Source organism: Taudactylus pleione, unplaced genomic scaffold (genome assembly GCF_031769625.1).
Source record: "Taudactylus pleione unplaced genomic scaffold, aTauple2 ptg000318l, whole genome shotgun sequence".
Classification (NCBI taxonomy): Eukaryota; Metazoa; Chordata; class Amphibia; order Anura; family Myobatrachidae; genus Taudactylus; species Taudactylus pleione.
The window spans coordinates 1,299,816-1,371,904 of NW_028284719.1; the positions used below are offsets into that span (position 1 = coordinate 1,299,816).

Sequence of the window (72,089 nt, forward strand, 5' to 3'; positions counted from 1 at the left end):
AACCACTTCCTCCTAGTGCTGAAGCTGCTGCCACTAGTCATGACATAGACGATAACATGCCATCAACGTCGTCTGCCAAGGCCGATGCCCAATGTCATAGTAGAGGGCACATACAATCCCAAATGGCAAAGTTCAGGAAAATGACCTTGAAAAAGACATTTAAATCAGCTGAAGAGAAACGTAAACTTGCCAATATGCCATTTACGACACGGAGTGGCAAGGAACGGCTAAGGTCGATCCCTAGTATATTCATGACTAGTGGTTCAGCTTCACATGACGATGGAAGCACTCCTCCCACTAAAAAAATCAAAAGAGTTAAGCTGGCAAAAGCACAGCGAAGAACTGTGCTTTCTAAGAAGATATCACAAATCCCCAAAGAGAGTCCAAGTGTGGTGGTGGTTGCGATGCCTGACCTTCCCAGCACTGGACGGGAAGAGGTGGCTCTTTCCACCATTTGCACGCCCCCTGCAAGTGCTGAAAGGAGCACCCACAGTCCACTTGCTGATATGCAAATTGAAAATGTCACTGTTGAAGTACAACAGGATGAGGATACTGGTGTAGCTGGCGCTGAGGAGGAAGTTGGCGAGGAGGATTCTGATGGTGATGTGGTTTGTTTAAATCAGGCTCCGGGGGAGACAGTTGTTGTCCGTGGGATGAAAAAGCCCATCACGGTCATGCCTGGGCAGAAGACCAAACATTCCACCTCTTTGGTCTGGCAATATTTCTATCCAAATCCGGACAACAACTGTCTTGCCATATGTACCATATGTAAAGGTGAAATAAGTAGGGGTAGGGACGTCAACCACCTAGGAACATCCTCCCTTATACGGCACCTGCAGCGCGTTCATAAAAAGTTACTGTCAAGTTCAGAAACTTTGGCTCAGACCGTAAGCAGTCCAGGGACACCTAAATCCCGTTGTCCTGTTGTATCCAAGCGCCTGCAAACCACACCGTCAACTCCCTCCTCGTCAATTTCCTCCTTAGTCAGGATCGGAAGTAGTCCTGCAGGCCATATCACTGGCATGACTGACTCTCCTATCCGGGATTCCTCCGGAGGATCCTGCATTGCTACGCCTACTGCTGCCGCTGCTGCTGTTGCTGCTGCTGCTGGGAGTCGTTCATCATCCCAGAGAGGAAGTAGGAACACCACTACTTTTACTAAACAATTGACCCTCCAACAGTCCTTAGCGAGGAGGATGAAGTACGACAGCAGTCATCCTGAAGCAAAACGTATAACTGAGGCCTTGACTGCTATGTTGGTGTTAGACGTGCGTCCGGTATCCGCCATTAGTGCAGTGGGATTTAGACAATTGATGGAGGTAGTGTGTCCCCGGTTCCAAATCCCGTCTAGATTCCACTTCACTAGGCAGGCGATACCGAGACTGTACAGAAACGTCAGAAAAAGTGTCCTCAGTGTCCTGAAAAATGCCGTTGTACACAATGTCCACTTAACCACGGACATGTGGACAAGTGGAACAGGGCAGACTAAGGACTATATGACTGTGACAGCCCACTGGGTAGATGTATCACCTTACGCAGCAACAGCAGCAGCGTCACCAGTAGCAGCATCTCAGAAACGCCAGCTCGTTACAAGGCAGGCTACGCTGTGTATCACCGGTTTCAGTAAGAGGCACACCGCCGACAACCTCTTAGAGAAACTGAGGGAAATCATCACCCAGTGGCTTACCCCACTTAGACTCTCCTGGGGATTTGTGATATCTGACAACGCCACCAATATTGTGCGGGCATTACATCTGGGCAAATTCCAGCACGTCCCATGTTTTGCTCACACAATAAACTTGGTGGTGCAGAATTTTCTGAAAAGCGACAGGGGCGTGCAGGAGACGCTTTGGGTGGCCCGAAAAATTTCTGGCCACTTTCGCCATTCAGCGACTGCGTGCCGAAGACTGGAGCGCCAGCAAACACTCTTGAACCTGCCCCGCCATCACCTGAAGCAAGAGGTTGTGACGCGGTGGAACTCAACCCTCTATATGCTTCAGAGGATGGAGGAGCAGCAAAAGGCCATACAAGCCTATACATCCACCTATGACATAGGCAAAGGAGGGGGTATGCACCTGACTCAAGCGCAGTGGAGAATGATTTCCGTGTTGTGCAAGGTTCTTCAGCCCTTCGAACTTGCCACACGTGAAGTCAGTTCAGACACTGCCAGCTTGAGTCAGGTCATTCCCCTCATCAGGCTTTTGCAGAAGCAGCTGGAGAAAGTGAAGGAGGAGCTAAGACGGAGCGATTCCGCTCGGCATGTGGGACTTGTGGATGAAGCCCTTCATTCGCTTTGCCAGGATTCCAGGGTGGTCAATCTGTTGAAATCAGACCACTACATTTTGGCCACCGTGCTCGATCCTAGGTTTAAAGCCTATGTGGTGTCTCTCTTTCCGGCCGACACAAGCCTGCAGAGGTGCAAAGACCTGCTGGTGAACACACTGTCAGCTGAAGCGGAACGTGACACGTCAACGGCTCCTTCTTCATTTTCTCCCGCAACTGGGGCTGCCAGGAAAAAACTTAGGTATCCTAAGCAACCCGCTGGCGGTGATGCAGGGCAGGCAGGACCAAGTTTGGACATCTGGTCCGGACTGAAGGACCTGGCAACAATTTCTGACATGTCTACTGTCACTGCATATGATACTGTCACCATTGACAGAATGGTGGAGGATTACATCGGTGACAGCATCCAAGTAGGCATGTCAGACAGTCCATACCTGTACTGGCAGGAAAAAGAGGCAATTTGGAGGCCCCTGTACAAACTGGCTCTATTTTACCTGAGTTGCCCCCCCTCCAGTGTGTACTCCGAAAGAGTGTTTAGTGCAGCCGGGAACCTTGTCAGCGAAAGGCGTAGGAGGTTGCTTCCACAGAATGTGGAGAAGATGATGTTCATCAAAATGAATTATCAGCTCTTCCAGGGAGACCAGCCTCCAGAAGGTACAGAGGGACCTGTGGTGGTGGATTCAAGTGGGGACGAGTTAATACTTTGTGAGGATGAGGATGTACACACTGAAGAGGGTGAGGAATCGGTGGATGAGGAGGATGAGGATGACATCTTGCCTCCGTAGAGCCAGTTTGTGCAGGGACACATTAATTGCCAGCTTGTTTTGTGGGGGCCCAAACGAACCAATCATTTCAGCCACAGTTGTGTGGCAGACCCTGGCGCTGAAATGATTGATTTGTTAAAGTGTGCATGTCCTGTTTATACAACATAAGGGTGGGTGGGAGGGCCCAAGGACAATTCCATCTTGCACCTCTTTTTTTCTTTGCATTATGTACAGTTTGGGGCCTAGTTTTTCTAACTGCCATCCTGCCTGCCACTGCAGTGTCACTCCTAGATGGGTCACGTGTTTGTGCCGCCCACTCGTGTCGCTTAGCATAGTCATCCAGCTACCTCGGTGCAACCTTTTGGACATAAAAACACTATTGTGAGGTGTGAGGTGTTCAGAATAGACTGGAAATGAGTGGAAATTAAGGTTATTGAGGTTAATAATAGCATAGGAGCAGAAAAACCTACAAATTCTGTGATTTTAGCTGTTTTTATGCTTTTTTTCAAAAAAATACAGATCCAAAACACAAAACCCAGAACCCAAAACACGGAAGGGTGGTTTTGGCAAAACCAATCCAGATCCAAAACACGAAGAATGATCCAGATCCAAAACCAAAACACAAAACACGAAAAGTGGCCGGTGCACACCCCTACTTGTTATATAATATACAGTATAATTCCCTGGTTTGCCTTGAGCAGCTGGAGCACTGTGCAAGGTCTGATGAATGAGATTTATGATGGGACCACAGCATGTTGGGCATGGCTGCACCCATTTGTGGGTGGGTCTAGCATGTGAGATGCACCCACTCACAGGAGCATGGCATAGCATCCAGCAGCTAGGACTAAAGTAGTCACTACTGTATTAGGATGGCGGGACAGTCCTATAATAGCTGCATTTTTAGCAGGATGTATGTAGATGCTAAAATGTAACACACAAAAATTAAAGCGCTACAACTTTATTTTGTACATCTCTCATGTAAATAACACATAAACAGAATCTATTTTCTCTCATAGGGATAGATGTATGAAGAATTTAAGCTTGACATTACATCAGGTCATCTTATACACACACATTCCGCAGCACATATCCTAACCCACTGCTCCATGCTCCTTCCTCACTATCTACCCCTCTGTGTCGCCCCTGTCTGTATGCCCCTCCCCTTTAGAATGTAAACTCTCACGAGCAGGGCCCTGATTCCTCACGTGCTTCTCCTCCCCCTACTTATAGTATCTTTTACTCCTTACTCCCCAATTGGCACCTAACATTTGGTTGCTGAGGCCCTGCAGCTTGTGTTATGCAGGTATGTGCATAAACCATGTCCTTGTCCTGTATTGTTGTATATTACTATTAACTGTTTTTCTTGTGTGCTCATTTATGTACTGTGTAAGACGCTGCAGAACCTTTGTGGCGCCATATAAATAAAGGATAATAATAATAATAATGTATGTAGATCACGGTGATTATGATTGGTCAGAGATTGGCTGATAAAGCAGGTCCTGTATAGACTCCCAGATCATCAAACTTTTGTGAGGAGGAGAAATCCAGCAATAGACCAGCGGGCGTATATTAGGATCTATCACTAAGGGGAACCCTTGGTGGCTTATTGTATGCAGACACTAATTTCTGTCAGCCATCATTGTTCTTGTCATCTAAGAAACCACTTGTAGAGTATCCCCAGCCCGTTCCTCTGTAATGCCTTCCTCGTTGTCTGGAGGCAGTAACCACTTTCCTTAGGTATTGATTGCGGCTTATAGACCTACATATCATACAAAAGGAGTAATGGCAAACACAATATGTTATTTCCAAGGGGACATCACACTAATTGCTTTGAAATTGATGGATATATAAGAGCATAGAAATAAAGACTATATATATTCTTACAGGACAGGTGGGTGACACTACTACGGGGTCTTTAGTAGCCATTTGACACTATCAACTATTGTTCTTTTGGCTTAATCAAAGTTCGGTTCTTGAGACACTGTATTTCTGGGCTCCTGGATAAAGGCTCTAACTTTATGGCTAGTCCATTGGAACCAACTACTGCAGAGTAACCTACAGACCACTGCTCATACCCCGGGCGCTAGTCACCTTGACCCAATGCTCAATATCACCCAATAGGTCTCAGGACTTTATTGTTTCTCCTTGCCTAGCCCGCCAGTGAACCACCATGCCATGTAGCTATGAGACTGGCATATAATATCTCCTGACACATATTATCTTGGGGGCACACGCATGAAGATGTCATTGTATGATTGGATTTATTGACACGTGTGTTAAAAAAATATACCAATTTCCACCAAATTTCTATTGTGTACGATAGAATTCCCGGACTCGCCGATCTCGATCATGTTTTTTTGTCGGAATTGTTAAATCAGGGAAATCCAACACGTTAGATTTCCTCGATGCCTCAGGCCAAGGCGTTGTGGGATCGGGGAATTGCGGCAATCAGTTGCAGATGTATGGACCCCTTAAGAGGAACTGAAAAGGTGCAGTGAGAGCTGTCTTGTAAAAACTTTTTTATTTTCAAATTAACTTTTAAAACGTACTGACTTTTAATGAAATGGTGTCCCAGCCACAGTAAGGAATTGTTCTCACAATTGCCGGAATATTGGTAAATATATATGAAATATAACGTGTGCTATAGACACGTTTCAGTGATGTGTCACTATCCTATGTTCTACTACTGGTCTCCTTTTGGGACTTCCGAGCTGTAGGCAGGGCCGCCATCAGGGGGGGACTGTGGGGACTACTGTACCGGGCCCGGGCACCCGACCGAGGAGGGGGGCCCGGCCACCTCCAACCACCCGCCTGCCGCTACCGCCGAAGCAAGCTAAAGGGGCCTCCTGTCCTACGCCCCCAACCCGCCGCTGCTGCTGCACCACCAGCCGATGCTTGTATCTGTGAACTGGGAACGCTGGCCTCTGAAGCGCGAGGCCAGCGTTCCCAGTGACGCACTGCTCGGGTGACGTCATGATGTCACCCGCGCAGTGAATCACTGGGAACGCTGGCCTCTGAAGCGTTCGTGCTTCAGAGGCCAGCGTTCCCAGTGATGTGAGGAGCGCGTGATGTGAGGTGCGCGTCATCCGATCGACTCAGAGAGGCAGCGGCGGTGCGGCAGCGGGAGCGTGGTGAGGTACTGGGCTGGGGGCCTGCTTATGGGGAAAAACCACAGGGGCACTACTTTAGTCAGCACTGCATAAGGGGCACTATTTTAGGGGGTACTGCATAAGGGGCATTACTTTAGTGGGCACTGCATAAGGGGTACTACTTTAGTTGGCACTGCATAAGGGGCATTACTTTAGTGGGCACTGCATAAGGGGTACTACTTTAGGGGGCACTGCATAAGAGGCATTACTTTAGTGGGCACTGCATAAAGGGTACTACTTTAGGGGGCACTGCATAAGGGGCATTACTTTAAGGGGCACTGCATAATGGGCACTATTTTAGGGAGCACTGCATAAGGGGCACTACTTTATTGGGCACTTCATAGGGGGCACTGCATAAGGGGCACTACTTTAGGGGGCACTGCATAAGGGGTACTACTTTAGTGGGCACTGCATAAGGGGTACTACTTCAGGGGGCACTGCATAAGAGGCACTACTTTAGGGGGCACTGCATAAGGGGTACTACTTCAGGGGGCACTGCATAAGGGGTACTACTTCAGGGGGCACTGCATAAGGGGCACTGCATACAACCGTCTGCAGCAAACCAGGCACATATGATGCACGTGCAGTTGCATATCGATATACAGGGCCATAAGGAGTGGTTTGCGGCCACACAAGGCGGAATCACCTGGGGGTGGTACTAGCCGTACCTGCCATTCACTGCAGTCCGCGCCCTCTACCGGCTCACAGTTTCTGTACTATATGGGGGGGGGGCTGCCTATTTTGTCAGTCCCGGGCCCCACAATTTCTGATGGTAGCCCTGGCTGTAGGTGTACGGGGCATTCTGGGAACGTAAGCAAATATGTATGCATTGTACTTTTACCGATAAAGCCTATTGTACTAGTAGCGCACAGTGACACACGACAAGTGGAGCTTGTTGATTGATTTCTAAAATTTTAGAATATGATGTTAACATTTTACATCATAATGGTGAGATAGTACCTACAGTATATTCTTATTATTGTACTTTTTGGGAATCCATTAGTCGCTGTAAAGCTCATTAACAGCAGCGAGTTATTTATAAACCCTTAATACTTTTACATGAGGCAACTTGAATTTTAGGTTTTCGTAATCTTGAAATCAAACACTTTGTTACTGTTGCCCTCTACTGGTAAAGCGTGGTAGTACAGTACAAGTTTTACATTTGTGTGTTTACAGTGTGAGACCAACATTGTGGAGAGTTACACAAAAAGTTCAAACCAGGTTGAAATTACAAATTTCACCAGGTTGATGGCCACAAACATGTTTGTTCTATGATCATCTAAAAGCCACCAATTTAAACTGTGGTTTGAGATTTACAGATTTTGTTCAAAGTTTTATTAAAATTAGCATTTGTTAACATATTTTTTTTTTTCAAAACCAAACTTTGAACAGCACAGAGTTGCAAGTACTCTGGGCCTGATTCAGACCCGCTCGCAAGTGCTATGCGCTCGCAAGCGGGTCGATGGCCGGGCAGTGCGCACGCGAGCCCTGGAGCGATTGAGAAAATCACTCGCTCCGGGGCTTGCTACAAACGGGGCGGCTGTCGATGTTGATCGACAGCTCGCCCCGTTTTGTAGGTGGGGAGGGGGGGTGGCTGACCAAACGGAGGCGTTCCTGAAGGAATGCCTGCTGTTTGAGGGCAGCCCTACTGACATCACCAGTGATGTCAGTAGTGAGCTTCCCGCTCTATTAGAGCCAGAAGCTCACTGGGGCTTGCGGCAGATGAGACCCTACCACAAGGGTCTCGTCGCAAGCATGATGGTCGCGACCATCACCTGGCCGCTCGCAAAAGCTGTGGGTGGTCACCCACAGCTTAGCGAGCCGCCAGGAGGCCTGTTTATGTAAAAAAAGCGGCTGCCCTGATTCAGAGCGATCGCTCGCTTTTTGCGAGCGGCTCTGAATCAGGGCCTCTGTTCCAGGTTTATAGTTCGCAGTTGGAAAACAAAATGTATAAAGTTCAGCATGAAAGTGGGGCAACCTGGTTACACATGGTCAAACCTGTCACATACTTGCCTACTTTTGAAAACTAGTTTCAGGGAGGTTATAGTTGGTAGTAGAATGCTCCACGCAAGCGCCATTGAGGGGGCGTGTCATGCTCCACCCAAAGGCGTGTCTATATTTAAATGCTTGTTGCAGGATATTTCTATATAACATTAGTAACAGCACAGACGGTGTAATGGTTAGCATTACTGCCTCACAGGACTGAGGTTGTGGGTTAGATTCCCACTACGGCCCTAACTGTGTGGAGTTTGTATATTCTCCCTGTGCTTGCGTGGGTTTCCTCTGGATGCTCCAGTTTCCTCCCACCTTCCAAAAATATACTGGTAGGCTAATTGGGTCCACTCGCTCCCAGCGTATGGAAATTCGGCTAAGTGATGTCAAGGCAGGCCATCGCAGGGCAAGTCATAAGCATGCCCACTATGTCTTGGCGAGCGATCACTTTGTGTATGTAGACGCCCACCAGCCTGTCTTAAGACGCCCACTTGCGTACGTCATCTCCTGTAAGCGCATGAAACCATTGGTACATCAGCGCTTGAGGTTGACTATACCCTGCCGCAAGCACTGCGAGCACTTTAGTGTTTGTTTCAACCAAGTGACGTGTACTATGACGCTGGCTGTTATTTATGCACGCCTCTGAAATGGCATTAACATTCTCAGGCACGCCTGCGTTCGCACCTCAACTCCCCCGTTTCCAGTGGCCTGCCCCAGTTACCACCCTCAAACGGCTTGACCTGTCACTCATTCAGCTGGGCTGTCTATGCTTGGTGAGCGAGAGTTTCCAGATTGCTCATTCTAGTTCGCGCACGCGCAATACGAAGCGTACGCATGGGTATATTAAAAAACATTCCTCGTCATACTAAGTAGAAAAAGGAGGGGGATTTAACCCCCTATTGTTCCTCAGCACACTGAATAGCAGTCCCTAACATTAGGAGGTTCACGTCCGGGGTGAAGTGCACATCACATATTATGTTTGTATTTTTTTCATGTAATATTTCACATATATTTTAACCCCTTTTTCCAACACTCATTAATTAGCCTTACACACCTATACTTTACACTGCACTGTCACTCTTTTTCCATTTTTCATGTGATGCCCTAGGGGGGTCCTGGGCTGGACGTTTTTCGGGGTGCACTTCGCCCCTGACGTGAACCTCCTAATGTTAGGGACTGCTAGTGACAGAGAAGCCGTGACGAGGCCTAGCAGCCTTCCATGTATTTGCAAATGCATGCAACTAATATCTCTGAATTTCTATGACCATATAGTCTTCATATATTTAATGTATGCTAAAGAAGCGCTTGTATAGTGGATAGTGCTTAAATGTAATTCCAGCAATAGTGAAACATACACACAATAACACTCAATACATATAACGTAGATAAATGTTTAAGCGCTTTCAGTGAAAAATGAAGTGTCCTGAAAAGGTTTCCCCATTAAGACGTGGGCGCTGGATACCAGGGTAAGTGGGATAAACTGACCCTACCTTTCCCTGTGTAAGATCTTCTCCGTGCGGGGGCTGGGTGTGTCCAGGCGGCTGCAGTATAATCAGCTGTATGACAATTCCGTCTGCCGCTTGTAATATCAGTGGCTCGCCGGAGCAGCGCCTTTCTGCACTCTTCTGCCTGGAGGAAATCTGCCATTCTCATGGAGAGGAATTCGCGCTCACTGGAATAGTGACGTCAGGGGTAGTCTAAACACCAACGCGTTTCATCCGGTAGGACTTTATCCTACACCTGACGTCACTATTCCAGTGAGCGCGAATTCCTCACCAGTGCAGTCTGACCTGTCTAAAGCTTGATTAGTTACTGATCACCCTCTTCCCTCACATCTTCTCCTCCATCATCCTCATTTCCACACAACTTGGCCCCCTCCATTGTCTTCCAAGCCTCACAACCCAGCCCTAACATCTCCTCCATCACCCTGTTCCTTCCCTCACATCCCATCCACATCCTCTCCTCCATCACCCAACTCCTTCCCTCACACCCCAGCCTTATCCTCTCCACCATCACCCTGCTCGTTCCCTCACACCCCAGCCACATCCTCTCCTCTATCACCCTGCTCCTTCGCTCACATCCCAGCCACATCCTATCCTCCACCACCCTGCTCCTTCCATCACACACCAGCCACTACCTCTCCTCTATCACCCTGCTCCTTCCATCACACCCCAGCCACATTATCTCCTCTATCACCATGCTCCTTCCCTCACACCCCAGCCCTTTCCCGCCTCCATCACCCTGCTCCTTCCCTCACACCCCATCCACATCCTCTCCTCCATCACCCTGCTTCTTCCCTCACACCCCATCCACATCCTCTGCTCCATCACCCTGCTCCTTCCCTCACAATCCAGCCACATCCTCTCCTCCATCACCCTGCTCCTTCCCTCACACCCCAGCCACATGTTCTCCATCACCCTGCTCCTTCCCTCACATCCCAGCTACATTCTATCCACCATCATTCTGCCCCTTCCCTCACACCCCAGCCACATCCTCTCCTCCATCACCCTGCTCCTTCCCTCACACATCATCCATATCCTCTACTCCATCACCCTTCTCCTTCCCTCACATCCCAGCCACATCCTCTCCTCCATCACCCTTCTCCATCCCTCACATCCCAGCCACATCCTCTCCTCCATCACCCTGCTCCTTCCCTCACACCCCAGCCACGCCTCCATCACCCTGCTCCTTCCCTCACACCCCAGCCACATCCTCTCCTCTATCACCCTGCTCCTTCCCTCACATCCCATCCACATCCTCTCCTCCATCACCCTGCTCCTTCCCTCACACCCCAGCCCTATCCCCTCCTCCATCACCCTGCTCCTTCCCTCACAGACCAGCCACATGTTCTCCTCCATCACCCTGCTCCTTCCCTCACATCCCAGCCACATCCTCTCCTCCATCACCCTTCTCCATCCCTCACATCCCAGCCACATCCTCTCCTCCATCACCCTGCTCCTTCCCTCACACCCCAGCCACGCCTCCATCACCCTGCTCCTTCCCTCACACCCCAGCCACATCCTCTCCTCTATCACCCTGCTCCTTCCCTCACATCCCATCCACATCCTCTCCTCCATCACCCTGCTCCTTCCCTCACACCCCAGCCCTATCCCCTCCTCCATCACCCTGCTCCTTCCCTCACACCCCATCCACATCCTCTCCTCCATCACCCTGATTCTTCCCTCACACCCCATCCACATTCTCTCCTCCATCACCCTGCTCCTTCCCTCACACCTCAGCCCTATCCTCTCCTCCATCACTCTGCTCCTTCCCTCACACCCCATCCACATTCTCTCCTCCATCACCCTGCTCCTTCCCTCATACCCCAACCACATCCTCAACCTCCATTACCCTGCTCCTTCCCTAACACTCCAGCCATATCCTCTCCTCCATCACCCTGCTCCTTCCCTCACACCCCAGCCACATCCTCTCCTCTATCACCCTGCTCCTTCCCTCACATCCCATCCACATCCTCTCCTCCATCACCCTGCTCCTTCACTCACACCCCAGCCACATCCTCTCCTCTATCACCCTGCTCCTTCCCTCACATCCCATCCACATCCTCTCCTCTATCACCCTGCTCCTTCCCTCACATCCCATCCACATCCTCTCCTCCATCACCCTGCTCCTTCCCTCAGACCCCAGCCACGCCTCCATCACCCTGCTCCTTCGCTCACATCCCAGCCACATCCTATCCTCCATCACCCTGCTCCTTCCCTCACACCCCAGCCACATCCTCTCGTCCATCACCCTGCTCCTTCCCTCACACCCCAGCCACGCATCCATCACCCTGCTCCTTTGCTCACATCCCAGCCACATCCTATCCTCCATCACCCTGCTCCTTCCCTCACACCCCAGCCACATCCTCTCGTCCATCACCCTGCTCCTTCCCTCACACCCCAGCCACGCCTCCATCACCCTGCTCCTTTGCTCACATCCCAGCCACATCCTATCCTCCATCACCCTGCTCCTTCCCTCACACCCCAGCCACATCCTCTCCTCTATCACCCTGCTCCTTCCCTCACATCCCATCCACATCCTCTCCTCTATCACCCTGCTCCTTCCCTCACATCCCATCCACATCCTCTCCTCCATCACCCTGCTCCTTCCCTCAGACCCCAGCCACATCCTCTCCTCCATCACCCTGCTCCTTCCCACACCCCAGCCACGCCTCCATCACCCTGCTCCTTCGCTCACATCCCAGCCACATCCAATCCTCCATCACCCTGCTCCTTCACTCACACCCCAGCCACATCCTCTCCTCCGTCACCCTGCTCCTTCCCTCACACCCCAGCCACATCCTTTCCTCAATCACCCTGCTCCTTCCCTCACACCCCAGCCACATCCTCTCCTCCATCACCCTGCTCCTTCCCTAACAACCCCAGCCCTATACTCTCCTTCATCACCCTGCTCCTTTCCTCACACCACAGCCATGCCTCCATCACCCTGCTCCTTCCCTCAAACCCCAGCCACATCGTCTCCTCTATCACTCTGCTCCTTCCCTCCCATCCACATCCTCTCCATTACCCTGCTCCTTCCCTCACACCCCAGCCACATCCTCTCCTCCATCACCCTGCTCCTTCCCTCACACCCCAGCCACATCCTCTCCTCCATCACCCTGCTCCTTCCCTCACACCCCAGCCACGCCTCCATCACCCTGCTCCTTCCATCAAACCCCTGCCCTTTCCCGCCTCCATCACCCTGCTCCTTCCCTCTCACCCCAGCCATGCCTCCATCACCCTGCTCCTTCCCTCACACCACAGCCCTATCCTCTCCTCCATCACCCTGCTCCTTTGCTCACATCCCAGCCACATCCTCTCCTCCATCACCCTGCTCCTTCCCTCACACCCCAGCCACATCCTCTCCTCTATCACCCTGCTCCTTCCCTCACACCCCTTCCACATCCTCTCCTCCATCACCCTGCTCCTTCCCTCATACCCCAGCCACATCCTCTCCTCCATCACCCTGCTCCTTCCCTCACACCCCAGCCACATCCTCTCCTCTATCACCCTGCTCCTTCTCTCAAAACCCCAGCCACGCGTCCATCACCCTGCTCCTTCCCTCACACCCCAGCCACATCCTCTCCTTTATCACCCTGCTCCTTCCCTCACACCCCAGCCCTTTCCCGCCTCCATCACCCTGCTCCTTCCCTCACACCCCATCCTCTGCTCCATCACCCTGCTTGTTCCCTCACACCCCATCCACATCCTCTCCTCTATCCCCCTGCTCCTTCCCTCACACCCCAGCCACATCCTCTCCTCCATCACCCTGCTCCTTCCCTCACACCCCATCCACATCCTCTCCTTCACCTTGCTTCTTCCCTCACACCCCATCCACATCCTCTCCTCTATCACCCTGCTCCTTCCCTCACATCCCATCCAAGTCCTCTCCTCCATCACCCTGCTCCTTCCCTCACACCCCAGGCCAATCCTCTCCTCCATCACCCTGCTCCTTCCCTCACACCTCAGCCACACCTCCATCACCCTGCTCCTTCCCTCAAACCCCAGCCACATCCTCTCCTCTATCACCCTGCTCCTTCCCTCACACCCGAGCCACATCCTCTCCTCTATCACCCTGCTCCTTCACTCACACCCCAGCCCTTTTCCGCCTCCATCAACCTGCTCATTCCCTCACAACCCAGCTACATCCTCTCCTCTATCACCCTGTTCCTTCCCTCACACCCCATCCACATACTCTCCTCCATCACCCTGCTTCTTTCCTCAAACCCCATCCACATCCTCTCCTCTATCACCCTGCTCCTTCCCTCACATCCCATCCACGTCCACTCCTCCATCACTCTGCTCCTTTCCTCTCACCCCAGCCCTATGCTCTCCTCCATCACCCTGCTCCTTCCCTCACACCTCAGCCACACCTCCATCACCCTGCTCCTTCCCTCAAACCCCAGCCACATCCTCTCTATCACCCTGCTCCTTCCCTCACACCCCAGCCCTTTCCCGCCTCCATCACCCTGCTCCTTCCCTCAGACCCCAGCCACATCCTCTCCTCCATCACCCTGTTCCTTCCCTCCCATCCCATCCACGTCCTCCCTACATCAACATGCTCTTTCCCTCACACCCCATCCACATCCTCTCCTCCATCACCCTGCTTCTTCCCCCACACCCCATCCACATACTCTCCTCCATCACCCTGCTCCTTCCCTCACACCTCAGCCCTCTCCTCTCCTCCATCACTCTGCTCCTTCCCTCACACCCCATCCACATTCTCTCCTCCTTCACCCTGCTCCTTCCCTCACACCCCAACCACATCCTCGCCTCCATTAACCTGCTCCTTCCCTCACACTCCAGCCATATCCTCTCCTCCATCACCCTGCTCCTTCCCTCACATCCCAGCCACATCCTCTCCTCCATCACCCTGCTCCTTCCCTCACACCCCAGCCACATCCTCTCCTCCATCACCCTGCTCCTTCCCACACCCCAGCCACACCTCCATCACCCTGCTCCTTCGCTCACATCCCAGCCACATCCTATCCTCCATCACCCTGCTCCATCCCTCACACCCCAGCCACATCCTCTCCTCCATCACCCTGCTCCTTCCCTCACACCCCAGCCACATCCTTTCCTCAATCACACTGCTCCTTCCCTCACACCCCAGCCACATCCTCTCCTCCATCACCCTGCTCCTTCCCTAACAACCCCAGCCCTATCCTGTCCTTCATCACCCTGCTCCTTCCCTCACACCACAGCCATGCCTCCATCACCCTGCTCCTTCCCTCAAACCCCAGCCACATCGTCTCCCTATCACTCTGCTCCTTCCCTCCCATCCCATCCACATCCTATCCTCCATTACCCTGCTCCTTCCCTCACACCCCAGCCACATCCTCTCCTCTATCACCCTGCTCCTTCCCTCACACACCAGCCATGGCTCCATCACCCTGCTCCTTCCCTCTCACCCCAGCCATGCCTCCATCACCCTGCTCCTTCCCTCACACCCCAGCCCTATCCTCTCCTCCATCACCCTGCTCCTTCGCTCACATTCCCAGCCACATCCTATCCTCCATCACCCTGCTCCTTCCCTCACACCCCAGCCACATCCTCTCCTCTATCACCCTGCTCCTTCCCTCAAACCCCTTCCACATCCTCTCCTCCATCACCCTGCTCCTTCCTTCACTCCGCAGCCACATCCTCTCCTCCATCACCCTGCTCCTTCCCTCACACCCCAGCCACATCCTCTCCTCTATCACCCTGTTCCTTCCCTCAAACTCCAGCCACGCGTCCATCACCCTGCTCCTTCCCTCACACCCCAGCCACATCCTCTCCTCTATAACCCTGCTCCTTCCCTCACACCCCAGCCCTTTCCCACCTCCATCACCCTGCTCCTTCCCTCACACCCCATCCACATCCTCTGCTCCATCACCCTGCTTCTTCCCTCACAGCCCATCCACATCCTCTCTTCTATCCCCCTGCTCCTTCCCTCACACCCCATCCACATCCTCTCCTCCATCACCTTGCTTCTTCCCTCACACCCCATCCACATCCTCTCCTCTATCACCCTGCTCCTTCCCTCACATCCCATCCACGTCCTCTCCTCCATCACCCTGCTCCTTCCCTCACACCCCAGGCCTATCCTCTCCTCCATCACCCTGCTCCTTCCCTCACACCTCAGCCACACCTCCATCACCCTGCTCCTTCCTTCAAACCCCAGCCACATCCTCTCCTCTATCACTCTGCTCCTTCCCTCACACCTGAGCCACATCCTCCCCTCTATTACCCTGCTCCTTCCCTCACACCCCAGCCCTTTTCCGCCTCCATCACCCTGCTCGTTCCCTCACACCCCAGCCACCTCCTCTCCTCCATCACCCTGCTCCTTCCCTCACACCCCAGTCACATCCTCTCCTCCATCACCCTGCTCCTTCCATCACACCCCAGCCACATCCTCTCCTCCATCACCCTGCTCCTTCCCTCACTCCCCAGCCACATCTTCTCCTCTATCACCCTGCTCCTTCCCTCACACCCCCGCCACGCCTCCATCACCCTGCTCCTTCACTCACATCCCAGCCACATCCTCTCCTCCATCACCGTGCTCCTTCCCTCACACCCCTGTCACATCCTCTCCTCCATCACCCTGCTCCTTCCCTCACACCCCAGTCACATCCTCTCCTCCATCACCCTGCTCCTTCCCTCACACCCCAGCCACATCCTCTCCTCTATCACCCTGCTCCTTCCCTCACACCCCAGCCACATCCTCTCCTCCATCACCCTGCTCCTTCCCTAACATCCCCAGCCCTATCCTCTCCTTCATCACCCTGCTCCTTCCCTCACACCACAGCCATGCCTCCATCACCCTGCCCCTTCCCTCAAACCCCAGCCACATCCTCTCCTCTATCACTCTGCTCCTTCCCTCCCATCCCATCCACATCCTCTCCTCCATCACCCTGCTCCTTCCCTCACACCCCAGCCACATCCTCTCCTCTATCACCCTGCTCCTTCCCTCACACCCCAGTCCCCCCCGGGGGTGCCTAACCCTAAACCTCCCTCCCCCTAACCTAACCCGGGGGGTGCCTAACCCTAAGTCCCCCGTGGAGCCCTAAACCTAACCCTCCCTCCCCCGCGGCTGTCCGCTCACAGCGCCCTGCATCACTACGATCGTGATGCCGGGCGCCGGTCTCCCAGCCTCGGGGAATTGCGGGCGTCTACATCTAGACACCCGGCATTTCACCCTTGCCGGGATAAGACAGTCGGGAAGCCGGCTGCCGGTATTTAGGCAGTCGGCTTCCCGATTGCCTCCCATCAGAGGGAAGGTATGGGAGGATAATGTATTCTTGTTATGACATTAACCTCTTCCTCCCCTCTTAGGATGTCTGATACAAATGTCCTTGTGATCAGTTTATCATACATACATGAAGTGACTTTATATATTTCTGTACACAATATGTAACTAACTAGAAATGTATAAAGAAACCAAAATGATACAAATCACTACTACCTAGATTCTACCGTCAGTGTAGAAAACACATTGGGATAACATGTTGTTATTTTGCCCTTTTCCGCAGTAAAAATCCTACACCAGTAATTATTTTTTATGTGGACATTAGAGAGACACAGAGGTTTATTCATCAACACTAAATTAACGTTTTTAAGGACATTTTCCTTAAATAACGTTATTTTAGTATTCATGAAGCCACTTAGCACAGGAGATATCACTGATATCTCCTTGCCAAGTCCCCCTGCGTTAATTTCCACACTCCCTATACATTAGTACATTAGTATGGGGATGTGGAAATTATGGTATTCATCAAATTCCGAAAATTATGAACTCTCTGAATTTGATGGAGGTACTATCCACCACTGTGAGGTGGCGAATAGCAGGTGAAACTTACCTGCTTCCAGCTGGACAGGTCCCCCGGTGTCTTCCTCCGGAGGCTGGTCGGACACTGTGTTCTCCCAGCAGAACACAATAAAGATTACAAAAATAAAAACCTTTTTTTTTTCTAATCTGTACTGTGGTCTGCTGGGAGACCATGTGACAGACCAGCAGGACGGAGCCGGAGGCTGCTGCGCGGACAGGTAAGTGCTGAAAGGGGGGAGGTGAGCGGGGGAAAGGGGGGCCAGGTGAGCGGAGGGGGGGACACAAACTTACCGCATGTGTAGGCGGTGCTGCGCATGCGCTGGGTTAATGAATGTAACAGCGCATGCGCAGCACTGTTTCCAGATGCGATAAGGTAGTGTAGGCAGGGATAACTATCTATCTATTTCCTGAAAAGCTGTCATCGCAAAAATGACAGCTTTTCGGAATAGATAGTTATGGGGAGGAGGAATGATGAATTCCTCTGGTAATTAGGTAGAACTCCATGCGAGTTCTAAACCTAATTACCTCAAGGGAAAGTTTAGTAGTGATGAATAGGCCTCTCAATCTGGTGTCTGTGCTCCACCAGTATCTACAAATAAACACAAATTATAGTTAAAGTGTTTATTTCGAAAACATAGAATATCACATAATAATCAACTGTTCCTTATAAACATGAGAAAGTTAGAGGGACACAATTTAGTACCAGTTATACCGCAGTACATATGAATGAGGAGAGCAAATTGTAAAATATATAATGTCACATTAACAAGTTATCTATTCCTTACAAACATCCCAGTATAAAATGTCCCTGATGTATATAACAGTCCCATAATGGTATCAGAGGGAGATGGCCCCAGTCTCCATGTCCCCCGTTCCTTGGCTGCTCCCGATCTGTGGGGGGACTCCTTGTCCTTCTCCTGGGGTCTGGGTCACGGTGATGGGAACGGGTCTCCCCTCTGCAGCTGGCAGTGCCAGACGAGGAGCCTGGAAGTGGAGCTGCCCATCCTTGGAGAGGGAGCAGAGCACGGCCTCAGGTCTCACATCCTCTGGGAGCTCAGCTTCTCTCCTCCACTCTCTGTACTCATGGAAGTAGCCGCCATTCTCAGTCTCCTTTCTCTTGTCCTGTTTTCCCCTCACAGTCAGTCTCCTGCCTTCTGCTGTCACTGTCAGCTCATCAGGAGAAAAGGGCCTCACGTCCAGGGTGAGCTCAAAGTTTCCCTTCCCCTCTCTGCCTGACCTGGGAGAGGAGCTCTCACTGTCTGCAGGGCGTGTGCTCTGAGCTGCTCTTCTTCTCATGTCCATGTCCTGAGCCAGGAGCTGATGAGCCTGGCTGACACGCTGCGCTCTCCTCTCCATGTCCTTCCTCATGCTCAGCATGCCATCTTCCAGCTGGCCATAGATGAGGCATGCAGCTGGCCAGAGGGTGAGAGCAGGCTCACTGCAGGGACACAGAGGGCTGTGCGAGGACTGGAGGAGGCTGAGAGGAAACATCTTCTGCTGATTTTCCTGGAGCTTCTGGTCACAGATCAGCTGGAGACAATCTGCCTGTTACTCAGCATCTGCTTTCTTGCTGCTCAGTACTGCAGCCAGTCCCAGCTCCAGCTCCTTTACACTCACTCCCCCAAGTGCTGGTCTCTTCCTGACACTTCCATGTGCGCTCTGTATAGGGTGTGAGGGGAGGGACCTGTGTGTACACACTGCATAATAAATGAGGGGGCGGGAGAGGAGGTGCTAGTAACTTCTGGCATGTACTGGGGAGGTGACATCACAGGGGACGGGGTCAGGTGTCTGCTGGAGATTACTAGAGACTTCTCAGCTGTGATTATCATTGTGCAAGTTTATTCACTGTAGAAGTTACATATTGCAATTTTTTAAGCAAAAAATGAAAGATCGTCTCTTATTCTAAACTATGGGCCTGATTCAGAGATGTACGTTCATCCGAGGATAAACGCACATTTCCGATGTTGAAGGGTCTGTGTCTACGCAGGACCTGTCATGTGCATGTGCAGAACGGGTCCTGCAATCCCACTCGTAGACCCCCGAAGCCGCAGCATGATTGACATGCTGCGGAGTTTCGGGGATGTGTCTGGGCGCTGTTCCTGGAAATGAAGTAGTGTAGCCTCTATTTTCTGGGAGGGACGAGGCTGGGGTCTGCATTGGCGGACAGAGATTCCTGGGCTCTTACATGTCCAAGCACCGTCCAGGCTGCCGGAGGATTCAGCTTCCGCAGCCTGACCAAAGAAGCAATCATAGTGACCATCAGTCGTGATGGTCGCTATGATGATCCCAGCCTGTGACATCGGTCGCAGTGCTGGGATCGCAGATGCAGCAAGGAGGTGGATGGATTTGCCCAGCAGATTGTGTGCACCTCTGCAAATCCGTCCATCTCTGTAGATAGATTGTGCTTGTTTTGAAATTGCTGCCTAACATTATTTTCTGTGGTCTTAAGCCCTGATTCAGAGCCGGACGCTCTGACAGAGCGCTCGCTCTGACTCAGGGCGTCTTTTTTATTTTTATGGAGCGGCCTCCTGGCCGCTCGCATTGCTGTGGGTTGCCGCTCACAGCTAATGCGAGCAGCCAGGATGACGGTTGCGATGGTCAAGACCAGACACAGGACGTGTGTATCAGGCTTACTTATCGAGATCCACATTAAGAGTCATTTTAAATAGTTGTGTATACTGTTTATTTTTATATTCACTTTTCCAAATGTTTATTATGGTTATTTTACCTTTCATGATAATTATTCTGATGATCTATGTGTAAATTGCAACTTATATGCTTATTACATTTATTATAAGCTTTTTTTACATGAATGGTCATTTTTTATGATATTGGTAATACCACTGCAGCGAGGGTTAGAGGACACATTATCTTTATATTATTTTGGTCATATTTGGTGGGGTTGCAAATCCCCGTAGCTTGCGCGCTGCAGGTGTGCACCGTGTGGTTTATTTGTGTTATCCAGCGCAGAATCTCCTTTTAGTTTTGTCCTGTTTAGCAGGGTGTCTGGAATGGAACTCTGCAGCAAGGATCATTTAGAAGTTACAATGCTCCAAGTCAGAACTGCGTTTTCCTTAGGCTGCTGGCTACATCCCTTCCACATGAAGTAATGATGTCATGCGCCCAACATTATGACGACTGGCGCTAAAGGGGTGGTCAGGCACAGGACGCATTTAAACCCTGTTACTGCATTGGAGCTGAGAGATATTTTGAGAAAAGCTAAGATGTATGAAATGTTGCTTGGACCTAATTTTTTTCTCAAGTGAGAATCTATCTAATAACTTTCTTTTATATACTGTTTACATCTATCTATCTATCTATCTATCTATCTATCTATCTATCTATCTATCTATCTATCTATCTATCTATCTATCTATCTATGTCTCATATTTAACTATCTATTATCCTATCTATCATTTATCTATTGCCAATGTTTCAACAACAAAATTAGTTAAATTTGCACATAAAAAAACAGAAATGTTCACCTGTAAGATTACAAATAGAAGAATGTGGGCATTATATTGGAAACATAGTTTAGAATAAAAGACGATCTTTCATTTTATTGCTTAAAAAATTGCTCTATGTAACTTCTACAGTGAATAATAAACTTGCACAATATTAATCACGGCTTAGATGTTTCTTGTAATCTCCAGCAGACCCCTGACCCCGCCCCCTGTGATGTCACCTCCCCAGTACATGCCAGAAGTTACTAGCACCTCCTCTCCCGCCCCCTCATGTATTATGCAGTGTGTACACACAGGCCCCTCCCCTCACACCCTATACAGAGCGCACATGGAAGTGTCAGGAAGGGACCAGCACTTGGGGGAGTGAGTATAAAGGAGCTGGAGCTGGGACTGGCTGCAGTACTGAGCAGCAAGAAAGCAGACGCTGAGTAACAGGCAGATTGTCTCCAGCTGATCTGTGACCAGAAGCTCCAGGAAAATCAGCAGAAGATGTTTCCTCTCAGCCTCCTCCAGTCCTCGCACAGCCCTCTGTGTCCCCTGCAGTGAGCCTGCTCTCACCCTCTGGCCAGCTGCATGCCTCATCTATGGCCAGCTGGAAGATGACATGCTGAGCATGAGGAAGGACATGGAGAGGAGAGCGCAGCGTGTCAGCCAGGCTCATCAGCTCCTGGCTCAGGACATGGACATGAGAAGAAGAGCAGCTCAGAGCACACGCCCTGCAGACAGTGAGAGCTCCTCTCCCAGGTCAGGCAGAGAGGGGAAGGGAAACTTTGAGCTCACCCTGGACGTGAGGCCCTTTTCTCCTGATGAGCTGACAGTGACAGCAGAAGGCAGGAGACTGACTGTGAGGGGAAAACAGGACAAGAGAAAGGAGACTGAGAATGGCGGCTACTTCCATGAGTACAGAGAGTGGAGGAGAGAAGCGGAGCTCCCAGAGGATGTGAGACCTGAGGCCGTGCTCTGCTCCCTCTCCAAGGATGGGCAGCTCCACTTCCAGGCTCCTCGGTTGGCACTGCCAGCTGCAGAGGGGAGACCCGTTCCCATCACCGTGACCCAGACCCAGGAAAAGGACAGGGAGTACCCCCAGAGCCCGGGAGCAGCCAAGGAACGGGGGACAAGGAGACTGGGGCCATCTCCCCCTGATACCATTATGGGACTGTTATATACATCAGGGATATTTTATATTGTTATATTCATGTTTGTAAGGAACAAATAACTTGTTAATGTGACATTACATATTTTTCTTAATATAATTTGCTCTCCTCATTTATATGTCCTGCGGTATAACTAATACTAAATTGTGTCCCTCTAACTCTAACTTTCTCATGTTTATGATGAACAATTAATTATTATGTGATATTCTATGTTTTCTAAATAAACACTTTAATTGTCATTTGTGTTTATTTGTATATACCGGGGGAGCACAGACACTGTATTGAGTCTCTCTGATGTTCCACATCTAAACTAGTTACAGGTGTAGGATATTTACTGTGGAAAAGGGCAAAAATAACAACATGTTACCCCAATGCGTCCTCTACACTGACAGCACAAACTATGTAGCGGTGATGTTGTCAGGATAAAGGTTTGTAATGGAAATTGATTTAAAATGGTCACTTTTATATTCACAAATATATAAAATCACTTCATGTATTTAAAATAAACTTATCAGAAGGACATTTGTATTAGACAATCTAAGAGGGGAGGAAGAGGTTAATGTCATAACAAGAATACATTATCCTCTCCTACCTGCCCTCTGGCACCACAGGGCCTGTATATTACAGCACACTGCCCCCTTGTGGGGAATATGTGACTCAGGGAGAAGACTGTACTTCAAATAAACAGACATTACGTACAGTATTTATTTATACAAGATGGAAATTCCTCAAATCAATGTATGAGATGAAGATGGGCCTGTAAGGGGGAGGTTACCTAGAAAATTCAGCCCCTTGAACTACACATAATTTTCCATAAACATATTACTTTTTAATTGTAAACATATAATCATCACTTCCATTCTATATGTATAAAACAGTGTTAATGTCAGACATAGCGCCGTTTTCAAGTAGGTGTGAAAAGCCGAGATTTGCGGAAAAGTATCACGGATTGCGACTTTTTGCCAGTCGGAAAGTTTCCTCTGTATTCAATTCCAAAGAGTTTTCGCCTATGCGGAAAGTCGCTGCAATGTAATAAGGCGAAAAAGATTCGCCTCTGAATAGCAGGCGGAAAAAAGTGCAGAATTGCGGTTTTGGGGTGCAAAGGTGCGGAAACCACACAGCATCCTTGGGACAGTCCCCCAAAGGATAACTGCATCAAAATTTTTTTTTTAAAAAGTGAGGGACACCCCAGAAAAATGACTTTGAATATGGTGGCTAAAAAGTATAAAGTGGGGATACAAACTTTAAAACTAGTGAAATAGACTTATGGGGCGTCTGCAAGTATGGGGGAGGTGTTTTTTTGTTTGCAGGTGCTTGCTGAAGGTGCGTTTTTTAATACTTCCCTTTAGCGTTTTTAAACCATGCTCATGCCCATTTTCATGTACCCCAAATTTGACAGGACTACTTATTTTCTCCAAAAAAAACTGCTTAATGCCATTCTTCACCACTTGTGCAAAGATGCGAACAATTGACAGCACTTAAGTACCCCAAATAGCTTCAGTAGGGCTATTCGGGTACATCTTTATTGATCCCCAATGTTAGTGCATCTTTTGGGGGGTCTCAGGCTGATTTCCCCATTTTTGACAGCACTTTTCGCCTGTTCAAGTTTCGCCGGGACGCGTTTCCGCGTCTTTTGGAATTGATTACGGCGAATAGCGGGGGCGCGCACGAAAAGTTTACGCATCTAAAACAGGCGAAATCGGCGAAAAGTACGGCATGCAAAAAAGTATCGCGGGTGCAATGCTAATTAAATACAGCCCATAGAGGGAATTGGATGTAAATGGACCTAAGCAATATGGGAATGGCTTATTAATATGGATAAATGGCCCATAGGGAGATAGGCCGCTGGTCCTGACAGTCTCCTCCCCTCCTTAGTATTTGGGGCTACATCCGCTGCCCAGCTTTGATACATAGTAATGGTAAACCAGATAAATACTAATGGTGCATATCATTATACATCAATGCTGAATTACCAGCAAGAGAACATTACACATTTCCTACTAGTCTGAGGGGTCTATTTACTAAGCAGTGTTAGGAGACAGAGTGAAAAGTGATAAGAAGGTGATAAGGTGCCAGCCAATCAGCTCCCAACTGTCATCTCACGGACTGTGTTTGAAAAATGACAGTTGGGAGCTGATTGGCTGGCACCTTATCACTTTCTCATCACTTTTCTCTCTGTCTCCTAACACTGCTTAGTAAATAGACCCTTAAGAGTGAGATGGTGACTGCACAATCCTCCATCTCCGCATCTCACCCAGCCTGGTTCAGATCCTCATCCCCTTATATTACCTGGGGAAATACAATAGCAGTACGGGCTGATTATGAAGTTGATCAGTGACAGCCTCCCGGAACCTTCATCTTGTTGTCTGGAGACTTCTGGGAATTTTCTTTCCCAATTTGCACCAGAAATTGTCACAATCAGTAACAGAGTTTACCTGAGGGTTGCACTGGCTACACTGTAGCCAATGCACGCTGGAGAATCAGGAATCCGTGATCAGCAGTGCACTTGCATGCACAGCTGAATCAGTCCTATAGTGTTATACAAATATCTATATTATTTTCTAGACATATTTGTGCATTAGTTTGAATATGGTGATTCCGTATCACTGCAGAATATTGATACAGGACCATGGATTGGCCATCACTAGGAACAGGGTCTGGACCACAGCCTTTCTGCCATGCAGTCTGTACCATGTGACTGCATCACATGACATAATGTAGGAAGTATAATCTGAAAGGAATCTATCAACTAATGTGTACAGAGCAGGGAGCCAGGATACAGGTGCCCAATAAGGCACCTTTAATAAATATATAACTCATGTAGTCACTACAATTAACTTAATTTAATAATCTCAATAAGAAACTTTAGGCCTAGGGGTGGGTGAAAAAATGCTGATACTCGTGATTCATAAATAGTTTGGGAACCGCTGCTATAATCACTTTTAATTACAAAATGTGAGACAAAATATCTTACATTATACACAATGTTGCTGCCTGGACTCTGCTGTCAGTGTAGAAGACCCATTAGAGTAATTAGGGGAACCTCATAAAATGTTACATTAGCACTTTTCTCCATTAAATGTTTAACCTGTAAATAATTTGGTTTGGAAAATTAGAGGAACACAATTTAGTGTCTGTTATAACGCACTTTATAAAAATGAATAGAGCAAATTATAGTTGAACTGTTTATTTAGAAAACATATATAACATCACATTAACAAGTTAATAGTTCCTAACAAACATGAATATAACAATATAAAATGTCCCTGATGAGTATAACAGTCCCATAATGTAATAATTAATTGTTCCTAATAAACATAAGAAAGTTAAAGGGACACAATTTAGTATTAGTTATACTGCAGTACATATAAATGAGGAGAGCAAATTATATTAAGAAAACTATGTAACATCACATTAACAAGTTATTTGTTCCTTACAAACATGAATAATAACAATATAAAATGTCCCTGATGTATATAACAGTCCCATAATGGTATCAGGGGGAGATCATGGCCCCAGTCTCCGTGTCCCCCGTTCCTTGGCTGCTCCCGGGCTCTGGGGGGACTCCCTGTCCTTTTCCTGGGGTCTGGGTCACGGTGATGGGAACGGGTCTCCCCTCTGCAGCTGGCAGTGCCAACCGAGGAGCCTGGAAGTGGAGCTGCCCATCCTTGGAGAGGGAGCAGAGCACGGCCTCAGGTCTCACATCCTCTGGGAGCTCAGCTTCTCTCCTCCACTCTCTGTACTCATGGAAGTAGCCGCCATTCTCAGTCTCCTTTCTCTTGTCATGTTTTCCCCTCACAATCAGTCTCCTGCCTTCTGCTGTCACTGTCAGCTCATCAGGAGAAAAGGGCCTCACGTCCAGGGTGAGCTCAAAGTTTCCCTTCCCCTCTCTGCCTGTCCTGGGAGAGGAGCTCTCACTGTCTGCAGGGCGTGTGCTCTGAGCTGCTCTTCTTCTCATGTCCATGTCCTGAGCCAGAAGCTGATGAGCCTGGCTGACACGCTGCGCTCTCCTCTCCATGTCCTTCCTCATGCTCAGCATGTCATCTTCCAGCTGGCCATAGATGAGGCATGCAGCTGGCCAGAGGGTGAGAGCAGGCTCATTGCAGGGACACCGAGGGCTGTACGAGGACTGGAGGAGGCTGAGAGGAAACATCTTCTGCTGATTTTCCTGGAGCTTCTGGTCACAGATCAGCTGGAGACAATCTGCCTGTTACTCAGCGTCTGCTTTCTTGCTGCTCAGTACTGCAGCCAGTCCCAGCTCCAGCTCCTTTATACTCACTCCCCCAAGTGCTGGTCTCTTCCTGACACTTCCATGTGCGCTCTGTATAGGGTGTGAGGGGAGGGGCCTGTGTGTACACACTGCATAATACATGAGGGGGCGGGAGAGGAGGTGCTAGTAACTTCTGGCATGTACTGGGGAGGTGACATCACAGGGGGCGGGGTCAGGTGTCTGCTGGAGATTACTAGAGACTTCTCAGCCGTGATTATTATTGTGCAAGTTTATTCACTGTAGAAATAACATAGAGCAATTTTTGTAAGCAAGAAATGAAAGATCGTCTTTTATTCTAATATATATTTCCAATATAGTACCCACATTCTTCTGTTTTTATTAGTACAGGTGAAAATCTGTTTTCTGGGCACATTTAACTAGTTTTGGTGTTGAAACATGGGCGATAGATACATACATAGATAGATAGATAGATAGATAGATAGATAGATACATGAGATATAAATAGATTGTGCTTGTTTGAAAGTGTTAGATTTCAGATATTTTATTTTCCTTTTTTCTTTCAACTGCAGAAAAGGGGATTTCAAATAAGGACATAATATACGTTATTAGTGAAATAATGTGACCATGTACTTTTTAAAATATAAAGGGGCTGATGAAGATTTGGATACAAAATGAGTGCAGCTTCCACCTGAGAAAGCAGCACACACAGCTAGTATATTGCCACCGATGTGCAGAGCTCCTGATGTGTTCCGGTTGGCAGCTGTAGCATATGTGTAGAGTTTACACCAGCCAGCTACACGTCACATACACTTCTGTACCACTTGCACCCAGGTTGTAAACTATTTACTTTATGTTCAACAAACAGAGGAAGAGACAGACAAGTTCACATACAACTGTAGCAGAAAATATCATCTTTGTTAGTTAATTTAAAAATCACTTTAGGGGTTTATTTATCATTAAATATCTGTGGCATGTTCCTCGAAAACACCAGTTTTTAAGGAATACCCACAAATATTAAGTGTCCCCTATATATACTGTGGAGTGATTGCAGCAGATATCTCCGTAGGGCTCTATGAGCCACACCGTCACCACCCCATGTCCCTTGCTTCTGGCTAGCAGGGTGCGCCCAACATTATGACGTTCGGCACTACTGGAGCGGGAGAGCACAGGACACATTAAGTCCTGTTACAGCATTGGAGCTGGGAGATATTTTGAAAGAAGCTTGGATGTATGAAATCTCACCTTGACCTTTCGTTTTTCCAAGTGAGAATACAGAAAGAAATTCTGAAAGGCAGCACTCGTAACCAGGGGCACAAGGTGGGGGATCAGGTACTAAATACCTGGGCCTGGCCTTGATGGAGGGGTCCAGGACCACCGTCTGCCTTCCCCCCTTACCTTATCAGCAGCAGCAGTCTCCTCTGGCTGTGCAGAGAGGAAAACGATCACACTGATTGTACCCCACCGTCCTTTCTTCTGACTGGGGAGCATACAACAATATAATTTTTTTTTTATGGAGCTGTTACCACACCTACTTACATTAGGCCACACTCACTATGGTCCAACACAAGCAATAATTAAAAATATATCAAACAACAAAACTAGTAACTAACCTTGGGGTCCTTTTCAGGATCAGTAGAATGGGGTTATAGGCGATGACAATAAACAGTGGCGGATCAAGGCACGGGCTAGTAGCGCCATTGCTTTGAGTGCCCTAGCCTAAAGGGCGCAGCCCTGTACCCTGCCTGAACCCACCATCGTCCAGCAGCGGCTCTGAAAAGTCCCACCCCCGCTCTCCAATTGGCACTGCCAAGTTAACATGGAGAGCCCACAGCAAATATCTCCAATGTATGTTGAGGACCCTCCATTTCTGACTGCAAAGCAGACTCCATAGGTTTTTACTTCATAAAACAAACTCGCATTCACAAGCGCACACCTAGTTGGATTGAGCCCTGTATTGGAAATATAGTTTAGAATAGTAGAGGTTACATTATTTTCATAAGCCAATTGTTATATTTGTTTTCTGCAGTAAATTTTACATGTATATAAATATCAGAACTAGTAGATAATTATAGACATGCACTAAAAAAGAAATTTGTAAGAGATATTTGTACTCATAGTAAAAATATATCAACATGAAAATTAAATTGGAAACAGTTTAGAATAGAAGAGGTTACTGCACATATTATATTTATCACACAATTGCTATATCTGTGTTGAAGTCAAATAATTGAGTATGATCGCTGTACAAATATTATCTGACAACTCAGTCGTGTATGGTCTGATGACGAATTGCTTGGACGCTACTCTGCGTCAGCGCAATTCCGATATACACAAATATGTATATATATTTATATTACTACAAGGTTTAGTCAGAGTGTGGAAAACAGGTTTAATGTGTATGTCTGTGAGTGTTTGCATATACATTGAGAAACTCCGCACACAGATACAAAATGTCTGTAACACATAATTAAAATGTAACACAGATAATGGTATGAACAGAAGAAGTGTTCTAAATGCAAAGTTAAAGATCATTGTCAGGAATCTGATTATCGTTAACAATTGTATACCTTTTGTTCGATATTACTGCTGTTCAGAGGATCTGGCATTTAGACTTTGAATAAGCAAAGAAAAACCTTTCATGAGCTACCAGACTATATGGCACCAACAAAACAGCTGCTGACCACCTATGAGCAGGACAAAACCTCACTGTTTATAACATCTTGTAGTATGGTCTAAGTAACTTATTAAATAATGCCTGTAAATAGATAAAGCTAGGGAATTATATATATATATATATATATATACGAATCCATCACATACATACACTGAATTACGTGCTTACACATAGACGCTTGCATGTGTAACCACATGCTTACACATGGACGCCCATGTGCGTCCTCACATACATGCATACCATATGCACAGCGCATACCATACGCACAACACAATACTCTTACATGCATGCACTGATAAAAAGGTTCCCAAGCATTAAGGTTAATATTAGAGGTTTTATTAGCAAATACTTATGTTGTGAAATGTAATGTATATGATATTTAAGGTAGGGATGTGCAGGCTCGGATAGGTTCGAGTTTGCACGTTGAGTTCGAATTTTTCCCTCCAAAAAACGGAACTCAGAAAGAGGCAAAACGTCATCTTACATGGACGAGCATCATCATTCCTGGACTTTCTGAGTTCCGTTTTTTTGGAGGGAAAAATCCGAACTCAACGTGCAAACTCGAACCTATCCGAGCCTGCACATCCCTAATTTAAGGTATAGAAACTAGTAGACATGTCATGTTTGGTGAAGCAAGTAAGGAAAAGGGGGGTTGGGGATATCCCAAGCACTGACAATGAACACACAGAAAAATTACACAAAAAAAATGGATATAAAGGTAGTTGTATTCCAAATGTATGTAAATTGAAGGACAGTATCTGTATGATAATATATTCTATGGAGGTGCACCCATGAGAGTTATATATGTACACGAAAGAAGAAAAGAAGAAAAAATACTCTCTTTTGTGGGGCACTCAAACTACCTAATTAATGTAGACATAAAATGTAACTTTTATTAGTATGCCGCTAAAACCTAGCGTATGTGAATGTAAAGCATGTGATATCAAAAGGAGATATTCTATACATAATGACATAAAACATAGAACAACAGACAAACATTACACATTAAATCAACAGTAAATCTGGCCAAAATAGGCCCAGTGGATAAACAGCTGGCTGACTTGAAACAAAGAGATCATCAGATATCTAATCTCTGAGTTTCTATTTTGGTAAATCAAACGTATATGTTATAACATCATTTTGTCAGACAGAAGGCGAAAATTATATATAGATGATATTATATATATATATAAGGAAGGAGAGTATTCCTTCTGTTAATAGCATAGGTGACCACCAATAGAAATCCAATTCCTATCTGTTCGAGTAGGTCCACTTATTATATGACTGAGATTAAGACCAAACGACAGATTAATAATTAAATAAGTAAATAAATATCACATCGTTATTGTTAAACATGTGGTTCCAAAACTCAACATGCAATTCCACATGGACAAATCTCAGAGTGACAGGTAATTTGAGCAGTGATGAATAGTGACACGTTAGAATTACATATATATATATACAGTGGTCGAAGTGGGGCGGTATACGGCGGTATGACATACCGCCACTTCCCGACCCCACTTCGTTTTAGATGTAGAAAAGAATGCACCAGCGCTGGGATCCAGTATGGGATCCCAGCGCTGGAACAGCGGCGGCAATGTGTTAAGATGTGTCCCGCAGGGGACACATCTCAATCGGGGCAGTGGAGGCACTGACATGTAGCCGGGACAAAGCACCTGGTCCCGGCTGCACTGTAAGCACCACGTACTGGACGGCTGCCGGCCAATCACGAGGCTCGCAGCCGCCAGCCAATCGCGGTACTCGCGGCCACCAGCCAATTGCAGGGCTCGCAGCCGCCAGCCAATGAGAAGCTGCCAGATGGCAGCTTCTCATTGGCTTGCAGCGGCGCCAATGAGAAGCTGCCAAATAGCAGCTTCTCATTGGCTTGCAGCGGAGCCAGATAAACTGGAGGGAAGACCCGAGGATCCCGGTGGCTCCACTCCAGCAGCGCAGGTAAGAGGGAATTAGAGAGAGGGGAGGGTGTGAGAGAGGGAATAGAGAGAGAGGCAGACAGAGGCAGGCTAGCTATTGTAGGGGGTGAAAGAGAGAGGGAATCAGTAAGGGCAGGGTGTGAGAGGGGAGCAGGCAGGGAGAAGTGTGTGTGTGTGTGTGTGTGTGGGGGGGGGGTTAGAAGTACAATGGAGTGATATGGAAGCAGGGGCCCATAGGGGGGGGGAAGGTTCAATCTCCATACCCCCACCTCTAAATTACCACTTCGAGCACTGTATATATATATATATATATATATATATATATATATATACACATACGTGTGTAGAGAGCTTACATAACTTTCGAATTCTAACGTTACGTATAATAGATCATCCACATGGTATAAGTGGTTATATCAACAGTACTTGAACTCATCGGGTAGTAGTGCCGAGATATACACTAATAATTTTAGTTTAAGAAAAACAAAAACAAAGAGTCCATCAATTGATGTACGGCAGAGATGGCTGCAACAAAATATAGTGACAAAATCCCAAAACAGTTGAATCAGAATATGTAATGATAATTGCAAAGTATCTCCACTTTAAAAAGTAAATAGAAAGGATAGTCTCTCCACTAATGTATGGCAGAAATGGCTGCTGCAGGGCGTCTTACTATTGCATGGGACGCCCTGTGAGCGGATCCCTCCTTATACATGGAGATAGAGATATAGGTAATAGGCATCTGCTGTTACACAGAAACACTAAGATAGGTGAATCTGGTGAATATCAGTGCAGATACACCTTCTTGTGTCTGTTAATGAGAGTGCCTTAGCAGAGTAATTAAAGAGTTAAAATAGTAAAAGTGAAGGTAAAGGTACAAGATAAAAGTGTGTGGAGAATAGGGTAATTCTCCAGGGTGCTGCTTCTCACAGTGTGTGTCCAAATCACAGTGGACTGTGAGTGAGCGGTCCTGTGAGTTCCCTGTCACACTGATAAGTGCAGGAGAAGGGAATCCGTGCAGGGTACTGTCCCTCCTGCGCCCTGATGGGATAAGCCAGTACAGGGACAGAGAAGGGGAGCGCTACTGCACTCTTCCCAGAGTACCTGTGTGGAGAGGTATTGTGCTGCTCGTGATGGTGGTCATTCAAGTGGGTATCCCAGTGCACCAGGGACACCTCGTGGTCACCCAGACGCGTGTTTCGCCAGAGGCTTTCTCAGTGGGTGGCCTCAACATGTCATGTTTGGTACCATTCTAAATCCCTGTTTATTTGCAGATCTCAGGATATCGCATCTTGGGTCCGCAAGTTATGGAATATAGGGAATTAGTGGTCAGAATGTATAAATCTGTATGTAGTGTCTGATAGCTAGGTTAGCATTTCTTCGGCGGAAAACCACACAAAGCAACTGTTGAAGAACCAGGACATACCCCTAATGACATCGTATGAACTGACCTATGACCTGCATCGTACTAAAATGACAAGGAGCAAGAACCAATGGAATCATGCCAGCTCTATTGTTGTATATGTTATCTGTGTGGTATATAGGATAGAGCTCTGTGAACTGTAAGGAAGTCATTTTCCATTACTAGATGACTGCAGGCTTCAGGATTGATGGCTGAGTACTGTATTCGGTCGTACCTTTGTATTATACTTGCTTTTTGCGCTAATTGTCTAGATCAAAGCGTGTTATACTTTTTGATTCATAATATAACTTTTTGAGGTGTTGGAACCACAATTTGTTTGGAAAGCAATTATTTCACTTTAGCAATTAGGAGGTATTAATAGATTTCTTAAGCGACTTGCAGCACTGATAGCGAATAGCGATTGTTAGGATTCAATATATGTTTTCTATAACTTGCACAATAATAATCACAGCTGAGAAGTCTCTAGTAATCTCCAGCAGACACCTGACCCCGCCCCTTGTGATGTCACCTCCCCAGTAAATGCCAGAAGTTACTAGCACCTCCTCTCCCGCCCCCTCATGTATTATGCAGTGTGTACACACAGGCACCTTCCCTCCCCTCACACTATATACAGAGAGACCAGCACTTGTGAGTCTAAAGGAGCTGGAGCTGGGACTGGCTGCAGTACTGAGCAGTAAGAAAGCAGATGCTGAGTAACAGGCAGATTGTCTCCAGCTGATCTCTGATCAGAAGCTCCAGGAAAATCAGAAGAAGATGTTTCCTCTCAGCCTCCTCCAGTCCTCGCACAGCCCTCTGTGTCCCTGCAGTGAGCCTGCTCTCACCCTCTGGCCAGCTGCATGCCTCATCTATGGCCAGCTGGAAGATGACATGCTGAGCATGAGGAAGGACATGGAGAGGAGAGCGCAGCGTGTCAGCCAGGCTCATCAGCTCCTGGCTCAGGACATGGACATGAGAAGAAGAGCAGCTCAGAGCACACGCCCTGCAGACAGTGAGAGCTCCTCTCCCAGGACAGGCAGAGAGGGGAAGGGAAACTTTGAGCTCACCCTGGACGTGAGGCCCTTTTCTCCTGATGAGCTGACAGTGACAGCAGAAGGCAGGAGACTGACTGTGAGGGGAAAACAGGACAAGAGAAAGGAGACTGAGAATGGAGGCTACTTCCATGAGTACAGAGAGTGGAGGAGAGAAGCGGAGCTCCCAGAGGATGTGAGACCTGAGGCCGTGCTCTGCTCCCTCTCCAAGGATGGGCAGCTCCACTTCCAGGCTCCTCGTCTGGCACTGCCAGCTGCAGAGGGGAGACCCGTTCCCATCACCGTGACCCAGACCCCAGGAGAAGGACAAGGAGTCCCCCCAGAGACCGGGAGCAGCCAAGGAACGGGGGACACGGAGACTGGGGCCATGATCTCCCCCTGATACCATTATGGGACTGTTATATACATCAGGGATATTTTATACTGTTACACTAATGTTTTTACTTTTAACTTTTTAACTGAAAATATTTGTTTTTCTTAATAGACACTTGAAATGTATTTTGTGTTGTGGATTGTATAATACTGATGTGAATGATATGTGGAAAATGGCTAAAATACCCAAATGTTCCCCACTGATAGTGGTGTGTATAGTGTCACATTTTTTGTTTAAAAATGTCTACTTAATAGTGACTGACGTTAATGACCAGTGGTTTAGTTACAAATACATCAGTTTATAAAGAGATACAGTATATCATTTGAAATAAAACAACCACAATGAGATTGGTATTTGATTTACAGGAAGGCAGAAGTTATTGTCATATTAAATCATAAATTATTTTTCTAAAAGTGTTTTTGAAGCACCTGGCAGCAGAGGGCTTGTACAGTATATTGCAGTACACAGTGCCACCTAGTGGGGGAAATTAAATCTTTGTTTCAAACAAACAGATATGAAGAATTATAGCAATTCACTTACTGATTGATAGTCATTATAAATAAACACTAAAAATAATAATCCATATACTGCTTTCGCCCTATTAAATAGAAGAGAAGGCTTTACAAATATCTCCAGTGTTTTCTCCTTTATCATAATCATTGATACTATAAAAGCAAATAATTATACTTTTCAGATTTTCAAGACCGTAGGTGAAGTGCAGAATACAGAAAAAAATATCAATATATAAAAGATCATTTTTACATAATACCTCATGATTTTTTCAATTGGCTGTATGGTTCTTTCACTATTATCATTTTATTATATCATGGTCATCTTCCATACTTCTGGTCATTGGTTAAAAATGGTAATTAAAGGCCAAATAAGATCATCTGCCACAACCTGGGCCCCACCTTCTACTTTCTAGATAATTTTGCTGCCTGACTCCCCTTTTCCCATTGTGGGGGACTTCAATATACCTATAGATCACAGGTTCTCAAACTCTGGGTCTGATTCAGAGCCGGACGCTATTTGCGCTCGCTCGTTCAGAAAAAGGGGGTGGCTATTTAAATGAACCGTTCGCTCTTTGCGGTCTGTTCACGCCTCTATGTCTGAACGAGCGAACAAAACATGCGGTCGTATTTTTGTAAAAGATGCCCCCTGGCCGCTCGCATCATACGTCATGTCCGCTATTTAATAGATTAATCGAGTGCATCGAACAGCGTATGAACTGCTCGCTATTCTTGTGGTTGGTTTTTCCTACCGCAATCTTGCGAGCAGTTCTGACTTTAAAATAAACAAGTGATGTGGTCGCTGATGCTGCTGTATTAATTGTGCACACCCATAAAATGCCCGTTTTGACCTTTAAGTATGCCTGCGTTCTGATCTCCACTCCCCGTTTTCAAGCACCTTCCCCTGTTCCCACCCACATACGCCTCATTCTGTCACTCAAAATAGCAGGCATTCGCTATTTAGTGAGCACACGATTTTCGGCCGCACTGACTGGTCGCCCATGCGTATTACAATCCGTACGCATACGCAGTTGTGCGAACATCGCTCGGAACGAACGAGCGGCCGCTTACGAGCGGCTCTGAATGAATCCCTCTGTCCACAGGACCCCAGACAGTGCATCAGTGGCGTAACTATAAATTTTGCTCCCCCCTGAAAAAAAGTTTCTATGCTCATTGCCAGGGGTTCTATGCTCGTTGCTAGGGGTTTTATGGGAGAAGATGCAGCTTTCTTCATCTTCTCCCGGCAGCGCCAGCATTCCCGGCGCTATGCGCTTGCCTAACAGATGCTAGAGGTCCAGCAGGACCTCTAGCATCTGTCTCCTCGTAGGTGGCGGACATTTTTGGAGGGCCATTTTCAGCAGCAGTTACGCCACTGCAGTGCATGTTTTCCGGGTCTCCTCACATAACCGCAAATGAAATAATTAGCTCCACCTGTAGATCTTTTGATATGTTTCAGTGAGTAATGAATACACCTGTGCACCTGTTAGGTGACCTGGAAAATGTGAACTGTTTGGGGTCACGAGGGCCGAGTTTGAGAACCACCGTTATATATAATCCCACTAATGCTGCCACCTCCAAACTGTTATCCATCTTTTCCTCACACACTGGACCTCCTTCCTCTGTCACTCCAGTTGTCACCGTCAGGATATCATCTTTTCCCTCTGGTATGATGACTGTGGCTTCACCACTTCCCCCTTCCTCTCTTTCAGCTTTTCCCTCAGTGTGTCAACAATTCTACCTCTCAAGGCTACTAACTGCAAGCTCATGGACTAAGATCTGGTCCTGTTTTTCATACTAGATTCACTTCTCTCCCCATCTCTACCCTTTCATGCTCTGTCCAGCCTCTATCCAAGTCACCTGCTCTCTCTTCTGCATTCAAGATTTCTCTTGTGCTGCACAACAGCCCTGGAACTCCCTCCCTCACCCTATCTGACTCTCTACCTGCATCTACACCTTCAGTTGGACCCAAAAGACTCTCTTCTTTATAAAAGCCTGTAAGCTCTCCTCATTACACATTGCTCAACCCCACTGACAACTCACATACTATGCAGTTCACCCTCAGGATTACACCCCACTTACAGAGCCTTTTCACCTCATTCTAGGGGCCCCATTTACAAACGAAGGGAAATACCAGCGGAAATTTTCGTTTAGTATCACTGTGATACAAACGAAAATTCCACTGGTATTTAGTACTACTTACCCCTCCGGCGAGGTCCAGCGAAGTCCAGCGGAATCCTCGTCCTCGACAAGGTCCTCTGCTGGGCTGCTGGCAGCCTAACGCTGCCAGCGACGGGGCTCCAGGGTCATGCGCATGCACGACGGTCCGTCTGCGCATGTGCATGACAGGGAGACCCGGCAGTGCCTGGAAGGCTTCGTTGAAGCCGGAAAAGCACCGCCGAGTCTCCATTGCCGGCAATGGGGCCCGCATCACTCTTGTCATCTTTTAGATGGCGAGACAGAGTAAGTTAGAGGACCATACTATTATGATATTATATAAAACTATTGAGGCCCAGATGTTCATTGAGTCCCTTTGGGGCCAGTGTTCCTAATCTATGGATCCATGCAGTCTCGTAATAGTTTTAGTGGTCGATTACCACCTCTGATGGAACTAGGAACATGATCAAGTATTCGATAGCGTAATGACGCTTAGGGATGTGAATTTTGGTAAAAGTGCCTAGCTACTGACTGATCACTAGTGCCACTCCCAATAGCCGTTCTTATAGCAGATCGGTGTGCTGCCATCCTCTCCTTAAAAGCACGTTCAGTCTTACCAATGTATGATAAGCCACATGGGCATATAATTTGGTCAACTACGTATTTGGTATTACATGTTAAACAATGTCTTATTTTATATGCTTTTCCTGTGAGAGGATGGTAGAATGTATCACCTGGTAATAAATTTCTGCAAGTCGTGCACATACATTTAATGCATCCCTACGATTGCTTCTTTGGTATTAAGAACAAATAGTTCAAATACAATGATTGCTAGATCGCTTTTAAAGCAATTGGAATTTTTAGCCAGATTTGGGTATTTTTATAAGCATCTTTGTCCTTTTTAGGGGTATATTGGAATTGTTTTACAATTTATGGCCATATTTCTATGTATTAATAAATTATATTGCAATTTATTCTAATTGTGTGAACATTTATCCAACTGGCAGCACTACCTGTTAAGAAAAATAGTTTTTAGCTTGTTGTATATTGGGAGGGGTGGTAATAACCTCCAACAGGAAACTACAGCAATATTTGGATACAGAGAAGTCTGACACATACTAGATTAGGTGCCAGGTTTTTTCTTTTTTTTTTTTCTCCCAATCACGAATACCCCAGGCAGGTTTATTGTTTGGGTGGTTACAAAGTTGGTTTTGTAGTTGATTTTTATTCGAGTTACAGTCCGACTGTTGAGAGGATTCTGTACTAGTCTATGTAAAAGTACAGATGTTTGCTCGATGGTCGGTTTTGGTCAGGATTCAATTTTGATAGTCAATTTTATTGGCGATTTTGATTTTAGTGAATCTCCGAATTGCAAAATCTAATGAAATTTGACTACAAATACACCTAAAACCAATATCGACTTTTAATAAATATACCCCCAAGTGTTTAATAAAGAATATTTCTTCTTCCATTATAACTTGTACCTATAAGTGTGCCCCATTTTTTAAACCTTTTTTTTTCTGTTTTCCCCAGAACCACCCACAAATCATACATTTCGGTGTAATTCAGGGTCGAAGTCACATTTTCTCAACTGTAATTTGAGATACATGCATCCTTAAAATCTAGTGAATAGAAGTGTTTGCGGTAAATACATGACAACCATCATCATTAACTGGTTAACTAAAATCTTGTGTAAACACAGGAATTATAAAGGTCATGGAACACCTTTTATTGATAATATAAGATATACAGTACATAATATAATATAAGAATGATAATATAAGATATACAGTATAGAATATAATAGAAGATTGATAATATAAGATATACAGTATAGAATGTAATATAAGAATGATAATATAAGATATACAGTATAGAATATAATATAAGAATGATAATATAAGATATACAGTATAGATAATATAAGAATGATAATTTAAGATATACAGTATGGAATATAATATAAGATATACATTATAGAATACAATATAAGAATGATATAAGATATACAGTATATAATATAATATAATATAAGATGATAATATAAGATATACAGTATAGAATATAATATAAGATATACAATATAGAATAGAATATAAGAATGATAATATAAGCTATACAGTATAGAATATAATATAAGATATACAGTATAGAATATAATATAAGATATAGCACCTATCCTTGTGTATCAATGCCTATTTCCCTATAGATTGTAAGCTTACGAGCAGGGCCTTCCTACCTATATATCTGTGTGTTATTACCCAGTTTTGTTCTATTTATGTTTCCAATTGTAACGTGCAGCGGAATATGCTGCGCTATATAAGAAACTGTTAATAAATAAATATACCGTATAGAATATAATATAAGAATGATAATATAAGATATACAGTATAGAATATAATATGAGAATGATATTATAAGAAATACTATAATATACAATATAAGAATGATAATATAAGATATACAGTATAGATTATAATATAAGAATGATAATATAAGATATACCGTGTATAATATAATATAAGAATGATAATATAAGATATACAGTATAGAATGTAATATAAGAATGATAATATAAGATATACAGTGTATAATATAATATAAGAATGATAATATAAGATATACAGTATAGAATGTAATATAAGAATGATAATATAAGATATACAGTATAGAATGTAATATAAGAATGATAATATAAGATATACAGTGTATAATATAATATAAGAATGATAATATAAGATATACAGTATAGAATATAATATAAGAATGATAATATAAGATATACAGTATAGAATGTAATATAAGAATGATAATATAAGATATACAGTGTATAATATAATATAAGAATGATAATATAAGATATACAGTATAGAATATAATATAAGAATGATAATATAAGATATACAGTATAGAATATAATATAAGAATGATAATATGAGATATACAGTATAGAATATAATATGAGAATGATATTATAAGAAATACTATATTATACAATATAAGAATGATAATATAAGATATACAGTATTGATTATAATATAAGAATGATAATATAAGATATACAGTGTATAATATAATATAAGAATGATAATATAAGATATACAGTATAGAATGTAATATAAGAATGATAATATAAGATACACAGTGTATAATATAATATAAGAATGATAATATAAGATATACAGTATAGAATGTAATATAATAATGATAATATAAGATATACAGTGTATAATATAATATAAGAATGATAATATAAGATTTACAGTATAGAATGTAATATAAGAATGATAATATAAGATATACAGTGTATAATATAATATAAGAATGATAATATAAGATATACAGTGTATAATATAATATAAGAATGATAATATAAGATATACAGTATAGAATATAATATAAGAATGATAATATAAGATATACAGTATAGAATGTAATATAAGAATGATAATATAAGATATACAGTGTATAATATAATATAAGAATGATAATATAAGATATACAGTATAGAATATAATATAAGAATGATAATATAAGATATACAGTATAGAATGTAATATAAGAATGATAATATAAGATATACAGTGTATAATATAATATAAGAATGATAATATAAGATATACAGTATAGAATATAATATAAGAATGATAATATAAGATATACAGTATAGAATATAATATAAGAATGATAATATGAGATATACAGTATAGAATATAATATGAGAATGATATTATAAGAAATACTATATTATACAATATAAGAATGATAATATAAGATATACAGTATTGATTATAATATAAGAATGATAATATAAGATATACAGTGTATAATATAATATAAGAATGATAATATAAGATATACAGTATAGAATGTAATATAAGAATGATAATATAAGATACACAGTGTATAATATAATATAAGAATGATAATATAAGATATACAGTATAGAATGTAATATAATAATGATAATATAAGATATACAGTGTATAATATAATATAAGAATGATAATATAAGATTTACAGTATAGAATGTAATATAAGAATGATAATATAAGATATACAGTGTATAATATAATATAAGAATGATAATATAAGATATACAGTATAGAATAGAATATAAGAATGATAATATAAGTCACATTTTCACTGGTCATGCTTAACTTATCTCTCCATGCTCTTACTATACTGCACTTACAATAAGCATGAACCAACCTCATCTTCCTACTAAGCATAAAAGCTGAAAGTTCCAGATATACAGTATGTAGCTCTACATCAACATCAGTTTACTTTTAATACAAATTTCAGAAATGAATATAATTGTGGTCACTTTAACACACATTTCCAGTTATATAGCATTCTTACATTTCTTTATAAGGGCTTCATATTAGCAAATTGACATATGAATTAGTCATTTTTTCAGATTCATTTTCATCCCATCCCTATTTCTCTCTGTGAGCTGTGATGATCATAACGCCCTCATGGTCAATAAGGTCACTCACTGACTTTCTTCTGAGAACATCACAGTGATCAATAATAAATCCTTCTTCTCTGAGACTCTTTTTTGTATATTCTTCATCATATTTTAATAAATAAAACCTGTCCTGACCAACCATGAAATAAGTTGCATTCAAAAGTCCAGCTAATATCAGGTGTCCTCCAGGTTTTACAAACTGAATTTCCTCAGAATTGTTATGTAGTCATCTTGGTCTCTGCTGATGGTATCTAGAATTAATACACTGATGACACAGTCTGCTTGAGGTAGCTTCACTGGGTCTGTGAGATTTTCAATGTCACATTTCACAATCTGCTTTATTGCTGCCTTCAGCCTTATTTCTTTCTCCTCATGCTGGCCACTGAAAAATACAAACATAATGGACAATATATTTAGAAAAAATATGAAAGTCCAGGTCCTGCAATGATAAATCTGTATGAACTGTCTTGCACAAATGTGCCAATATAGAGCCATGTAAAAGTTTTTTTTTTTTAGACATGAAAGTCGTTAGGAATGAAACATGTTCCATCTTCTGATGGGAGAGATGGGTGGTTGGGGAAGTTCTTTGCCAAGCGTGAGTTTTACTAGTTATAAGTTTTCATTTTGTGGAATAGGATTATTTCATTTATTTACAGGGTATAGTGGTCACATTTAGGTAGGTATCCCTTTTGTTCTCAGGGCCTGCTTCAGAGCTGCTTGCTATTTGCGAGCGCAAGATCTGAATCAGGGCGGGGAGTAATTTTTTTTTTCCTGTCCACTCGCTAAGCTGTGGGTGCCCACCCACAGCTATTGCGAGCGGGCCGGAGATGGTCGCGATTATCACGACCATCGGTATTGCGAGGAGACCGTTGTGGTAGGGTCTCAGCACTCGCAATGTCGAGTGGACTTCCAGCTCTAATAGAGCCGGAAGTCCACTACTGACATCACGAGTGATGTCAGTAGGGCCGCCCACAAACGGCAGGCATTCCATCGGGAATGCCTCCATTTGTGCAGCCACCCCCCCCTTCCCGCCTACAAAACGGGGCGAGCTGTCAATCACCATCAACAGCCGCCCCGTTTTGTTGTGGCCCCGGCGCGAGTGAAGTTCACACTCGCTACGGGGCTTGCGCGCGCTGCGCGTGCACATTGGGCCACCGTCGACCCGCTTGTGAGCGCATTGCGCTTGCGAGCAGGTCTGAATCAGGCCCTCAGTCCTTGCACATTCATGGCTATGGAGCAGGAAAGGGATTTGTAAAGGCATTACCAAAAAAGTCACAGACGTGTGACTGAAAAAAGATACACAGATGGTCTTGGCTATGTACAACTCAGAATGAATCCCTTAGAGTGTGTGTGAGCAAGAGCATTGCTTCCACTACCATTAATATCAAGGTGACAATGTTGGGTGAAAATATATTACAAGGAGATCATTGGGATAACACATGAGACATACTGTATAACCTTCTCACTATTCCCATGTCACATCTTCCCCATTATTCTTTTCTTGTCAATTGTGCCCCAAACTTCTCCTATGCAGCTTTGTATGGCAAATTGGAAGTAGTTCACGGAGTTGACTTGGTCCAGATCTGTGGGATGTGCTGGAAAAACAAGTCTGAGCCATGGAGGCCCCACCACACATTTTACAGGTGTGCAGCTCCACTACCTCTTCTCCCAGTTCTTTTTTGACACTTCTATAAAGGTAACCCTCAATTACAGTTTATCAGATATTAATTGGTTATCAGTATATTATTTTGAGATGATTTGAGATGATTTGTGACGCCAGTTGGAACACACTGTTCTTATGATACCTCAGGTACTATCTTACCAATTCACAGGTGATTTATTTGTAAATTACTTAAAAGACATATGCCTTAAATGTTAACACATGCCTTTGTGCATCACAGATAGTCACAAAATGGCTGCACACAGGGAGGAGTCTGAGGCATAGACATGCTTTGACCTTGTCGGCTCTCCCTACTGCAAATGGAAGGTGGTCGGTGGTAGTTGCCTGGCACATTGTCCTGCTGAAGATGGACCTTAAAGAAATGAAGCATGTATAAATTACAATATAAAAATGTGTTTGTATATTTACCAAGGCACAATATGCAAAATGTATTTACCTGGCCTCTCATCATTTCCGCCTTATGGGTGGTCTCACATGTATCTTTTGTACACAGTTTTGCCTGTAATGCAATATTGTGATATTTATTCAAATTTGCATTAATTGAAAAAATAAAACCTGCAAGGACATTTGTACCAGGGATGTGTGGTCAGGTGAGGCAGAGCCTTTACTGTCATACTTAGGTATACTCCAGAGTTTTGACTATAAAAATAAGAAAATGTAAAGAAAATATTCTAAATATCTTCTTTGTATTATTCTAATCATTTTTATAGTACAAACTCTGAAGTAAAAAGTGTATGGCAGGTGAGGCACTGCCTCCCCTGACTACCTTTTCCACACATCTCTGATCAAAACACACCAAATTTCCAGCACTATATGCTGCTGCACCTTTGTATAATGCCCACATGAACCCTCGGTTCATATATGTATGTGTAATTCTGGCTCTCATACTAGCCAGTGCCTCCCCAGCCATTTACCTCACCGCACATCACTGATTTGTACCAAATAACAAAAGCAAACCATTGTGCATTGTCCAAAATATTACCAGAGAACACAAGCAAATACTTAGTATTGGCCTAATCTTTTACCTTTTTCACATGTCAACACAGTTGTAATGCATTTATATATGGCACTAACAAATAAACCTACCTTATTCTTGGTGACCAGTAAAGATCGTGCTTTTTTTGAAAAACAACATATAACAGGTGCAAGCGAAATACACAGCAATAATTGACATATCCAGGTAGGGTTGGGTATGATATCCCGGCTGTCGGGATGGTGCTTTTCAGAATACCAACAGTGGCATTGCGAGAGCCAGGATACCAACACCCATAGAACCTAATGGTGAGTACTTTTCTATCCCCTACCCTAACCCAGGGGGGCCCCGCACAGCACAACCTGCACCCATAGTTTGACTTACCCCTCCGGAGTCCCACGTCAGGCGGGGGTCCGGCGCTGTAGAAATGACTGGAAAATGGCCGTCGCAGCCTTTTTCACGTAGACCAGCACATACTCTATAGACTCTGGGCGCACTCTAGTGCCCAGAGTCTATAACTCCGGCGCTGGGCGCGCACAGCTCAGTGCGCTGCCAGCTGCCGGGCAGAGAGGAGGGGGCCCATGTTGGAGACTGCACACGGGCCCCCTCCTCTCTAGACATGCCCCTGCCCTAACCCCTACCCTAACCTTAACCCACCGTCCTTGGTGCCTAAACCTAACCTCCCCTCCTCGCATCCTAAACCTAACACCCCCTCCCCAGTGCCTAAACCTAACCTCCCCCCTAGTGCCTAAACCTAACCTCCCCCACCCCACACCCTAATCCTAACCCTACCTCCCCAGTGCCTAACCCTCCCCCTAGTGCCTAACCCTAACGCTACCCTCCCCCTGCACCCCAATACTTACCTTCGGGATGCCAATGGTCAGGGTACTGGTGCTGGGATCCTGACCTGTCAGGATTTCAGCGCCGGTATTAAGATCGTCAGCATCCCGCATGCCGGGATGCCGACTACATCCCATCCAGGTATGCTCAAAACAATCTACATTGTTTGGTAAGTACTATGCTGATTAGGTTGAATTTTCATTGCTAAGAACAAAAATTAGACCGTTAATACATTAAAATGACCTGACAAATGTAATGATTATGATATAACTCACTCCTTTTGGGCAGATCATCTGTGTAGTGGACATGGAGAGCCTCAACCACTTCTTGCAGGATGATGGAGCGCAATAGCTCTTCATACTCCAGCCACTCTATTTGGGAGGGGGACCTGGCACCGGTTTGCCTTTGATGTTTGGCATCTGTGACCATTTTGTTCTTCACATGCCTCTTAATATCGCTGAAGCGCTTTTTACATACATCGATTGCGCGCTTCAGCATCCCGGAGCAGTTGACCTGATCCAATATTTGTTTCCACAACAGCAATTTCTTCCAACCACTTGTTCAGGAGGAGTATCACCCTAACAAATGGTCGTAATGCTTCATGACCCCATTTACAAGGGGCCACATTGTCCTCAAAAGCAAAATGCACATTGTGAGCACTCTTTGTTTTGGGACAGGCCACTGTGCTTTCATCCTCCTCCTCCTCCAAGTCAGACTCCAGCAAAGGTTGCTTCACTGAAACCTCCTCCACATCTGACCATCTCCCTGGCCCTCCCGCTGCCACTCTCCTCCTCCATCACAACACAAAACAGACTTATAAATAAAAGAAAACAAAAAAGCCTCCAACACCACCTCACCACCCCCACACACACACAAACACACACAAACACACACTTCACAGCCACAACAAACATGACACAAGATTACTTACACAACAAACCAAGCAACAATTGAATTATATCTCTGCAAATCTCCCCTCTCCAACCACTTTGCACACTCCAACAAACACTAACGCCACCAATGCATGTGTTCCCAGTGGTTTGTGGGCATATTTATACCACCATGGTGACCCCATAGTAGCATGTGCGAATTCTGACCAATCGGATTCTGTTTGCGATTACCTCCAATTTGATTTGACATTTGCCAGTGATCGCGCTGAGCGAAAAAAATTGTGGGTCCCTGGGACCCACAATTTATACAATTGGGGTCCTACACCACTGTTTATGGGTCCCATCACATATTATGGGGGGTGAGGGCAGGCAGCAGTTGGTACAGTGCTGGGGGCAGATAGAAGTTGGGGTAGAGGGGGTTAAGGGCAAGCAGCAGTTGGTGTAGAGCTGGGCGTAGAGGGGAGTAAGGGCAGATAGGGAAGGGGTGAGTGCAGACAGCAGTTGCGACAGTGCTGGGGGAAAGGAGGGGGCTAGGGGCAGGCAGTGCTGGAGTAGGGAGGGGGCAAGAGTAGATAGCAGCTGTCACAGTACTGGGGGCAAGGAGGGGGTTAGGGGCAGTGGGGCAATACTAGGGGCAAGGAGGTGGTTAGGGGCAGGTAGTACCAGGGGTAAGGAGGAAGTTAGTACTGGGCAGGGAGGATGTAAGGGTAGATAGCTGGGGCAATACTGGGTGCACGGATGTGGTTAGGGTCAGACAGTACTAGGGGTAGGGATGGGACAAGGTTAGATAGCAGCTGGGGCAGTTCAGGTGCTAGGAGGAGGCTAGGGGTTGGCAGTGCTGGGGGAAGGGAGGGGGTAAAGGTAGATAGCAGCTGAGGCAGTATTGGGGGCAAGAAGGAGGTTAGGGACAGGCAGTGCTGGGGGTAGGGAGGGAGTATGGGACATAGCAGCTGGGGCAAACTGGGGGGCAAAGAGATTAGGAACAGGCAGTGCTGGGGTAGGGAGGAGGTAAGGGTAGATAGCAGCTTAAAGTAGAAGTAGTAGCTAGCCCATTCTCCCCCTCCAGAAATTTTTTTTTTGCACAGCTCTGAAATGCTATTCTGGTTTGGATTGACCTGGCACAGATCACTGCAGTAGACAGGGAACGATGTTTAGTCCCGGGTGAGCCCTCCTCCGAGCTTCCTGGCCCTCTCTGATTTCTCAGTGTTGCACGACCCTGGAACTTGCGGTGAGCCGGGTGCGTGATTTTGTTTCAATTCAATCTGACTGTATGTGTATGTTAATCAGCCGGCCAGGTCCCCAGTGATACCCTTTATGGGCACCCCAAGCGAGACTCCATGGCCATGTCCAGCAGCAGGCCCCCCTAGTACCACACCTGGGACCGGGCACATGTGCAGACTAAAGTGCACCAGAACCAGTTTACTGCTGACCATCCAGAAGGGGGATCGCTCCACCAGCACTCATCCCGGCCATATCTATGCCACGAGGTGTTGGAGGGAGGGTATCTGTCACTGTAGATGCTCCTTCTGCCCTCATCTGTCTCCCATGCTCCTGGATTCAACACAGTAAGTCCCTGGCGCAGGGTCATCTGCTGCAACATGCCCCCTTCGGAGGCTGAAGCTCCCCAGCATCTGACAGATCCAAGGGGGCGGTCCTGCCGAATAGGAGCTGACCGAAAGAGAGGTTTCTCTCTGTCACTGCCGCATGTAGTGGTCTGCGGCCACATCACCGGTTCATTACAGAGAGATTCAGCCCTAGAGGCATATTTCCCCCCCTGCCGCCCTCCCCTGCCCCTCCTGTCATACACTTAATTGGTGGCCAAGGACAGGAGAGCGCGTCCTCAGGGACCCACCCATTTTTGAAAAGTGAGTCCCTGTTCAACAAAAGTGGATAAAATATAGCATGCAATTGCGATCACTGTTCCCATTTTAGGGGGTGCGAGTTCCAACGTATTACCCATTTGTGAATTGATTTGCGAACTGAGTTGCGATACACCCAGTTGCGATCTTGCTCTCGCCATAACATGACTAGTTAAACCATCGAATTACACATCGCAAGCAAACACAAATCTTGTTAATTAATTGTTTTGATTCAAAAAATGTTCCAGCGATAAGGTGTGAGAATGGATCGCATCCCAACATGATTCTTAGTAAATTTTCCCCCATGTCAGAAAAGCAAGCCCAAAATAACTTTTCCCCATATACACAATGAATGATCAGTGTCTTTTACATTATACCACAAATTTTATTGAGGGAAACATTTCACATATAGGCTTTTTAAGTCAAGCAGAAAGTATTTTACAATAAATTAGTGATTTTTCACAAAATACTCTGACAGGGTAATCCATGGAGTGGAGTGTGGAGGTGGATCTATGCTAAAGGACTTACCAGCCTACAGTGGTTCCTGCCTGCCACTCAACAGCTGGATCCCGATGACTGGATCGTAACACTCCTGCTTCTAGATCAGCATGGCCAAAGTGCTCCCATTCCAACAGGCCGTTTCCTCACCGCTTTAAGATCCCAGCCCTCTGCTGTGTCTGCCGGTCACTCATCTTGCATGCAGGTCTGCTTGCTCCCATGATAGAGACTGCTGTCTCCTTTTACCATGCACATCAAGCTCTGTCCCAATGGGAGACTACTTGCAATTGGTCTGAGTCCCCTTGGACAAGGGGAGCCATGACAGACTTCTCCCCCTCAACGGGACTCCCCAAGTAGCAGTGGATTTTTATCCTGGCCGGTTAGAATTACCTTTTTAGTTTTTAATTTTGTTTACATTAGTTGGTTTTAACAGCTCTCCTGTTTAGTAATTACCACAGCATTTTAAGAAAATAATGTGCCATGGAATTTACAGGTCAATAATTGGTAGATAACCGGTTATTTGACATTTGAAAGTAGAAACACTGCCCCCGACCATTCCACCAAAACATAGACAACCACACTATCCCCCCATGGGACACAGACCACCACTGCTACCACCCACTTGGGAAATAAAATACCTCCAAGGCAGCTGAGTGACGGTCCCTGCTGTTGACTCCTCCATCACATCCCAGCCGGCACCCAGGGAAATGGCAGCCTCATTTTGCTTCCAAGATGGCCGATGTAAAACGACTCCTTTTGAATCCAAGATGACTGATTCAAAAGGAGTTGTTTCATACCCAGGTAGCCATGCTGGGGGGGATGCTTTAGGAACAGTTTGGGGCTGCCAAAGGGATGTGCAGGCACACATCCTGCATAACACGTGTGCACGTCTATGCACGTGTTGTATTATTAGCCCATATTAGATTTTCAAAAGCCCCTTTCAACAACACATTACATCAAAAGCAGCCATATTTAGTTCCTGCTGATAGATAAATGCAACTTTAGATAAATTTCCATGAATTCTCTTAGTATTGTAGTTATATATAAACTGGTGATAAGACATGTGTGACTGCTGCATTTCCTTAAATATCTACTACCAGGGATCTGTATAATAAACTTATTAGTCATATACTTAGATACTTTTCCAAATGCTTTAAACCAGTGGTTCTCAAACTCGGTCCTCAGGACCCCACACAGGTCACTTTCTCCAGGTCACCTAATTGGTGCGCAGGTGAATTAATGGGAGGCAATCGGGAAGCCGACTGCCTAAATACCGGCAGCTGGCTTCCCGACTGTCTTATCCCGGCATGGGTGAAATGCCGGGCGTCTAGATATAGACGCCCGCATTTCCCCGACGCTGGGAGACCGGCGCCCGGCATCACGATCACACTGATGCCGGGCACCGCGAGCGGACAGCCGCGGGGGGGGAGGGTTAGGTTTAGGGCTCCCGGGGGGGGGACTTAGGGTTAGGCACCCCCCCGGGAGGGTTAGGGTTAGGCTAGGGGGAGGGAGGGTTAGGGTTAGGCACCCCCGGGGGACTTAGGTTTAGGCAGCGGGGAAGGGGGTGGTTAGGCACTTAGGGGGGGGATTAGGGTTAGGCACTTGGGGGGGGAAGTTAGGGTTAGGCACCCCTAAGGAGGGTTAGGGTTAGGGGGCTTAGGTTAGTGGATACTTACCTATCCACGATCGGGATTTCCAGCGCTGTCGGCCTTCCGCTGCGTCGCACTCTGCTTCTGTCGGGCTGCCGCTGATGGGAATCGAACCGCCGGCCATGCGGCTGACGGTATTTCATACCAATTCCGAATTAATTACTCACTGACACATTTTAAAAGATTAAGATTAAGAGTAATTATTTCACTTGTGATTCTGTGAGGAGACCTGGAAAACTTGCACTGTTGGGGTCCTGAGGACTGAGGGCCTGATTCAGAGCCGGACGCTCTGACCAGAGCGCTCGTTCTGAATCAGGGCCCTCCTACCTGAAAATGGAGCGGCCTCATGGACGCTCGCATAGCTGTGGGTTACCACCCACAGCTATAGCGAGCGTCCATGATGATGGCTGCGATGGTCAAGACCATCGGGCTTGCGACGAGACCCTGCGGTAGGGTCTCGGTGACCGCAAACCCTGGAGTGATTTTGGCTCTATCAGAGCCAAAATCACTCCCACTGACATCACTAGTGATGTCAGTGGGGCCGGACTCAGACGGTAGGCGATCCCATGGGAACGCCTCCGTCTGGAAGCCACGCCCCCAGCACGCCCACCAAAGGGGGCGTGCTGTCACTCACCATCGACAACACGCCCCCTTTGGTGCGAGACCCATAATGATGGCTTGGCCATCGTTATTCGGGTCTCGCGCATGCGCACAACGGAGCTCCCTCCGTCGTGCACATGTGCAATTCGGCACCATCGACCCACTTGCGAGTGTCCTGCGCTCGCGAGCGGGTCTGAATCAGCCCCAGAGTTTGAGAACCTGTGCTTTAAACAATGAGGGTTGCTTGCTTTATTTTTGGTGTGTAACACATTTGGAAAAGGGTCAATGTGTAATTACAGTGAGTAAATAAAGATATTTGTGCAGAAACTTAACTCTTTTCCTTCTAACTGTGTAGCATATGATGATGTGTGATTCCAATTAAACGCTCCTGTACGTGTGTTCAGCCATCTGTTCAGCTCCATAATGCATTCCGCATTGAACTTCAGAACATAGATGTCTTTCAAAAATTCACAGGCTGAATAGAGATGGTGAACTAAGGGACCAAAACTTATGTCAATCCCAGTTTCTCCAGTAATGTGACCTGCAGGGAAAGATTCCGTTGATTACAAAATGTTAAAATGTTATTTAACATCAGTTCCACAAATCATTCTAAAATGTGAATTCAATGATACAACCAACTGTTCTTATTACTGCTTAACTGTATGAGGTATGTAAATTGTTATTGAAACAGACAGATTTACAGCACCTTAAGTGGTGTATTAAGGACCACCACTGTTACCAAAATATGCAAACATTGATTAACAACTCTCAGCAGTAACCAAAATGAGCTTTTAAACAATATAAACTTTCATAAAAATGTTCAAAAGAGCATAATCAGTGATCAATCAATCAATCAATAAATAAATCAGTCAATCAATCAATCAATCAATCAATCAGTCAATTACATTTATTGTCACTTTCACATTACAATTATATCAGCAAAATTACAATACGTAAAATACAGTGAAGAATTTAGACTAACAATCGCAGTTAAGGAAAAAACTATTCCGCAATCTGCTTGTACGGCACCCAATTACCCTAAAACGCTACCCAGAGGGCAATAGAGAGAACAGAGAGTGACGCAGGTATCTAGAATCAGCAACAATCTTGTTCACTTTTAATACACCGCTTTTAGCAAAAATTTCTTCTTATCTAGACAGGAATTTGTCCAATGGTTCTTTCAGCTGCTTTAACCACCCTAACTAATGATCCACGGTCCGGATTTTTTGCTATTCAATACGTGCGTTTTTTTTTTTTCATTTTGCGTGCCGGGAGGTTTTTATTCTCGCACCTCCAGAGCAAGTGTGATTTTTTTAAAATTTGCTAATATTAGGAAAAATCAGTGGGACTTGCACTGGGACCCCGGTGTCACCCCTCCTAATGACTAATTATGCTTTTGGGAGTTTCCAGGTAGCTTAATTAGTCAGTAATTACTCACCTTCCGAAGTGCTGTCTTCTGCATCCAGCATCGGAACCCAGACTCCAACAGCACCAGTGAGTATGTAGTGTGTGTGAGTGTTTATGAGTGACTGTGTGTGTGCATCAGTGTGTGTGTGACCCCGGTGTATGTATGTCCTCCCCAGTGTATGTGTGTCCTCCCCAGTGTCTGTGTGGCCCCCTGGAATGGGTGCTGGGAAAACCACATCTCCCAGTAGCCCTTACCGCTCCCACCCTCCCCTGAGCCTCCCAGAAGCCCCTGGGACTCCCAGCAGCCCCCTCTACAGTGAGAAAGTAGAGGGGAGGCCACCGGGAGCCACAGAGACCACCGGAGACCCCCGGGGAGGTAAGTGCAGTATTTATTTATTTTTACGCGGCGTGGGGTTTTCAGAGCTGAAAACATTTCAACCACTTTTTTAAAATTTAATATCGTGGGTATCGGGAGCGTGCATACCCATGGTAATCCAAAATTGGGCGCGAGGGGCGCAAGGTTTTTTGCCTCGCTAAACCTCTCGCACAATTGAATATGCCCCATAGAGCCCCATTGACTATGCGCCATAGAGCCCCATTTATCACAATCCATAGTTTTAATGCAGATGTGAAAATATTTTTATGCCTAAATTCACAACGTGAAAATGAATATTTTCACACAAATTTAGGAAGAAGCTCTTGCCGGGACACGGAATCTAACAAGAGCCTGTCTTAATGAAGAGCTGGAAGTTGAGTGAGAGGTTATGCTATCACTCTGCTGCCTGGTTTGGGTCCCCCACATCTGATGCACAAGCACAGTCATCAGCATGTGCAACTATCATTGGAGCTCAGTGGAGAAGGATCTATAGGATCCCTCTTCGGTAAAATTTGCAAACTAGTAGCCAATAGGCTACAATAGGTTAACACCATATTTAGTCACGTTAGCGGCCATGGGCAAGCTCTGGAATGTTTTTTATTCCGGAGCTTGGTAAATCTGACTGTATAGCAGCCCCCATACAAACCTATGGAAGCTTCAAATGGCGATCAGAAACGAAGGGATCATGAAGGGATCTCAGCAGATATTAGAGATGTCTGCTGCTGTCTCTCCATGTCCATTGCTGGGGATCCTTACAATATCTGGGTATCCCCCAAAAACAATTTTTTTATCTGAGATATCCCACAAATATTGTTTAATAAATATGTACCATACACTTGTATTTTATTGAGCTGGTCTACAATAGCGATTTAGTGACAACATGCCAGCCATATGTACGCTGGCATGTTCTGTCTACATTGACTGTCTCATAGACATTGCTTCACTCTCACAACTAAACATATAGGATAAGTTTAGAATAGAGGTAGTATCTATTGTATTGCCAAGTAAAAGTATAGACAAATACAAAATGTACTTTTTCCATTTGACAGGGAATAAAGAAAAATATAATCTTAGTGGTAAGATAAAGTGTAATATACTGTACATACCCGCACTGAAAACATGATGAAATTTCTCCACAGGAAATTTTAAAGATTCATCTGCAAAGACCATTTCAGGGTCATCAGAATAATAAGTGTCCAGTAACTTTCTAGAATCCATCCCATGGACATGGTAGTGCTTTTGGGAGCTAGAATCCATCTTGTATTAGTGTATTACAGACAAAGGGACTCTCACGTCTTTGTCTCTGTTATTCTTGACTTGTGTAAGGAGTTCTGCTTATATTTGCTATTATCCAGCTTTTTGTATTTATTTATAGCAGGAACATCAATATTGTTACAGGATTGTTTGTCTACTTCATCAGCTGATCAGTCATGGGAGTGCAGATGATGGCATTACAATCGATTTTGTTTTTGCAATCAGATTTTTATGAAGTACAAAGAAGTACAAAAATGAAAAGATACATAGAAAGGTATCAACATAGAGAATAGCTTAAAAAAAAGGTAACATTTGAACACTTAACCAATAGAAAAAAAGAAATAAAAAAATCTACCAAAATAGGAGCTAAAACAACCATCAGTCGAATAGTAAAGATAATTATCGGTTTATTATCGGTTTCCGATAATTCCACTTCCGGTTTTTGCACGCATGCACGAGGAACGGGAGACCCGATTAGCGGCAATCAACATCAGATGTGCTGTAATTAGGAGGGGTATATTAAGATGCTTATAGAAACCAGGACTGATGCTTCTGAGGAAGGAACAATTGGTCGGAAACATGTTAAGCAACTTATGGTTTCTATGCCTGAAGGACTCCAGTGACCAGACCTGCATGGACTATTGGTATCCGGATCCTTTATCCAGCTACCCTTAACTCACATCTAGGGACTGCAGGAATCACTCACCTGGGAGCTGTGTGCCACTGAGGAGTCATTTTACATGCTTTATGTTTCATTTCAATTGTAAGTGCAATGTGTTATTACATTCTTACCTGTAAAAAGGATTTCTGCACTATTCTCTTTCTATGCGTCTTCCTTAATTATTGATACTGAGAGGTACAAGAAGAAGGGAGGTACTGTCTTTCAAATTGGGAGAGAATAAAAGAAGACTGTATCCAAACTTCATCTATTACAAATGGATTTCTGACATAAAGTCTCTATTGAACAATCCTGCATTGTGTTACTCGAAAGAATATTGACTGTGATTATCCTTTCCCTAAACTGTGTGAATAACATAAATGGTGTTTAATTAGACACTTTTTGGAACTCTTTTTCATGAAAATATATTTACCAGGGGAGCGCTGTGTTTCCAGTGTAACGATTATGTTTTTTATTGTATGCCGGGATAGATGCCTTAGTGCACCTTTGGAACAAATGCCTAGGCAAATATTTGTACTATGAAGAAAAATAATCTATACCAGGGCCATACTATTGATTATATTTACGAGTTGAATAAAATTACGCTAGGAGAAGTCTTGTTACCTTTTTAATTTAACCTCTCTCATATATATATATATATACAGTGCTTGAAGTGGTAATTTAGAGGTGGGGGTATGGAGATTGAATCTTCCCCCCCCCTATGGGCCCCTGCTTCCATATCATCCCATTGTACTTCTAACCCCCCCAAGCCCCCCCCTCACACTCCTCCCTGCCTGCTCCCCTCTCTCACACCCTGCCCTTACTCATTCCCTCTCTCTTTCACCCCCTATAGTGGTTAGCCTGCCTCCCTCTGTCTGCCCCTCTCTCTATTCCCTCTCTCACACCCTCCCCTAATTCTCTCTTACCTGCGCTGCTGGAGTGGAGCCACCGGGATCCTCGGGTCTTCACTGCAGTTTATCTGGCGCCGCTGTGAGCCAATGAGAAGCTGCCATTTGGCAGCTTCTCATTGGCTGGCGGCTGCGAGCCCTGCGATTGGCTGGCGGCCGCGAGTCCCGTGATTGGCTGGCGGCTGCGAGCCTCGTGATTGGCTGGCAGCCGCCCGGTGAGTGGTGCTGACAGTGCAGCCGGGACCAGGTACTTTGTCCCGGCTACATGTCAGCGCCTCCACTGCCCCGATAGAGATGTGTCCCCTGCGGGACACATCTCTATACATTGCCGCTGCTGTTCCAGCGCTGGGATCCCATACTGGATCCCAGCGCTGGTGCATTCACTTCTGCATCTAAAATGAAGTGGGGCCGGGAAGTGGCGGTATGTCATACCACCGTATACCGCCCCACTTCGACCACTGTATATATATATATATATATATATATATATATACATACAGTATATCTTTATATATCTATATATATATACAGTACATATATATATGTACTGTATTTCATGTTTGTCTACTTAATAGTAAGTTGGCAATTCAATACACATTCAATAAACTTATCCAATGTGATTAGTTGTGAGAGTGATGCAATGTCTACTGTATGAGACGGTTACTGCAAACAGAACATACCATTGTATATATGGAGTTATTTGTCACTGAGTCACTACTGTAGATCTGCTCACTGACATGCAAGTGTATGGGGCATATTTATTAAACAATATTTGCAGGATTTCCCAGAAAAATTGCCATTTTTGGGGGGGTACCTGCAAATTTTAAGGATCCCCAGGATTTAACTTGGAAGGTCTGCAGCAGATGTCCCCACAGATGATTTCTCCATAAGACCTCTGAAGGTGTCCTGTCATATTTGGCACCAAGACAATAGCAGCAGATCCTTTAAATCCTGTAAGTTGTGGGTGGAGCCTTCTTGGCTCGGGCTTGTCCTTCCAGCACATCCCACAGATGCTAACTTGGACTGTGATCTGGGCAATTTGGCGGCCAAGCCAACACCTTGAACTCTCTGTTATGTTACTCAAACTGTTCCTGAACAATGTTTGCAGTGTGGCAGGGCGCATTATCCTACTGAAAGAGGCCAATGCCATCAGAGAATATCATTGCCATGAAGGTGTGTACTTGGTCTGCAACAATGTTTAGGCAGGTGGTATGTGTCAAAGTAACATCCACATGAATGTCAGGACCGAAGGTTTTCCAGAACTACATTACCCAGAGCATCACATGGCCTCCACCATCTTGCCTTTTAGTGCATTCTGGTGCCATCTTTTTCCCAGGTAAACAATGCACACACATCTGGCCGTCCACATGACATAAAAGTAAACCATATTCATCAGAACATGCCACCTTCTTCCATTGCTCCTTGGTCCAATTCTGAGTCTCACGTGCCCATTGTAGGTGCTTTTAGTGGGGGCCAGGCGCTAGCATGTGCACTCTGACCAGTCTATGGCTACACAACCACATACATATACATAATTAAATCACCTTTGCCCAATCATGGATATCATTAAAACCTGTTAGGGTACCTTTTGAACTGAGTTTGTCAACCTCCGGGCTACTTATTTATTGGGGAGAGCTAAATTGTGGGGGTGAATGTGGTGAATGGATCCGCCCAGAGGTCTCCTGATGTATTTTTTTTCTATCCATTTCTTTTTACATGTTTTGTACATTTTCATTCGTGAGACAAGTCAAGACTGGAGAACAACAGTCTGTGGTCCATCATGAAGATCCCAGACGATTTCCTGTAGAAACCATGCAGTCTATTGTTGCAATGTAATGCCCCTACCTTAACTTTAAGAGCCTCACTCCATCGCCCTCTGTGGTGGGACCAGGCCACCTCAATACACACTATGGTGTCACATCCTGCTGTGGTTGCAGCAGCACAAACATAACTCATAGGAATACAGGTCAAGGAGGGGATTATGGGGGGGGGGGAGGAGGGGATTATGGGGGGGGGAGTCCTGGACTGAGCTGCTGGTGCCTAGTTTATTAAATATTGCTATAGTAAATTGAGGTTTTATTGAAGAAAAATAGTATATTTCAACTAAGTGCCATGGTTTGTTTATTTATTTAAATATTTGCCAGCATAAAGTACTGTTGGTATTTTTTTTAATATCAATTATCTTGTAGGTACCTAATTTCCTTACCATGGTGTCTCTTTCTGATATGAATGAAGGAAAGAATGTAGGACCTATTGTACAGGTGGCGATAAGATATATTTGCTTGTTTAAATCAGTAACCTACTCTTTACCTTTGCTTATAATTTGTCTTTTCTTTTAATTTTTGTTCTGGTCAAATCCAAAGTTTATTCCCTTTTTGTCACATGGGGCTCAACTTACTATTCAGTGCTTTTCAAAGGCAACACATCTCTGTATAGTAAATTTAGCCCATGGACTTGCTGAACCACTGTCTATTTTAGAGTATCTTGATGATAACATCAGAATTTGACATCCTACGCTGTTTTGCTTGATTCTTGTTAAATTTCATTTTTCTTGGAACATTAAACCACCAACAGATTAATGCTAAATCTGGAAGTCCATATGTGGCACAATTAATCAGTTCTGCCCATCCTTTAACTGCCACCTCGGGGTAAATATACTAAAGTGAGAGTTTGTAGAATTGGAGATGTTGACCATAGCAACCAATCAGATTCTAGCTATTATCTTCTAGAAGGTGCTAGTTAGATGTTAAGCAGAATATGATTGGTTGCTATGGGCAACATCTCCACTTCTAAAAACTCTTACTTTAGTAAATTTACTCCCTTGACCTTGGATTGTCTTTGTATATTATGGCAGTCACTGGGATGATGTCTGTTTTTTATGGTGGGCATCGGGATGCTGTCTGTATTTTATGGCAGTCACTGGGATGATGTCTGTTTTTTATGGTGGGCATTGGGATGATGTCTGTATTTTATGTCAGTCACTGGGATGCTGTCTGTACTATATGGTCATCACAGGGTGCTCTCTGAAATGTATGGCAGTTACAGGGATTTGTTTGTACTGTATGATGACCATGTGTATTCTTTCTTTATTGTATGGCTGTCACATGGATATTCTCTGTTTTGTATTGTGGCTAGTGATTAATAAAATCCTGTATATGTTTGTGTTGGGCTCCTCCTACAGTTTATTTGGGCCCACCTACTGTACAAGAGGTCACTTTCAGATTTTTTCCCATGGTCACTTTAATTTTTCAATCTGCCCCGAATACACTGTTTGTAGCTACAGATGCACCCCCCCCCGTATTGTACCATGATACAGCATATAGAGGGTCAGTTAGAGCCACAGGATTTCTTCTTCACTGTTGTTCTATCATTTCCTATTAGACCTACAGTACGGTATTGAGGTGAATAGGATTTTTATTTAATCTATTCAAAACAATATTCAACTTCACTTGTGATATATAATTATGAACTAATATATTGGAAACAATAACAATTTTATTGGATTTTGATACAACTTCTCTAAGTAAAGTTAAATAAAGGTCATATGTGATAATTTTTAATACCGTTAAGTTATAATTGTGGTCCCAAGAATATTATATGAATCCACATATAAGGTTTATATTCGTAAACTGCAGTTTGGAAGTTATATGACCAGCTTTCTCTTGTTTTCTTTTATTTATATAAGTTTTTAATGACATTTTTTTTATCTATATGTATATGCAATTGATTCCCTAAACATTCTTTTATAAGTACAGTAATAAATATTAGTATCATTTTAGATATATTTCAGTGTGCTTTTGATTTTATATTCATTCAGCTACAGTGTATTGTTCAAAATAATAGCGTAATACCAACCATATATATAGCCCACTCTTTTTAGAAGGTGCATGGTCCCAGATGCACCTATATGTCTGCAGCTCTATTTTTATTGAAATTAGTATCACCATAATACTTGTTTTCTATTGTACCCGTAGCCTAAATAGATAGGATAATTCATTTTTGCAGCTCAAACCTTGATCCCAATCAAATATGCTCTTAAATGTCTTCAAAAATTCCCAGTTTTCATATGAACATACAAATCATAGTCACAGACTGTATTACAGTATTAGAGACATCTCTATCTATCTATCTATCTATCTATCTATCTATCTATCTATCTATCTATCTATCTATCTATCTATCTATCTATCTCGTATCTATCTATGTATCTAGTCAATGTACATGATCTGGTGATGTGATCGTTTGCACAATGATGGTGTATACTATGGTTTTTGATGTCTTGAAGAAGGTCCTCCGGGACTGAAACATCGACAATTACTTTTACCAGTGACGAATAAAATAGCGTGAAGTTTGTACCTCTGGTGAGTGCCCTCTGTTGTTCCCTGTTTGTGGAAGAAACTATTGGATATCTATGTATCTATCTATCTGTCTATCTATCTCATATCTATCTATCTATCTCAGGCAGGGGCGGATTGGGAAATGAAAGTGGCCCTGGAAAAAACCGCGAAGGCGGCCCTCGGTGTGCGCGCCGAAGGCGCGCGTCGAAAAAGTGGGTGTGGCCTTGTGTAAAGGGGTGTGGCCTAATGCAAAATACCATGCCTGCAAGCCACTCCCCCTGTTTCAGTCATAGTCATACTGGGGGCATGCCTACCGCTCCAGGAGCTGATGGCCATGCCCACAGTCCCTCTCTCCAGTGAATAACCACAGCGAGCATGTGAATGAGCATTTTCTTACCTATATGATTTCTCTGCAACGGGGAATCTCTGAAGAAATTGATCCTCCCTGGACAGGCAGTGTCTTGAGTTGGTATTTGCTATTCATGCACGAGATCCCATCGTCTGGAAGCCGTCTGTATGTGTCCCAATAAAACCAATGTCATTATCATGCAACAGAGGTTCAACCAGATAATAAATGTGGGTTTACCATATCAAACTATTTTATATTAATAAAATATATTTGCTCCTTTGGTACCATTTACATCAGAATATGGTTTCATTAGAATTGTTATCTTACTGAAGATTATTGTGCCCCAGTGTTTTCTTCTAATAGTATCAGCGTTCCTAAAGTCCTATATGTGTGTCTCCGGCACCACCGTCTTGGTGTGTCTCCAACCTATCCCCTCTCGTGTGTTTCTTCAGCGCTATCTCCCTGCGCCTCTCCAGTGCCACCCCCAATTCTCTCCGGCACCATCCACCCACAGTGCCATCCTCCTGCGTCTCCCGAGCGCCATCCTCCTGCGTCTCCTCAGTGGCGTCCTCCTGCCCTAGCACAGGGCAGCCCTTCTTTCTCACACACAGATCTCCCCTTAGCACAGAATACCCCCGTCCCCACAGACAGATCAACCCCCCCGTCCCCACAGACAGATCATCATTTCCCCCGCCCTTAGTATAGCAGACCCCTCTCCCCCAGACAGATTATCTCCCCCACCCCTAGTATAGCAGACCCCCATCCCCAGACAGATCATCTCCCCCGCCCTTAGTATAGCAGACCCCCACTCCCCCAGACAGATCATCTCCCCCACCCCTAGTGTAGCAGACCCCCATCCCCAGACAGATCATCATCTCCCCCGCCCTTTGTATAGCAGACCCCCCGTCCCCCAGACAGACCATCTCCCCCACCCCTAAGGTAGCAGACCCCCATCCCCAGACAGATCATCTCCCCCACCCTTAGTATAGCAGACCCCCCGTCCCCCAGACAGATCATTTCCCCCACCCCTAAGGTAGCAGTCCCCCATCCCCAGACAGATCATCTCCCCAGCCCTTAGTATAGTAGACCCCCACTCCCCCAGACAGATCATCATCTCCCCCACCCCTAGTATAGCAGACCCCCTCCTCACAGACAGATCATCTCCCCCGCCCTTAGTATAGCAGACCCCCCCTTCCCCAGATAGATCATCATCTCCCCCACCCCTAGTATAGCAGACCCCCCTTCCCAGACAGATCATCTCCCCCGCCCTTAGTATAGCAGACCCCCCCTCCCCCAGACAGATCATCATCTCCCCCACTCATAGTATAGCAGAGCACCCCCTCCCCACAGACAGATCATCTCCCCCGCCCCTAATATAGCAGACCCCCCCTCCCCCAGACAGATCATCTCCCCCGCCCCTAATATATCAGACCCCCCTCCCCCACAGACAGATCATCATCTCTCCAGCCCCACCCCTAGTATATCGGACCCCCCCTCCCCCACAGACAGATCACCACCTCCTAGACTGCAACCAGACCCGATTGTCTCCTCTCCACTCTGCCCCCTCCCCAGGCTGTGAAATGAAACTTAAACATGACACTTCACAGCCTTGGGAGGGGAGAGTGGAGAGGATGTGATCAGGCTGAAAGACTGCTCTGACCGGCAAGCGGCCCCCCATCCCCACCGCAACTTACCCTCACCGCGGCCACGCTGTCACCCGCGGTCCTGCGCCACTTCACCTCACTCCGACTGTACGCTGGGTGGAGCCTTGATAGGATGCTGGCCGCTGGCCTCTCTTCTCGCGAGAGAGGCTAAGGTGCGGCCAGGCAGTACTGATAGGCAGCCAGGCTGCTTGTGTAAAACACACAGGAGCCGGCTGGGACCTGGTCACGCAAATCAGGGGGCGGGGCCTCAAATAAGAAGCGGCCCCACAACCAATCGGCCCACCGGGATTTTCCCCGCAAAAAGTAATGCCCAATCCGCCCCTGATCTCAGGCATGTCAAACTCAAAATACCAACCGGGCCGAATTTTCAAAGTCTACGAGTGTGTGGGCCGCAACAAAAAAAAAAAGCCTTATATGCAATTTTTAAAGTTTTATTATTAATAAAAACCAATGCAATGCCCCCTGTAGTAGTGCCCCTTATGATATTCTACCCTATATTACAGCCCCTTTTGCAATGCCCCCTGAATTTGTGCCCCTTATGCAGTGCCCTAGTAGTGCCCAGAATACAGTGCCCCAGTAATGCCCCTTATGTTGTGCCCTCAGTAATGTCCTTAGTAGTGCCCCTTATGCAGAGCCCCAGTAATGTCTCTTATGTTGTTGTGCCCCCAGTAATGCCCCTTATGCAGAGGCCCCAGTAATGCCCTTTTATGCAGTGCCCCCAGTAATGCCTCTTATGCAGAGCCCCCAGTAATTCCTCTTATGCAGAGCCCCCAGTAATGCCCCTTATGTTGTTGTGCCCCCAGTAATGCCCCTTTATGCAGAGCCCCCAGTAATGCCCTTAGTAGTGCCTCATTAATGCCCCTTATGCAGTGCCCCCAGTAATGCCCCTTTATGCAGAACCCCCAGTAATGCCCCTTATGCAGAGCCCCCAGTAATGCCCTTAGTAGTGCCCACAGTAATGCCCCTTTATGCACACCCCAGTAATGCCCCTTTATGCAGAGCCCCCAGTCATGACATCACCCGCGCACCCGTGAACTGCATCTCTGGGAACGCTGGCTTCTCTGATCGCTTCAGAGACAGCGTTTCAACACAAATATTATGTGCCTCAGTCACTCCTGCCGCGATCGGAGCTGTGACAGGGGTGACTGGGCCGCATAAATAGCTTAATTGGGCCGCATGCAGCCCGCGGGCCACGAGTTTGACATCCCTGATCTATCTATCTATCTATCTATCTCCTATCTATCTATCTATCTATCTATCTATCTATCTATCTATCTATCTATCTCTCTCATATCTATCTATCTATCTATCTATCTATCTATCTATCTATCTATCTCATATCTATCTATCTATCTATCTATCTATCTCTCTCATATCTATCTATCTATCTATCTATCTATCAATTGCTTATCTATCTCATATCTATCTATCTATCTATCTATCTATCTATCTCATATCTATCTATCTATCTATCTATCTCATATCTATCTATCTCTCTCATATCTATCTATCTATCTATCTCATATCTATCTATCTATCTATCTATCTATCTATCTATCTATCTCCCTCTCTCATATCTATCTATCTATCTATCTATCTATCCCATATCTATCTATCTATCTATCTATCTATCTATCTATCTATCTAGCTATCTCATATCTATCTATCTATCTATCCCATATCTATCTATCTATCTATCTATCTATCTATCTATCTCATATCTCACTATCTATCTATCTATCTATCTATCTATCTATCTATCTATCTATCTCATATCTAACTATCTATTGCTTATCTATCTCCTATCTATCTATCTATCTATCTATCTATCTATCTATCTATCTCATATCTATCTATCTATCTATCTATCTAATATCTATCTCTCTCATATCTATCTATCTATCTATCGCTTATCTATCTCCTATCTATCTATCTATCTTATATCTATCTATCTATCTATCTATCTATCCCATATCTATCTATATATATCATATCTATCTATCTATCTATCTATCCCATATCTATCTGTCTATCTATCCCATATCTATCTATCTATCTATCCCATATCTATCTATCTATCTATCTGTCTATCTATCCCATATCTATCTATCTATCTATCTATCTATCTATCTATCTATCTATCTATCCCATATCTATCTATCTTAAAATATCAGTCACTTAAATCAGTCTGAATGGCTTATAAATTGATTATTCTGTGTGCGATGTAATCACAATAGAACATGAAATTGCATGTTACCACAAATACTCTTGTGTGTGCTCCATACTATTCCCATAGAGACTCATTGTACAATAGGCTTCCTTTCACCAAAGAGGTCTGAGGACAATGATAGTCCTATTGAGGGAGTTTGACTCAATAACAATCAATACCAATGCAATGCTAACTTTAGACATTAGAAATACTTAAGCTGTACCAATATTCATTTTCTGAGTCTTTGTCCAGATTCAACATTATTTGGCATATGAAGCATTGTTTATTGCCTCTCACTATACTAAATTCAGCAATGCATCGGTTAGTAAACAACTGTCATTGTCCATGTATATGCTAAATTCACTCATTCTTATCCTACTGACTACATTGAACCAATGACCATTGTGCTTCTATGAATGACAAACAAGCCTTCTCCCTTAAGCTGGGCACACTCTGACAGATATATTGGCCAAACAATTGATTGGCCATAATACCTGGTGCCCATCAGCCAGTGTTATGTCTGTGAATGATGTTAATTCACAGACATATCGCATTGGTTGTGCTACACAGCGGATGTCAGATATATCTGTTCATCGGCCAGTGTGTAAGGGCAGTCTGCCAACCACCCGTACACAAGTAGCAGAGGCCGCGGGGAAGGGGCCGGGACACGCCCCCCTTTCCAGCGGGACCCTCGGCCAGAAGCAGATGATGGTCGATCAGTGTGTATGAACGACCACCATCTGCAGATGTATCTGTGCAATGTGTACCCACCTTTAGGTTGCAAAATTGTAGCCTTGTAAACCTGAGGCTAAATATGCAGACATTTAGGATGGTCGAGATTCCAATAAAGAGAGACTCTATCCACTAATTAACCACTGTTTTCTTGGAAGGTCATAACCCCCTGACCTATAGGAGACTGACCTGTGTACATGAAACCTGATGTTCGCAATGATGTTATTTACAACCCTATCCTTGTGTATATTGTACTACTCTGACCCATTGGACAACAGAGTATCCCAGAGATGCTCCTGTGCTAGACTAGCTGTGCATGCTAGTCTTGGTGATATTTTGTTCTATTTTTTTTCCTTTTTTCCTGCATCTGATTATTCTTGTAAAGAATATTCACTTTGAATGTGCAATCCCGTTTCATCTTAATAAATATTTTTTTTTTGCTTTGAAACTATAGTGATCAAGTCATACAATCACTTATTTGCCTTTAATAAAAGGGGGCTCATGTAAACGGTCTTTCTAATCTTCCATACTCATGGTCCTCCAGATTTTGATTTACCAACAAAGTGTGGCGTTGCGTCTACTAAGGTAAAAACATTAGTTCTTTTTACTTTTTACTATCTGTTGTTAGTAAATCAAATATCCTGCTTTGTGCGTTGGGAATTTGCTGAAAGCAACTTGGTATGAAGATAAAGTGTGGTATGGTCCAATATCTTATTGTATTGTTATTATTGTTTCTTATGGATGATCATTGATGTGTAGGGATGCAAGTGTACCTTGTTCGGCAGCGCTGGTTGGCGGCTGGGCAGCAGGTTGGTGCCCGCTGCTGTAATCCCCAACTTCCCCCAAGCACCTGGCTGCAGTGTTCAAGCAGTCACAGCTTCCCAAGGGGTGCACACACTGAAACGGAATCAAGAGTTAAAGGGGCAGGCATGCCAAACATTAAGTCATGTTTGGTGTGAGAAATTGAACTCTTCCCTATAGGAAGAAGTCTCTGAGCACTAGACAGTGCCAGAGTATAGGCTCACACCTACTTCAGCATTTCTTACTACTAGTGATTACCAGTACTTATTCCTGACCTTGGTTTTGCACCTGACCTGATTCCGTCTCCTCCCTGGTTCTGCACTTGGTGATTTCGGATTGACCTTGCCTATTCTCACCAACCTGCTTCTGTCTGACCCCTGATACCATATCATCTGGCTGGTTCTTAGCTTGTCGACTATGCTTTGTATGCCTTTAACGAACTTACAACCACACTCCAGTGTACACCAGCACCTGTACTAGGGAACCTATTCAGAGGGCCATGACCTGCGCGTCAGGTGCAGCTTAGTCCAAAACCCCTGGTGAATACCACTGGCATGTTAGACTCCACACCTCTCTACTGGATCTTAGCCAATCCCAAAGTACAGTCATAGCAGTATCCGTGAGTTGAGACACTGTCAAGTTTTGTCTCTAATTCAGGTTTCCATAGTAACAAACATTTTGGATACTGATTTACTTGCTGGTTGAAAATTAATATTGAAAGTACCAACAGCAGAGATTTACTAACTCATTGTATGAAAGGTTGATGAGTAGTGTTTATGGTTAATTGTGTTTTGTGAATTAAATTGTGAGTGTGGTTTCTATGTGTGCCTTCTGATTTCTGTTTTTCATATTTAAGTTTCATACTGGTTTTATGGTGTCCATATAGAGGTGCTAGGTATAGACAGTATTAATTGGAGGCGGGGGTCATCTAGGGTATGACAGGGTAGGTCTGTTGTGAATATTGCAAGCATGTGTAGTTGTGTACGACACACATGCAAGTGGTGAGGCCAGCAGCACAGGCCTAAAATATTGAGGCTGGCTGGGGATAGAAGACTGTGATCATGTGTCCTGAGATGTCAGTAAATGTGGGCCCCACGGATGCGCAACCATGGTTAGAACCTGTATTGGTCAGTAATTAAGGAATACAGTACCAATGTTCACTGTAAAACTGAACACGTTTAAGCATGATTTTTAAAAGGGCTATGCTTTTACTAGCAAGACAAGGCTAGTAAAAGCATTGCCCTTTTAAATGTTGGGCATAAACCTTATCAGAAGTTTCATAAATTAACCACCAAGTTTTTAATAAGAATATTTTTCTTCTATAGTAGCTTGTACCTATAAGTGTGCCCCATTTTTTAAGTCCCTCCAAAAAAACATCCACAAATCATACATTTGGGGGCAGTGGCTTAAGTTCATTCCAGACGCTCGGAGGTTATAATTTGGTGCCCCCTCTAAAAAAAGGGAAAATAAATATGATGCATATCTATCTATCTATCTATCTATCTATCTATCTATCTATCTATCTATCTATCTATCTATCTATCCATCCATCCATCCATCCATCCATCCATCCATACGCACAAAACACTATTATAGAATATGTGAATTTGTTTCTATTAGGCTTATTTACTAAAGTAAATTTGCGGGATATCCTCCCTTTTTTTTGGATATATACAGCTATGCACTAGTCACAGATAAGATAGTGACCTGTATGGTGCAATTAGCATGAGGCTCTGAGTCCTCCTGATGGAGGCAAAAGTCAACTGATGTGGGGTGGGGAGCCCTCCTGATACCCCTGATGGAGGATAAAACCAACTGATGTGAGGGCTTTGAGGACTGAGTTTGAGTCAAGATACTGTAAGACTGCTACTGTGGTGGAACAAAAAAAATCATAAAATACAGTCTACTGCCAACTGCTTCACATGCCGGGAAGTTGCTCCACCAAAAGATCTGCCCACAGATTCAATCACTGGTGCCCCAGGCCGCTGCCTCCCATGCCCTCTTACCCACAGCTCAGTCTGGTGCATCCTTGTTGACATCCAGCTACTGGAAGATCTGCAGCCACCCTTATGCTGGGGCCTGCCGCACAGGTCCGCGGCTAGAGCTACCACCAGGAAGGAGTGAGACGGGGATTTGTAGGTGAGAGGGGGTGCCCAAGTCACACTGGCATGAGAAGCTGCTGAGGAGCAGCGACATTAATGAGTGGGGACAGGCTATAGATAGATGGAAGTGGCATCTTATGGTCTGACAAGGAGCCCTCCACTAGTATATGTTTATGGTAGCTTCTAAGATGCCGGGAAGATGTGGCATATATTGGGTGGCCATGACGGTACACTCCAGGCACATATTTACAGCCCTAAGTGGGGTGAATATAATGTGGTCAATGGAGGAGGTGCTGTTTCCTTCAGTGCTGACGCCCGGCGGCAGGCGCCTCCATTGTCTCCCATAGTTCTGCCCCTGTTGGGGGGTAGTTTAGAGATGAAGTCACAGTTCTGAACTGTATTTTGATTTACATGCATCTTAAGATACATTCACTGGTGAATATAAGTGTCTGCAGTAAATACATGACATTAACTTGATAACTGAACTTTTTTTGTGTAATCACTCGATGACTTTCCTCACAGTGACCAATGATAAATCCTTCTCCAGTGAGAACTTTTTTTGTGAAGTTAAATAAATGTAATCTGTCCTGGCCAACTGTGGAATATGTTGCATTCAAAACTCCAACTAATATCAAGTGACCTCCAGGTTTTAGCATCTTAATCATTTTCTTTAGATTTCTAATGTAACCATCTTGGTCTGTGCTGATGGCCTCCAGGAGCAATAGACCAGTCTGCTTGTGGTAGCACCACCGAGTCTGTGAGATTTTCCTTTTCAAGGTCACATTTCATAATCTGTTTTATTGCTGTCTTCAGTCTTATTTCTTTCTCCTCATGTTGACCACTGAAAATACAAACACAATTCACCATACAAAAAGTACAAAAGTGCAATTAAGATCAATGTACATTTTTTGTACACATGAAAGTTGGTGGGAATGAAACATGTTCCATCTTCCGATGGGAGAGATGGGTGGTTGGGGATGTTATTTGCTAGGGGTGGCTTTTACTAGATACACGTCTTCATTGGGCACGATTCAATTCAGCGCGATGTAAATAGCGCCGGGAGATAGGTCCCGGAGCTATTCAATTCATCATGCTGTTAGGTCGGGGAAGGCTCGTTATCGCGCCTTAAACAGGGTGTTTAGGCACGATAACGGGCATTCCCCGACCTAACTTCCCGGCGCGAGGCTGTTTTCCCGGCGCTAAGGGCAGAAAACAGCCTTGCGCCGGGAATTTTGTCGGATTTCTTCTCTCATCCCCGGAGGGATGAGAGAAGAAATCATTAGTCGGACTTGTCAGCGCGGTGTATTGAATAGCTCCGGGAGCTCACTCCCGGAGCTATTTACATCGCACTGAATAGAATCGAGCCCATTTTGTGGAACAGGATAATTTAATTTATTTACAGGGTGGAGTGGTGATCTAACCCTGTCGGGATGCCGGTGTTGGGATTTTGACCACCGGGATCCTGAGTGCTGGCATCCCGTACCTAACCCATGGATGCTCCTGTCTCCAAGGCATGTGGCTAAATAAATGATGTATTATTGAATAAAACAGCTGCCTCAGGCATGCCCATGGAACCATATTGCCATGCTCAATAGAGACTGTCCCAGTGTCCCCACCTTCTGCTAATTAATTTGAGAAAGTTAGGCTAAACAAAGCAGCAAATGTGATATTAAAAATGGGGTTTGTCATAAAGTGGCAGTAAGTGGGACTTTGCAGTGACATTGTTACCCCTTCTCTAATCTGCACTTTCAAATGGACCCAGAGAACCAGAAAAGTAAGTGTATTCCCAACTCACTGGGTCAGTTCCAAAGAAAGGAAATTAATCTGCACCATATAATGGATGACCTCAACATATATTAGAGATGAGTGGTTCAGATTCCTTGGAATCCAAACACACCCAAATTTCTGGAATCTGAGGTTATCCAAGCTGCAGCTCGGATCTCCTTGTCTGCCCCGGATTCCTAGCCGAGTAAAAACCTCAATATCGCACTGTCGGTTCTGGCGGTTTAGGCTAAGGTGCCAATTTCAAAAGTCCCATTGAAATCAATAGGCTGACCCGGATTGGCTAAGAGAGCCATCTGTCATTGCTCTCAGCCAATCAGCATTTCCTCATAGACATCAAGGCTGATGGACGCAAGTTGGTGGCCCCCACTGCACTGACTACACCGCCACCGTCAGCACTCCTGCATTGCTGACACGCTGCACTGAGGACACCACTGACACCTCTGCACTGCTGACACTGCTTGCACTCCTGCACTGCCAGCACCGCTGGCACTCCTGCACTGCCAACACTGCTAGCACCCCTGTGCTGAGAACAGTACCTGCACTCTTGCGCTGCCGACAGCACCAGCACTCCCGCACTGAGGACACCGCTTCTATCTCCGCATGGCCGACAACCTTGCATTGCCAACACCTCTGGCACCTCTGCACTGAAGACAAAGCTGGCACCCTCTGTCACAGTAAGTGCGCAATTAGTGTACTGTAGCCGACCCGCACTGTATTTGACCAGCACTGTAACTCACACTGTATCCGACCTGCACTGTATCCGATGAATGCTGTTTCTGTACTTCCTTCTCTTGCCATCAATCATGAATCTTGCCAGATTACCACTATGCCATTTGCCCCAGATTCTTGTATCACCTTTTTGATAGCTATCTGTCTCTGAACTGTGATATATATATATAAAGTAATTAAGTAAACAATAAAAAGCCAGCTCATCTAAAGTAATGCAATAGTGAAAAAAGTTTACATATTCATCATTAAAATAGCAGCATTAATAAAGTGCATGTGAAACATCAAGCAAAATGCAATGATGTATGATGGTATCATCCACTATAAATACTTAGCATATTAAGGCCCCTATACATCAGGTGTGCAATCTTGTGATCCTGCGATTGGATCGGAAACGCCGATCCTCTGGTCAGAAATGCTGACCGTCGCCAATCGATGTTCCATGATCCGTCGCAAGATTGGTGAAATTCTACATGTTAAATTTCACCGATGTGCCAATTACGATCATTTTTATATCGTGATCGGCATATTTCTGAAATTCAACATGTTGGATTTCACAGATCCTGCGATGCCAGGTTGCAGGATCGCAGGAACGTCGCTGATGTATGGAGGCCTTTAGTCAGGGTGGTCAAAAATAGTCAGCCCATCATCCTCATGAAGATAAATCAGTCCTCAGTCCAACAGCTATTTCGGTGCTATTGCTGCACCTTCCTCATTAACTGGCATAGAGGACTGTTGAAACACCATTTAAACCTTTGCCCACTAAGACTAAGAACACTCCCCTGTATAAGAACATCATCAATGCCGGGACCAGGAGAGCTGAAACCGGAAGTAACCACTCCGCTGAAAGACGTGACAAGCTAAGCCACGTTTCCGAAAGACGGAAGTATCGGCGCTAAACAGGATGTAGAGTCAGAAGAGTAGGTAACGGCCATATACAAAACAAATGAGCCTCAAATTCTAAAACACATTGTGGCTGTTACCAGGTAACCAAGTGCAAAACAAAAAAATTGCATTCAGCAGCTAGCAAGCATTATAGCAATAACCAGGCAGCCATTAAACCTGTGCCACTGAGCCAGAAAATCCTAAATTAATACGATACATAGAACAGGTTGAGGTTGTCTATACAAGAATAGGTATAGATGGTGCTTAGCAAACAGGTACACATACTGCACCTACAAAAACAAACGTGACAATTTTTTTCTAAAGATTTGCTATTTTAATGGTGCATATATAAACTTTTTTCACTTTTGCTTTACTTTGGATGTGCTGGCTCTTTATTATTTACTGCAAACACATTTCTGTGCCATGCACTCCTATGATTATGGACTTCGGTGTGTGCAGCTGTTATTTTGCAATATATATACAGTATGTATAAATCAGCCATAACATAAAAACCACATTGATGAGGACCATTTTGTGATGGATAGACAATTGGGTCAGAGCATCTCCAAAATGGCAGGTGTTGTGTAGTGTTCTCGGTGTGCAGTGGCTAGTACCTACAAAAAGTGTTACTGGAAAGACAACCAGTGAAACGGTGACAGGGTCATTGATGCCCAAGGCTCACTGTGGCATATTGGCAGGGCCCTCTTACCTTTATGTCTGTCTGTTACTACCCAGTTTTGTTCTGTTAATGTTGTTTCCAATTGAAAAGCGCAATGGAATATGCTGCGCTATATAAGAAACTGTAAAAAATAATAATAATTATTATAATGTGACCACAGACTGGCTTCCGATTGGATATTGATTGGTCAGGTTATCTACACTGTCATGACAGCGCCCATAGACTGCTTTGGAGGTAACTCCAGCATTTAACACACTGATGCCACACAGAGTAGCAGCAGTCACCACATACAGAGGGACACCACTACTGATAGCGGTATGGATGTCCATACGTGAGCCAGCTTGATCTCTGGGCACTCTGGTTACCCAAATCTTACAAGACAGGTGAGACAGTGCACAACTTGGGAGACCAGGACGGGACCATTTTGTGACAGCTTGGTGCTTGTTAATGGAAAAAGGCGGAACCCAACACTGGTTTTCCCACTGATTTTTCATTACTAGACCAGGCTAAAAAGTTGAGGGTTGGTTATGGGTTTAGGTGGGGACCCCACACCATTTTTTATTTTTAACTATTTAGCCTCTTTTAACACTAAGAAGCATGCACAGATCATAGTGATCTGTGCATACTTCTCCCAAGCACGACTGCCTGTTTGGGTGGTTTCAAAGTTAGTTTTGTAGCTGATTTTTTATTGATTTGCAGTCTGTTAGTAAATGAGGGGATCCTGTACTAGTCTATTTGAAAGTACTGATGTTTGTCCGACGGTCGGGATTTGGTTTTGATAGTCGAGTTTGATTAAACTCTCAAAATTGCAAAATCAAATGAAAATTGACAACAAATACACGAAAGCCATCAATTTCACAAAAATCGACCTTTAGTAAATATACCCCCAAGTATTTAATAAAGAATATCTCTTCTATTGTAACTTGTACTTATAAGTGTGAACCATTTTTGAAACAATTTTTTCCTGTTTTCTCCAGAACCACACACAAATCATACATTTGGGGGTAGCTTAGAGTTGAAGTCACATATCTTCAACTGTCATTTGAGATCCATGCATCTTAAGATACATACATTAATTCTTAAATGAGTGAATAGAAGTGTTTTCAGTAAATCTATGACAACCATCATCATTAATTGGTAAACTGAACTCTTCTTGTGTAAACATAGAATTTATGCAGGTTATGGAATGTATTTTAATGATAGTTGTTATGCAACAATAGACATATTTTCAATGGTCATGCTTAACTTATCTCTCCATGTCCTTATTGTACTGCACTTACCGTATGGATGAACAACCCTCATCTTCCTACAAAAGCATAAA

General features: G+C 44.9%; 3 protein-coding genes and 2 pseudogenes across 3 annotated transcripts; 2 read left to right on the forward strand and 3 right to left on the reverse strand.

The window, feature by feature from the left end:
- Positions 1 to 18,163: 18,163 nt before the first annotated feature.
- On the reverse strand, positions 18,164 to 19,114 carry LOC148509610 (heat shock protein 30C-like). Its single transcript, XM_088442876.1, has one exon. It carries the CDS (start codon positions 18,983 to 18,985, stop codon positions 18,332 to 18,334), a length of 654 nt encoding a protein of 217 aa, XP_088299002.1. The 5' UTR covers positions 18,986 to 19,114; the 3' UTR covers positions 18,164 to 18,331.
- A 2,200-nt stretch (positions 19,115 to 21,314) lies between these two features.
- On the forward strand, positions 21,315 to 22,196 carry LOC148509611 (heat shock protein 30C-like; annotated as a pseudogene).
- Positions 22,197 to 25,353: 3,157 nt separating this feature from the next.
- LOC148509612 (heat shock protein 30C-like) lies at positions 25,354 to 26,395 on the reverse strand. Its single transcript, XM_088442877.1, has one exon. The coding sequence runs from the start codon at positions 26,263 to 26,265 to the stop codon at positions 25,609 to 25,611; it is 657 nt and encodes a 218-aa protein (XP_088299003.1). The 5' UTR covers positions 26,266 to 26,395; the 3' UTR covers positions 25,354 to 25,608.
- A 6,673-nt stretch (positions 26,396 to 33,068) lies between these two features.
- Positions 33,069 to 33,897, forward strand: LOC148509613 (heat shock protein 30C-like). The gene has a single exon (XM_088442878.1). The coding sequence runs from the start codon at positions 33,125 to 33,127 to the stop codon at positions 33,779 to 33,781; it is 657 nt and encodes a 218-aa protein (XP_088299004.1). The 5' UTR covers positions 33,069 to 33,124; the 3' UTR covers positions 33,782 to 33,897.
- Positions 33,898 to 40,874: 6,977 nt separating this feature from the next.
- LOC148509614 (nicotinamide N-methyltransferase-like) lies at positions 40,875 to 52,936 on the reverse strand (annotated as a pseudogene).
- Positions 52,937 to 72,089: the final 19,153 nt, after the last annotated feature.

Excerpts from the sequence above, each read along its gene's own strand:
- LOC148509610 (XM_088442876.1), bottom strand. The coding sequence starts at position 18,985 with ATGTTTCCTCTCAGCCTCCTCCAGTCCTCGCACAGCCCTCTGTGTCCC.
- LOC148509612 (XM_088442877.1), bottom strand. The coding sequence starts at position 26,265 with ATGTTTCCTCTCAGCCTCCTCCAGTCCTCGTACAGCCCTCGGTGTCCC.
- LOC148509613 (XM_088442878.1), top strand. The coding sequence starts at position 33,125 with ATGTTTCCTCTCAGCCTCCTCCAGTCCTCGCACAGCCCTCTGTGTCCC.